Raw genomic sequence first — 72,089 nt, 5'->3', positions numbered from 1 at the left:
CCTCACGGAGGCCTGATCCCCTTGATAGGGAGAGGGTCCATGGGGCCACATGAGACCTGGTGCTGGGCAAGCGGCACTTTTCAGCGGTGCTGAAGTACGCGGTGAAGCAGGCCTGTACGCCCTCTACCATCAAGAGCGGGTTCCGCTCTACAGGCCTGTTCCCGCTTGACAGGACAGCGGTGGACGACTCAAAGGTGAGTTGGCAGAAAAAAAACAGTTTAACATTGTGTAAAGTACAATTCATTGAATTAACATCTTTTTCTAAACACCTACTAACAGCTCGTCAAAGACCTTCGGGAACCACACCACCTTCATCCGGATACGGATGAGGACCCGGAGGACCTCACTGACGTCTCCACCGCCGGCACAGCTGTTGCCGCTGCCCACGCCTCTTCTCCAACTACCTCCGCCTACATGGGAACCGTCACCGCCACTGTAGCCTCCTCCACCGCCCGTCTCGTCACCCTGGGGTCCCGCCGACTCAGCCTCCACCACCGTCCCGACGCCTTGGGGAACCACTGCCTCCTCCTCCTCCTCCTCCTCAACCACCACCACCACCACCACCGCTGCCACCACCACCCCTGCTGCCGCCACCACCACCGCCACCACCCGGTGCCCAACTGGTCTGACATCTCATTAGTCCGACCATACAATAAATAAACAAATCCAGACTTTGGTCTATTTCCTAAAAACTCCCTCTGCCACTGTTTACAGTTAGACTGATGTAACGCTGTAGTTTGATTTCAATTGCAGGGACATAGGTTAGTGGATGGGTGCGTGACTGTCACGCAGGTGACCTCGCATCCCGCGATGTGTTTTATTTTGCAAACGAACATCGAAGCTAACGTGTTTCAGTCTTATACTTTAACACGACAAACCCACAAATTAGCCTTCCAACATAGCTAAACGTAAGGACAATGAACTTACCTTTATGGTCTAGGCTACAAGTTATCCAGTTAGTCCACAGTTATTTCCATCGTGCATTCTTCTCGATATGAGCTAGAAATAGAGCCTTGCCATATTCTTCTATCAGGTCTGACTAAATTCAGAGTTTCACTCATGTCGTTTTAATTTGGTGGTCCTGGCTCCCCAAAATGTCGCACAACACACTGCATTGGTTTAGGTGCCATTTCTTAAATATGACATATTACATTGTTTAATTGCATATAATATCTCTGTAGTTCTCATGTAATATCATTGTATGCACATGTACATACATGTATTTTTTTAAACACGCGCACCTTACCCGAATGCGCTAGGTGATGGGGGCGGTCTGAAGAGGGTATAAGTGCGTGTGTGCAGTGCTTAATTTGTAAAGTGGTAGGTGCCGGAACGCAGATGATGGGTGGATCCGGCGACTCAAAAATAAATAAATAAATAAATAAATTAATTAATAAATAAATAAAGGGTACGCGGGACGACGACGCACAAGGATTCTGTGTGCACTAGCCTACAATTAAAAGTTACTGAGTGCGGAGATAGAGTGCAGATTCGCATGTTTAAGGCTTTATTTCGCCAACACTGCAAGACAGTAAGCTAGCCAAGGTTATTTTAACCACAACGGACAACGCTCAGAGTAAAAGGATGAACTCCAAACAAGCACACAATACTCACTCAAAGTTCGCCCGTTAACTCTCCAAACACACGTTAACGCAACACAATATAGCCTATTGAGAGTACCACCAGAGAATAATTAAGACTTCATTTTACTTACACATATATCTCATTTGTCCAAAACAGCCCATACAGTATCCATAGATAGACACCTGCCTCTATTTCCCTACTCCTCAGATCCCGTGCAGATGTCCTTTCAATCCATGATTTCACGTAGGGAATAGGATTGAACCGGGTAGCTTAAGCAGTGGGCCGACAAGGCCAATAGTTGTGAGGAGATGGTAGAGGGGAAAAGAGATGCTCTATTTGCTGCGCAAATCAAGTTACTCTGCGAAAAACCCCGCTCATGCACTTGAGATACACAGTGTTGACCGCGGTCAAAAGGTCCGAACGAACCAGGCGCGCGGGAACCTCTTTTTGACCGGGGTTGCTGAATAACAAAATAATGAAGAATGTCCAACGATTTCTCCCTGCTATACATGTTTTGGATTTTGACTGCTAAATACGTCATTAGCGCGGTGTACAGTTGAGGGCAAGACGTTTCATAGCCTGTCCTTTGCAACCACAAATTCTAATGTTCTACAAATGCAACAGCACCAGGCGCGTCGCTATAGGTGTTCAAAAGATAAGGGGCTATACCTCGGCTGACCCTTCCATTTCTCGGGGGTCCGGGGGGTTTTTACCCCGAGAAAATTTTAAAATTGGGCTGTGAAAGATGCGCTTTCAACATAGTTTGAGAAGGAAAGTAAGGCCAGGTTCCGGATCTCAAATTAAGCCTCGAATAGCTGCCGGATCCAACGTCGGAGGTTCCGGATCTTGTTCCGGCTTGTTCCGGCTCAAATTAAGCACTGCGTGTGTGAGATTTTGAATCTGTATAGCCAGCTCAGTGCTGCGGCAACGAGTGTTTTTAAATGTTTTCCTGCGAGTTTGAAACTAACAACAATAAAAGACTACAGAGTAAACGTATTTTCACATTAGTTAAACCGTGCGCAGTTTGGACCGGTGCATTACCAAACAGAGGACGCACGAAGAGAAAAAGTCTTCGCGGACTGCTGGTGCATTCAGCAGATTTGGTGAGATCGATTGCATTTTTGTGTTTTCATATTGATAGCTCTAGCAGAGAGACAGCAATCGCATTTTCCCTTTTTTTCTGAGCATTATATTTTTTTGTTTGCTACATCGCGGGACGTTTTGTCGGCAGCGGCCCTTTCGTTTTTCTGGATTGGATTATTGACTCTTGTGCGCTTGGCAAATACTTGTGCGCCTGGCAAACAGGACATCTTTCATTTAGTTTAGACTTTTAGGTTTATTTTCGGGACTGAATGAGAGGGGGAATTGCAACGCTTGGGATTGTTTGGGACATTTAATTGTGTGTGAATATAAAGCGCCGCTGTGCACGACCTGGGTTATTATTGTGTGTCTTCCTTTACTGTTAAACCGAAGAAAGCGTCATTGTTTCATTGTTATAATCAAGAGACGCACTCAGATGTGTCTACGTTGTAGCTACTTCATTCTCAGAATGATCTGTTTATTCCCATTCATATTTAGCCATTAAAAAACCCTTGTGCGTTTAATTAACACAGCCAAAGGTAAAAGGTTGATTGTTACAACAGGCTAGCACATTTCCACCTGTTGTTAGACACACGATGCTGCAAAAAAAGACGTCTCTTCTTTTCCGCGAATTTTGCATCTTTCAGTTTCAAGTCATCCATGCATCTCTATGTGTATGGTCGGACTGGTATCCGCCGTTCATTCCGACATACCAGCACTCCGACATTGACGTCCAATTGTCGTAGTGGAGGCATGTCTCCTTATGGGAAAAAGTCCCACCACTCCGACATATTTTTTTTTCATGGTCGCAGTGGCGGTATTTTACTTTTTTTTTCAAACAACGTGCCATTCCGACATGAGGTAATTAATAGGCTATAGAGAATGGGAACGGAAGTTAGCGGCGCAGTGCATTCTGGGACAAAAAGGGCGTTTTCCTCCATTAGGTGAGGCCGCGGCGCGAATTATAAACAAGAAACCTATGGAAACCTATGATATTTCGAACAAGATCGGCTAGCCAAAACAGTAACACTAGATGTAAACATTTAGGCTACTATGCTAAAAACTAGTAGTAGAAGTAGTAATGGACCGTACAGAGACAAGCTCCTGCCAGACGCGAGGAAACGTTATAAAAGATATCTTTGATCGGTAACATGGATCCCTATGACAGACCGTCTGGAGAGTGGACGTGAGACCCTGAAAGTAATACAAAGACACTCCGTTGTTGATTTTTTTTACCTGACGATCGTGGGCACGGACGTTACATCCAACAACACAACAGGTTCGTCCCATGATGTGTGAAAAACAGTGTTAGAAACAGCGAGTTAGCAATGTTTTACGATGTTTACAATGGTACAGCATTGGCAGCAGCGTACAAGTGGCCTCACGTATGTATCCCAGACGCCACCGCGGCGCAACCGCGAAATGTCCGCGACGTCACATTCCCATTCTCTATTAATGTTACAGTTATTATTTTCCTGTCACTTCGTCTGTTTTATGACCTAGAAGGTTGTATTTGGCATCTGTGGATAGCTCTAGCTCTCCTCTTTTATCTGACATGCAAGCCATATATTTTTTACCATGGTTTCACGAGTAGCCTAAATCAAACGAAAGTAGCGGTAGCCGAAGCTATATGACATTCTTATTTGTTTGTCACTTCGTCTGTTTTTATAACACAAAAGGATCGATGTGTTTGGTATCAATGGAAAGCTCTGTTTCTCCTCTTTCATTTGATATGCGTGTCTGTTGCCTGCGATGCCTGGTCCCGGAGTAATCCAAGCGAGAGCAGTGGCTGCGTGGAGCAATATAGACTGTAAATATGATAGGCCTATACTTTGATTTAAATTCATGATTTTATTTTATTTTCATACTTGATCGTACAGACACTGTCTAGTCTCGTTAAAGCCCCGGTTCTGCTCTTTCATGCATTATAGGTCTCATCTCGCTATGACTAATAATCGCGGAGCAATGTACAGAGAAAAATGGGTGTGTTTTTTGACGCACTTTGCGTCCGTCGGGCTCATAGGGTCCGTTAAATTGTCTTGGAAAAAAATAGGATTTGTAAATTGTCGGAATGGGGGTACTAAAATGTGTAGGATTGGCAGCATGTCTAAATAGCAGCATGTCGAAATAGAGGCATGTCTAAATGGAAGCATGTTGTAGTGGTGGCATGTCTGAGTGGCAGCATGTAACCGGTCGGACTAATAGAGCTCCACAGTCCCGCCCCTCCTCCGAGAGAGGTGCTTGTCCGGAAGAAAATTTCTCATTCATATCTCCCATTGACTTCTGGAAAAATCCGGATATAAAGAGTTTTAGAGCATGCCTTAGGCTAACCAGCTACAATGTGACTCATAAGCATATAACTTGTAATTTCGAGTGAAAAAATGAACAGAAAATGTAAAAAAAGCAAAAGGTACAAGACTGTGTACATATCTTAAATTCCTAGTTAGAGAACTCAAATCCCATGATGCTTTGCAAACGTACACACATTTCCAACATTTGCAGCCTAACGATAGTTTAACATGGTTCCATATTAATCTGAGAAAAGAAGATGATTACTTCCTACCGTTTCCATTGAGTAAATTCAACCTTCAAGATGAGAAAACTGTTCTTTTTCGGAAGACCACACATCGGTCCTGACAGCCCTGCAGCCATTTTAAGTTTTGAAGTTCCAGCGAGACGCTAGCCGGACGATAGGCGCGGGAAAAGTTGAGTACAGTTTGTTTGGGCTTGCCATGGCAACGGCAATCTCTACCAATCAAAGGCTCTGCTTTCACCAGTTTTACACGGTTGGGTGTTGGGTAGTGTAGTACTCTCTCGTTAAATCGTGAATAAAACATTGTTTTCTCAAAAACAAGGTTGATGCCCCGTTAACTTTTGACATCTATATGAGCCGGTATAATCGCTTAGTCACATCGTAGCTGGTTTTAAGTCTACCATGGAAGGTTACGATTTTATGGCTTATTCTCCAGTTGTCAATGGAGAAATTGTATTGGATTTTTATTTCCGGACAAGGCTGTGGGCGGGACTGTGGAGCTCTATGGGACATCGGACCAATGGTTCTCTTTTTTTCGGACTAATGGAATCCCTATTGAATGGTTCATTTTCGGACGAATGGGATGTCGGACCAATGGTTAGTCCCCGTTTGACCAGCCGGCCCGGGGGAGGAGAATGCCTCTGCCAGCGAGGGTCATCACGGCTGATGCCTACGAGGCCCTCCTGGCAGAGAGAGAGGAAGAGGAGAGGAGGAAGGAGGAGGGGAAGCGAGAGAGGGCGGCGCAGCGACGGCTTCGGCAGCAGCAGGTGGCAGCCCAGCAGGCTGAGCGGGGGGCTGCACTTTGTATGGTGCAGCTGTTCCACATCTGCCAGGCCCTGTACCATCAACATGGGTTCGGCGGGACCCCAGAGCTGGTGTACAACTGCGATGAGATGGGCTTTGGGGATAAGGGCCACTCCAGGCAACGTGTCCCCTGTCGCAAGGGACAGAGGCACGTATACGCGCAGCAGGTGACCACCAAGGACCACGTCACCGTCCACTGCTGCGCGAACGCTGCTGGGGAGAGCATTCCCCCGTTCGTCATCTTCTAGGGGTGCAAATGACTTAGCTTGTAAGGCTAAACTACAGCTAAGCTAAATCCTAAAATAATCCTTGCCAGGTAATTGACTAACAAACGTATGCGTTAACTACTTAATCGACCGACATTGAACAATGTGAAAACACGTTATAAGGTGTAAAATGTGTGTTTAAATCGTACAAAAAAAGCACTGTGCGTAACACTGTTACGGTTTCGCAGACCTAGTGTACGGAATACTGTTACTGGCTACATTAGCAAAACAAGGGATCTTACTAAATCACCCATAGTATTAGCCACAATGCTCGGAAATAACCCAATCAGGGCTTATTTCGTCGACAAGACCCTCCTCTACTTATAAAATTATACAGGAAGTCTATTGGACCTCGTATCACTCAATCATCCTTCAGGAAGTGCTATACGGCGCCAAACCAGAGGCGGCAGACTGTACGGAACACTGTGGCGACATTGCTATACTTTGCTCATGTGCGACGGTTTAACTTCTCGATTACTAACCAAGACAGAGCATCGCAATTCATCAGCAAAACAGGACAGTTCTGGTCTGCATAAGGGGGAGTGTCACGTCATTAAATAAACTATCTCTCTTAACATGCAATAAAGGCAGATTAAGATAATTGTGTTCAGTATTATTGCCTAATATCATGTATGATACCAATGAATCATTCTTTAGGACACGGACTGAATAATTAAATTAAATAATAATTAAATAATTAAATGTGAACTGAGCTAGGTAGTTAGCTAACGCAAACTTAAAAAGCTATGCAAGTGGACAGCTATGTATTAACAAAATTTGGAGTCGAGGCACTTTGTTTAAAAATTAATATACTGTTACAAGTTTATTATAAACACTTTAACTAATGTCAGTAATGTTATTCAGCTAGTTGTTATTTCAGAGAAATTACATTTCTTTGTTGAAGTTACCTTAGCTAGGAGACTAGCTAACTCGTTAGCAACCGGGCAGTAACTCGCAGCAGCATGGTTTGATAATAAGTACATTATTAGTCTTGAAATGATCATAAACACTTACTGTACGTTTTTGATGTTTTGGCCGCTCTGACGTAGTAGCATTCTATGTTCGTTGCTGGTCATTTGGTCGCTGAACCGTGTCATAGCTCATTACCATAAAGTTGAGTCACTTTCAACTTTCTCTAGTCGCTCAAGACGCCCAAAACGTGACGCAGACGGATTGATCGCTGCTGGCAGCTGAGAGAAGCCGGCTTCCATTGAAAATGAATGACTTCCGGAATCTTTGGAAGCTCAAGTCAGCGGCGGTGTGAGCGTATAGTTAGATTAAGGAAAAAAATTTCCAAATAACCCTCAACAAATCCAGAAACATAATGACATAAAATTCCTAGTCGATCTGCCATTGACATGAGGGCAAGGGCTTATGGTGCCTTCATATGCTATGGTACAAAAGCTATGTGCTTCATGTGCTATGGTAATTATGGTAAATACCAAAAGCCGAGGTCAAAAATGCACATGAACACCTCATGTGGTATATTCCACTGGGCAACTCGTAGAATATTTTGATGGACGAGTTGCCGAGATTAAATAACCTTTGACATTTTCAACATGGCGGAGAGCAACGGAAGAGTTGTGAATGATAGCATTGTGCACTACTAAACATTATACTGTTAGCAGATAGTTTTTGAAGCCCATACAATGTTGTATCCTTGACAATTGTAATATAATGCTTTAATACTCAGTGTCAATTTTTAATAAGCTGTTATGGTTTGGTGTTACCTACCCAGAGCGATATGCTAGCTAGGAGTCTCTAGTGATGAGTGACAGACAATTTACTCATAGGCTACGGCAACAAAAGCACTTGAGCACAACACACTGGTATGTACCAGTTCACAAATGGAAAACATCCATCTTTTCCATAGCACATGAATGCAGCATTAATCCAGATTAGGCCCAAATGAACAACTTCCGCGTTCGCTAATTGCAGCCCAGAGTATGCCCTCACTGTGTTAATGGCAATGGGAGACTTAATTATGCAGACCGCTGCCACCCCCCGCCTTTCAATAATCGAACACGGAAGCTGTCAAACGTCTACGCCTCTCGCTCACTGATCTATAGATATTTTTTGGGGGGAGGTAAGGGGCAGCAATTGAAATAAATAAATGCATGATATATATTAATAAAGCACTGCAAATTCCTGTTTCTGGTCATTTTATATAAGGGACGGGATTCTGTATCCTCCAAAGCTAACTACGTTACGCGCCTGGCTACACTCATTTTTTTGTATCCATTTTACACCAATGATTATTTGGTTTGCAAATACAATAGTTTATTAATGCTGGGCATATATTTGAGGTCTCTGCAACAAATGCACATTAAGATATTAAGGATAAAACAAGATGTGACAGCCTATCAACGTGAGAATAGCTCAATTCAAAGTCATTTTGTGTATAACGTGACAATAATGGTTCACTCATAAATGCACTTACTTGTTTACACTTGTATACTTGTTCCTGAGGCAAAAAAAAAAACGTTTTTTGACTCGATATATAGCCTACAACATCGGCACTTAGTAGCCTACACTAATGCTCAATACATTTTCCAGGAGCCTAAAATTTCTAGCTGGGAGACTACCTTCCACAGAGACCATTTTGATCCTATGAAAATGAGCGAAAAACGAAACTTTCTTTAATCATTAAACTCTTAAATATTGCAACAACATAAATAAAATCTGAGAAAAATAATGATTGATACCAAATGTGTAAACACGAGTGTATGCTAGACTAGTCTAATGAGAATGCGTACAAACCTTTAATGGTTTAGTCAAAACAAGAGAAAATTTTCTTCCATCTTTGGGCTGTCTATGAATAATACTTTTCATGATATTAATTCCAATTGCTCCCCTTGGTTTTGGAACCTATTCTCGACAAAGTCAACAAAACCTGAAATTATGCAGCAACAACTTAAGGGTGCTCTTGCATTGAATGTGTTTTTTTCATTTTCAAGAAGGTCACCTTAACCTTAACCATGTCTCTCTTTTTTTATTTCGCAGATCGGAGAGAAGGAATGAAAATGAAGAATGAAGACAAAATAAAATATGCTTCATTGAAAGTTTCTTAATTTAATTGAATTGAATTGAATTTTATTTTTGTTTTGTGTTTTCTCAAAATGTACATGGTTAGGGGGATGTTAAGTGGTACGCAGCTGCTTGGGCAAGCGAGATGGAAAGGGCTATGGCAGAAAGATGATACAATTTTCACATTTTCTGTAACTAGGCTAATTCATGAATATACATGATTTTGAATCGAGTTATAATGATATGGGAACATGACTTTAAAGCAACATTACTGAGAGTTTTTGTATAGGCCTACCTTAAAATATTGTTTCCAAAATCATTTCAGTGATTCAAGTCGTAGCCTAAGAGGAAACACTCCTGCATTCGCTTCGCAGCCCTCTATCATACACATTTTACCAGATCGGATCTGTAGGTCGATGGAATGATAGCCTGACTCTCGCCAGACCCTTGTAGTTCCGCCATGCGCCACCAGAGGCGTTTCGCTGAGCTCCACACAAGGGTCTGGACGCGAGGGCAATCCAAACCCCTGCCAGTGATCAAAAAATGAGCAACCAATCAGGAGCGCCGAAGCGAGTGTTTGATTCAAATAACAATGGCGGCACGCAGCGAGGAGTCTTGTGCTGACATTGATTCTGCTATTTCAACCGTTTTGTCGAATCTATCGAGTATTCATTCTTTAAAAGATTAACAGAGAATAGTATTGAAGACATTTATTGGTGGCAAGGATGTTTTTACTCTTCTTCCGACCGGGTTTGGCAAGAGCTTGAAGAAGCCTAGCACGTCATTCAAGAAGACAGGCAAGTGGTTTTATCAAATCACATGCAAGGATGTTTTACAAGGACCCGCCTTCAGAAATACATCTCCTATCGAGAAGTCCCAGATCCTTGTGTGAAGCAGACAGCGAACTACAGGATCTGGCGAAAGTCAGGTTAATGGAATGAGACATAATGAACTAAATCTGACTTGATTCCATGTCGCAGTAGGCCTTTCCTGCATGATAGCTCTACCTTGTGGACACCGTTATTTACTGGATAAACAATGCGTGCGACAGAGGAAAAGTGCCCAGGCCTAATTAGTGTTGCTTTAATGGAAATCATTTGTGAATTCTATAGGAGGCTGTTTCCATTTGAAAAAGCGGCTTACTATGAAGAATGTGTCAGTAAAATGTGTTACTTATCAGGTGTTGGATGGCGGAGGGAAGGCTACGGAGCCGAGTCAGGACGTAGCCTAGATATAAGGTGAGCCTGCGGGGGAAAGTTTGGGAACCGCTGCCCTATATTATTTAGGCTAATTTACATGGTTAGGAGAACGTTACTACAACCAAATGATAACGTTCTCTGAAAGTTGCCCCAAAGTTGTTTTATTTGCATGGTTAGGGGAACGTTACTGCACCCCAGCAGCAACGTTATCTAAAGGGTGCCCCTAGGTTATTAAATTGACAAGGTTAGGAGAACGTTAGTGCAACGAAAAGTCTACGTTCTCTACAGGTTACCCCCAGGTTGCCATAAAATGAATGTTAGGAGAAGGGTAGGAGAACGTTCTGTTCTGCTAACCAGAAAAAAAACTATTTTCGTCAAGAACACTTTCCTGGGGAACCTTGTGGCAACTTTCGCAACGTTCCCCTAACCAGGAAAAAAAACGTTCTAAAAACGTTCTCCTAACCAGAAATTGTTAGCTGGGGAAGGGCATATTAAAGGATGAGCTGTATGCTCACTTTATGCAGTTCAGCATAGCCCTGAGTCTCCTTAGCCCACACCAAAAGGAACACCAAGAGGAGCTGATGGCATTTCATGGTGCATAATTTACACTCTTGTGCATGTCGCAGCAGAAGCGCAAAGATTTGGATGTCTGGATGCTTGCAGAGAATTTGTGTTTGAGAATTGCAAGCAAAAAAACCAAAACGGCTTGTGATATTGGGAAAACAGTCACTTATGCAAGTAGCAAAGCGGCTCAGAGAGATGAAGCAACGTCAAAGGAACATCAGAGAAAAGTAAAGTGTTACGACCAAACAACAGCTTTGTTATCGATGGCAAATGCTATGAGGCAGTGGTTCTCAAACTGGGGGGCGCGAACACACCTCAAGGGGGGCGCGTCACGGACCAGTCATGGCTGCTCAAGGGCTAAAAAAAAAAAAAAATTACGGAAGGGGCTGGGCTACAAATGCACCAACAAATCACAAACACGTTCATTTTCACGCCAACCAATTACAGCTGAAAGTTATCATTTGAAATTTCAACAATGACCACACCACACGTAGTATATAGTGCAGCCAGACATCGGAAACACACCATTGTGCGATATACGAAGTTGTAACCTGGTAGCCTACTTTGAACACGTTCATTTCGACAGTTTTCAAGTTCACCACAACAGCCTTTTTAAAGGCTTTCTCTGTGCTCCATTTTAGTGAATTGCTTTGTCTTTGCAAAGACGTATTTCTGTTTTCAATTTTATTTTCAAATTTAATAGACTTGCCGTCATTCTCTTCCTGCTAAGCGTGCCTTTCTTGGTAGGCTATACTGCAGTAGGCTAGCCTAGTTTTCTGGCTTGCCTTCTTTCCCTTCTTACTGCTTGTACCCTTACCTTTTCCCTTCCTACTGTACTTACTTGACTACTCGTCTAGTCTTACGTTTCATTATTCAACCACACCGTATTGCAACAAACATTTACCTTACCGGTCCACTCCACTCATTTCTACGGAGCTTGTCCCGGGTTGTCTGCCTGCATTCATTCATTCATTCCATCGTCTTCGAGTTAGCATTACAACGAGGAATAGCCTCTATAATTCATTCATTAAATTAACATAGCTTACATACACAATACACACACCTTACCATTTGTTAACATTTAGTACAACTTTATTAATTTTGAATTCAATTAATCATAGAATATGGACAAATTCCTCGTTCGACAAAAAGATAAGCCAACTGATGCACCAGCTCCTAAAAAGGCTAAGCTTCGCAAATATGATGAAAGTTATTTGCAGTTTGGTTTTTCTGTAACTGGCACATTAGAACAACGTCCACAGTGTGTCATTTGTGCGGAGGTACTGGCCAATGACAGCATGAAACCATGCAAATTAAAGCGACATTTGGAGACCAAGCACTCGGAAATAAAAGACAAACCGGTTGATTTTTTTATAAGAAAACGCGATGCCCTCCATCTCCAAAAGTCCACCATTGTCGAACACACCACCGTGTCAAGTCAGTGTCTCGAGGCTTCGTATGTGGTTTCCCAAAGAATTGCAAAACTTGGGAAACCACACACTATCGCAGAGACACTGATTTTGCCTGCGGCACAAGACATGTGTAAGATCATGCTGGGTGAAAGCGCTGCCTCCAAACTGAGTGCCATCCCATAGAGCTCCACAGTCCCGCCCACAGCCTTGTCCGGAAGTAAAAATCCAATACAATTTCTCCATTGACAATTGGAGAATAAGCCATAACATCGTAACCGTCCATGGTAGACTTAAAACCAGCTACGATGTGACTAAGCGATTATACCTGCTCATATAGATGTTAAAAGTTAATGGGGGCATCAACCTTGTTTTGAGAAAACAATGCTTTATTCACGATTTAACGAGAGAGTACTACACTACCCGACACCCTCACGTGTAAAACTGGTGAAAGCAGAGCCTTTGATTGGTAGAGATCGCCGTTGCCATGGCAATGCCAAACAAACTGTACTCAGCTTTTCCCGCGCCTATCGTCCAGCTTCGTCTCGCTGGAACTTCAAAACTTAAAATGGCTGCAGGGCTGATCAGGACCGATGTGTGGTCTTCCGAAAAATAACGGTTTCTCATCTTGAAGGTTGAATTTACTCAATGGAAACGGTAGGAAGTAATCATCTTCTTTTCTCAGATTAATATGGAACCATGTTAAACTATCGTTAGGCTGCAAATGTTGGAAATGTGTGTACGTTTGCAAAGCATCCTGGGATTTGAGTTCTCTATCTCGGAATTTAAGATATGTACACAGTCTTGTACCTTTCGCTTTTTTTACATTTTCTGTTCATTTTTTCACTCGAAATTATAAGTTATATGCTTATGAGTCACATCGTAGCTGGTTAGCCTAAGGCATGGTCTAAAACTCTTTATATCCGAATTTTTCCAGAAGTCAATGGGAGAAATGAATGAGAATTTTACTTCCGGACAAGCACCTCTCTCGGAGGAGGGGCGGGACTGGGGAGCTCTATTGTCAAATGACACGGTAGCACGGAGAATTTCCGATCTGGCCAGCGATGTCAAAGAGCAATTAATAGCCCATATTAAACTGAGTCCATATTACGCATTGCAATTAGACGAGTCAACAGATATTGCTGGGCAGGCTCAGATGCTCACCTATGTAAGGTTTGTGAGAGGCCAGGGGATTGAAGAGGATGTTCTCTTTTGTCGTCCTCTTCAAACCCTTGCAACTGGGGAAGCAATTTTTCATGTGCTTGACTCATTTGTCAGAGATGCTGGACTGTGCTGGGACAAGTGTGTAGGTATTTGTACCGATGGGGCGCGATCAATGACCGGGCGTGAGAGTGGCCTAGCTGCCCGTGTCAAGCAAGTAGCTCCGCTTGCCAGATGGACTCACTGCATGATCCATCGTGAGGCACTTGCTGCAAAAAAAATGCCAAAGCCCTTTGAGTCTGTCCTCCATCAAACAGTTCAGATAATAAATTTCATTAAGTCCCGTCCATTGAACTCACGATTATTTGGTGTCCTCTGTCAAGAGATGGGCTCGGGGCATGACCAACTCCTGATGCACACAGAGGTGCGCTGGCTTTCCCGAGGGAGGGTGTTACAGCGCTTGTATGAGCTGCGCGGAGAGGTCCAATTGTTTTTGACTGAAATCAAATCAGAACTGGCAAAGCACCTCGACGACACTCAGTGGCTAGCTTCTCTGTCGTATTTGGTCGATATATTTGACCGACTGAATAGCTTGAACCTGTCCTTGCAAGGCCGAGATTCGAACGTATTGCTCCTTGCAGACAGAGTGGATGCGTTCGTTCAAAAACTTGCACTCTGGCATGACCGCATCAATCACGGAAACTGCGAAATGTTCCCGACCCTTGCGGAGTTCATCAGTGATGCAAGTGGCACTGATTTCTCCTCTCTCCTCCAATCAGCTGCAGATCACCTGTCTGCGCTGATGAACCAGTTCGCATCCTATTTCAAGGAGGACTACCGTTCATTTTTGTGGGTTCGGGATCCATTTATCCGCGAAGCAAATGAGCTGTCATTGCAAATGCAGGAACAGCTTATTGAGCTGAAGAGTGACAGCAGATTAAAGCACCTCTTCAACACCTGTCCTCTTGCATCCTTCTGGGTAGCAGTGATGCAGGAATACCCCCAACTCTCCGACGTAGCCTTAAAAGTCCTCCTTCCTTTTGCGTCGACATACCTGTGTGAGGCAGGTTTTTCAAAACTGACTGCGCTCAAAACTAAATATCGCAACCGCGCACAGATCGAGGATGACCTGAGGCTATGTTTAACTAACATTGCACCAAGGATTAAAGATCTCTGCAAAAAGAAGCAGGCCCACGTCTCACATTGAATACATAGGCTACAAAGTTTTGACAAAGATTATAACAAAGGCTAATAATAATAATAATAATAATAGTAGTAGTAGTAATAATAATAATAATAATAATAGTAATAATAATAATAGCCTAGCTAGGCCTACTACTATATACCTACATATAACAACAATAATATTAAATTAGCTAATAGCCTACTATAGCCTACTAATACTATAACTAATAATAATAATAATAATAAATAACCTATATGGCCTAATAATAACAACAGCCTAATAAAATGATTGCCATATTAATATAGGTCTATAATCTATCTATCTATCTATCTATCTATCGGGGTGGGGGGGGGGGCTCCAAGTTCAGCTGACCCACTTAGGGGGGGCCCAGCTTGAAAAAGTTTGAGAACCCCTGCTATGAGGTGATCGATGAAACAGGATGATTCTGGAAGTCCATGATGGTGTCGGGTATATGAAACACCTCTTCCCTTGTTTTTGTGTCCTCGTGACTCACGTTATACACCGATTTGGTGAGCCATTTGTGTATTTCGCCATCTTGCGACGGCGTCATTGCTGCTGTGTGTGCGCTCTCATCGTTGTATGCCAATATATGCCAGAGACTGAGAGCAGTGACAGTATTAATAAAATGACTTGGTTTGACAATGTCAGACAGTGGCCTCCAGTTACTGATGAAGGTATCTTAAATTACTGATATTAATTCATGAATTCAATGAACAGAATATGTTATAACTTGCTTGTACCTCTGTGAAGTGTGTTTTCCACCGCTGCTGCTTCAGATTTCTCTGCCGCGATTTCTATGATTTTGAAAATACTCCCTCCCCTTCCGTTATACACTAATCCAGCGCAAACTTTATGGGCGCTGCCATCTTGAATATCGCCATTACTGCGTGCCTGCGAGTGTGACAAGTGACACTTGCCTGTGCTTTTTCAATGAAAGCATCCTGTCAGAGAATGTCTAACAAGAGATCCCGCTCATGAAAGAAAATGTCAGGTGAAAGGGAACATTGGATCAATGATGTCAGACTGTGCCAAAACTTACCTATGAAGGTAATTTATTAACAACATAAGGTATTAAAACGTGTATTAATGACAGCTAACCTCTGCAACAGCCGCCTATGGAACCAACGGGCTAATTTCTTAGCAGCCAGCCACGCAGTAATGGCGGTTTTGTGTGACTTCCGTGTTTCGCTGGATTAGTGTATAGCCAAGACGGCGTCTGTTGAGGGTGAAAAGTGTCCATCGTCACGGTACAGATCCACTAGTCACGTCCTGCGTCTAGCGATTTTTTTGGCAAACGCAAACGCATCCCTCCAACGGACGCAGAGTAGGCGTGACCGAAGTTTCGGCATGGGGTGTGTTGTTTTTTGAAAAAACGAGTGCCTGTGTGTGACATTTAGCTGGCTATCTAGCCAGCCACAACAGCATGACTACAAAGTCAACATTTAAGCATTCAACCGACCATTTTCTCCAACAATCTCCGCCACCTTCTTCCAACAGTCCTCTCGTAGATCCGTGTATCAGTAGGCTGACAAGGAGGGGTTGTAAAGGGCTGGATAACCTGACACAGCTATTAGTAATTTGTCCTCCATCTACTTCAGTTTCGATTTTGAGCTTAAACTGAATTCCCGAGAGAAGTGGCGAACTGGACGAAAACTAGTAACAGAAGATCTCTGCTTTCATTGGATAATGACGGTGCGTCCGACGGATTAATTTGCATAAAGTTCAGCAGAGCCCAACTTCTTGACGTGACGGCGCAGGTGAAACAGCCGCGCTACCTTCCCGAGATGCTTTGCGGTGGCGACGTTAACGTCCTGACGCGCTCCATTAGAAATGAATTGACAATCGCGACGCGAGAATACTTGACGTGACTAGTGGATCTCCGCCGTCAGGATTGCTGCTTGTGGTTTGTTCGAAGGTTTCACGTCGTGGCTTTGACGCTTTCAGCGCTGAATTGGGTTGAGCGTCGGGCTATGAGCTTCATCAGCGACTTTGACGCTTTTGACGGTTTTGGTCTGAACGCACAGTAACAGTATTAGTAATCCTTTGGGCAATCAAGATAACTACACCATTTACTCACATTTGGCATTCATTAGTCCCCCTCCTCTTCCGATTGCCTGCTAACCTTAGCCGTCACTAAATCCATTGCTCAAAGTTGCTCGTGTCGCTCTCTGCTTTTTCGTGAAATTGTCTGCATCTTCACACACATCTCGCGAGTCACCAGTATTCGCGTAATGATTCACCTTGCTCGCACGCATCAAAGTTTTCTCCCAGGCCAAGATACTTTTTTTTTGAATTCGCCTCAGCTCTAGACCCTCAGACTTCAAGAGGCTATACCCTCAACATGGATCCCGTTGCTCAATGACGTCGTGTGGAACACATAATCTCCACTGCTGCCCCCTTCCCTCTAGTACCGTACCCACCTAACCACCTCAAAATCACTCTTGAAGACTTTATCAGATCTGCTGTTGTTGATGTGAACAAGCTAATTTTTCTTACATTTGCAGATGAAATGCACCCCCCCCCCCCCCCCCCCTTCAAAAAAAAGGAAACGAACAGAGCTATTAGTGCGTTCGTTTATGCTCTCCGAGCTGCCTCGGATCTCGGGTGTGATGTCACGTCTGCACTTCAACCGTTTTTTTTTAATCTTTCGCGCGTCAGAACATAGACGTCACGTTTTACGGAAGCACTGGCCAAGTTCCAGGCGTGATTAGCTTCTGTTAGCAACGCTAACTACATTTACCAACATCAACACCATCTTGGAATCTGTCTCGGAAACTTCCCTCGGTCTCCTCTGAGTTCGACGAGCAGACGAGGTCGCCTTCCGAGGAAAGGGGGCGTGCTCGTACGTGTTACTAAGCAACGTCCTCGGATCTCGTCCTCGGAAGGTTAATCGAACGCACTCAGTCCCAACCCCAGCCATCACAATTTACCTACCATTTATTTCTAAACCACTTAAAAACGATTAGCCCCGGGCAGTTGTAACATCAATATTGAGGCCCCGTACACACGTAGCCGGGTATCTGCTTAAAGGGATATTCCGCCATTTTTGGAAATACGCTCATTTCCCACCTTCCCTCGAGCAAAACAATCAATATTTACCTTGTTCCCGTTCATCCAGCCATTCTGTGAGTCTGGCGATACAACTTTTAGCTTCAGTCTAGCATAGATCATTGAATCGGATTAGACCATTAGCTTCTCGCCTGCTAGCTTCATGTCTAAAAGTGACTAAGATTTCTGGTAATTTTCCCATTTAAAACGTGTCTCCTCTCGAGTTAGAAAGTGCAATAAGACCAACTGAAAATGAAACCTGCCGTTTTTCTAGGCTGATTTGACATGGAACTACTCTCATCTGGCGTAATAATCCAGCTGCAAACGTACCATGGGCACAGTGATATCTGAAAATAGTCCCCATAAACAACCATAGATATTGACACGTTTTTAAATGGGAAAATTACCAGTTGAGCTAACCTGTTGAGCTACCGTTGACCACCGTTTTCAACGAAGGTATCCTGCTGTCACTCAGCAAAAACACTAGGTGTGTGACCACACCTCCTGGGCAAAATCTTAGCAGGCGTTTTTCGCGTGGTGACATGCTCTGTGGAAACCCAGCGAGTGTTGTAAATACACGCTAGAGCTGTAGGAGCTGAAGCGTAAAACGAGCGAAAAAGAAAAGCTAAACCGGCGATGTAATCGCCAAACCTGAATAGTTTCCCTTTGAGTTATTACCATTTACTGAATAGTGCTCAGGCGACCAAAGCCCTATGCTGCATTCCAGACCCCATCCAAACGAGTCGGAGGTGGGACGTACCCTACCTGAAACGTCCTACCTCCCACTTCAAAGCGTTCCAAGCATTTTGGAGTGGGAGGTTTAGAAAACATGGGCGACTGCCGTAACGTTAGCATATTAGGCTAGGCTAGCTATATAATGTTAGAACGTTACTTTCACAATACGTTGCGTTCTTTGTTGACACAATTTTAAGCCATAATATGAAGAACAAGTTAATTACCGTGTCTAAAACAACCCTACCCTAAAGTTTATAATGTATTCCTTGAAGTTACCTCTCACGGAGCGTGTCTGCATGGGCGCCGCCATAATCCTCCGACTTAATTTGATTGAGGTCGGTGCAGGTCGAGCTCCTATGAGTTTGCTAGTAGGAGGTCCCACTTCGACAGGCGTTCCAGTACACCTTTCGTAATAGGTTGGAGGTAGGATAAATCCCACGTCTCACTAGTTTAAATGCTGTATGGAATGCACCACTACCTTACACTGACAAGTGCAAGGTAGTGGTGCAGCGAAATACAGCTTCTCTCGTTTTAAAAAATGTGCAGCTCACCGAGTGGTTACTGGTCTTCAACGATCTTCTATAGCAAGTTTAGCAGTGAAATTCAAATTCTGTTGTGTTAAATTAGGCACACACGGTTGTCAGGTATCTGAAAAAAGTACTTCCGGTATTTCTAAAATCCCTGATAAAAGATGACAGAAGCTGTATTTCGCTGCTAAACTTGCTATAGAAGATTGTTAAGACCCCAAAATGCCATGGGTCTACCAGACCCAGCAGGACCCCCAATTCAATTTAACACATTAAAATGTTTATGCAGACTAGACTTAATGGTTTAAGGGGCATCACTTAAAGAAAAAATCACAATGATGTAAAATGATTACTGACGTACATTTTCTTTCTGAGGGGCCAGCTCCACTTCGTGGGTCTCCACAAAATTCAACAACTGCGTACATCTTTGGGAGGGGGAAAAAAGCATGTGAACAGTTAACATGCAAAACACATACTGTAGTTGGTACATACAATAGTCTAAATGACTGAAAAACAATAACAAGACACATTTAGTTAACCTTATAGGGTCCTCGTTTTTTGGTTACATGGGGTCTTGCTGGGTCTAGAGGACCCATGGCATTTTGGGGTCTTTAATTCGACATATTTAAACCTTTTTTTGTTAAAATACTCAGCAGATGTTTACTTCAACCCATTTACAAGTAATATAAACAACATTTGTTACATTTGTTCCATAGAAATGCTACTCATTTTTGTTTATTAAAATGCAACAACATAAGGAAATGCATCATCAAACTGCCTCAGGCTGCGCTTTGAAGCAGGCTAACGGGCTGGCCCTATGGCTGGCTGCTCAGAGGTTCCTCCTTAGGCTGGCTACTCAGTGGCTTGTCCTGGCTGCTCATATCGTCCAGGCTGCTGAAGAGGGTCTTTTACTTTTTGGACCTCTTCTTCAAATTCAGTGTCAGACTCACATTTCAGAAATGTGATCCTCACATTCTGAATCTTCTTCCTCTGCATCATCTTCAAATCCCCCTGTCTTTTCCAGTATCAATTTTAAGACAGTCTGAACTGAGAATCGCTTTGCCATCTTGTGTGGTATTCGTTCCCGCAGGACAGAGGGTGAAATGTGTGGAAATATGGATGCAACAATGTTGCAACCTTGTGCGGGAACTGCACTGGTGGCTCACACCAAGGGCCCATTCACCTGCTTTACTCTCTCTTTTCTCTCTCTTTCCCTCCCTCATGCAGGGATGCAGAGGGGGTCAATGTTTTTTTTTTTTTTTTTTTCTGATTTATGTTCCTCACAGAAAATGAGCCAAGGGCAATGAATCTCAGTTTGAAAAAATGATTATTTGAATAATTTTTCTTAAGATGAAAACTTTGCATTAACTATTGTCCTACCGTGACCATTCACCCTGTTTTAGTGAGATGGATCCACAGCACAAGGGGAGTTCCATGCCTTTTTGCAGAACACTCTGAGAGCACAATAACCTCTAAAACATGCTGGCTGGATATAGGCCCTAACTACTTCCGCCAAGGAGGTTATGTTTTCATTGGGGTTTGTTTCTTTATCTGTTCGCAAGATAACTCAAAAAGTTAGGTGCTGTGTCCACCAAACGCGTTTTTTACAGCCAGAGCGCCCTCAACCTCCTTTTCTCGGCGCTTCGATAAGTGTTTATTGTTGCTAAGTTACCAAAACCAGAGACGGTTTATAACGAGAAGTGAGTGACATTGACGAGCCCGGCACTGTTCCAAAAGTTGAACAGATTTCAACTTTGAGCGCTCTGAGCGCTGCGGTAAAAAGCGGTCAGCGCCGAGAGCTTTTTTCCGCCGAGGGCGCTCAGCGCTGTGAACGCTGAGCTACATAGACTTTATATTGACAATTGTCGCCGTCGGCGCAAAAAACGCTTTTGGTGGTCACAGCACCTTATGAATGGATTTCCATGAAATTTTCAGGGAAGGTCTGAAATGACCCAAGGAAGAAACGATTTAATTTGGGAGTGGGAGTGATCCATATCACTGTCTGGATCCAGAAGGCGGTTATGTTTTCGCTTGGTGAAGGTCTGCGCTCTCTGAGTACTTCATTAGTTTCTTAATATAGTCACCATGAGTATGTCATCTATTAAAAATAATACAAATAAAAATGACTTGACTTGACTTGATTTTTCTTCTGGGTTTTTTTTTTATGTGTGTGTGTATGTGTGTGTTTTCTAACACATAATTGTGTTGTGTGTGTGTCTGTGACTCCGTGGGTGCGGTCTCATTCTGGCTGGCTCTGATGTCCACTTCAACGCAAAGGTCTGCAGGAAAAAAAACAGCACATTACCAAGACAATTTACCCTGTCTGTGCACTGATTAAACAATAATGAATAGCGTTTTTGGTACATTTATCACTCTGATAAACAAATTTAAAGTAGAAATGTTTGGTGCTTATGGTGTCCGGTGATGTGTTCACCTTTTCTGGCATGTGTTAATAAAATCCTTGATGCGGATTTGATCACTCAGAGGGGCGAACCTCTCCACCATCTTGATGAGGTCGGGATGGGCGGCAACGACAGACAGAATGTTACGGGCCTGATTCCTGTTTCAGACACAGAATTCATCAACAGTCACCACCCACTGATTCACAGATTCATTGGTTTATAATATATAAGTAGCCTGGTCATACCAAGGGACATGGAAATTGAGCGGAAGCTTACGGAGGGCTATGCCAGGCTAATATATAAGCGTAATTACATTAAAATCATTTTGATGGTACACTGATTTATAATTGAGACAATGCCATGTTTGTCGTTGTTCCTGCCCTCCTAAAAGATCTCATATCTCATATGTAATTTATTATACAGCTCTTCACAATGCAAGTAGAACACTCCATTGACTTGAATGGGATTTCCCAAAGTTCTACCAAAGATCCTTCATTACTCTCTGGTTCTACGGGTCATTATTTTTGACAAGAGGACCTCTGAAAAAAATAATGAGCGCTGTCAATGGCAACAGAGTTTGTGCTTCTAATTCAGGTCTTTTACATCACTCCACAACAAGTCCGTTCGCTTATTGCAATGGAATTTCATTGAAGCTAGTCAGCTAATAAGACATTGTCATGCAACACCTGAAACTGTCTATCTGTGCGGGGAACTATTTTATCTTGTTAGCAGAATAAGCCACAAAACAGTAGCCAAGTCATTGCCAAAAACACATCGTGTTAAGTTTCTTTTCTCGTTTTGGCAAATAGCGTAGTAAGCGAGATAATGTATAAAACACAGGTCCAGAATTATCCAGAAATTAAGTACCTTCAGGGCGAAACAAGACCCCGACCCCGAGGGTTCGCCCAGTCAGTACTTATTTTCCTGATAATGATCAGAGTTTTATACATTATCCCTTACGTAACTTATGTAGCCTGGGTGAACCCTAGTAACAAATCTGAGAGCTTTTGAATTTGCTCAGCAAATTTTCTTTGGAATTAAATTAAATTAACAACTGAATACAAAACCTTATTTTACAGGAAAGATTTGTCAATGGAGATTTGATAATCAGTCTATAACTTTTGTGGACACTACTGGAAAATAGTAATTCTTCGCTATTTTTCAGCTGTAAACACACTATTTGAATGCCATGCATTGACAGATAATTACATTCTGTAGTGATTGTATAACATGAGATGACTCACAGAAACTGTTGCTGATTGGTTAATTTAGAAACATTTACTTTTACAATTATTCATTTAACTGACACTTTTATCCAAAGCCAATGCGTAAATAGTAAAGAAACAAGAAATAGTGCTCCTAACCTGACTTCCAGTGCGTGGTCAAGGGCCAGACAGCTGGCAACATGGATGAAGCGGGCAGTCAGGTCCTTTTTGCCAGACAGGAGATAAGCTGCCCCCATGACCTCCGTCACTTTCTCCAGGTGCCGTGCAGTGCTCTTCCTCACAGCTGTATGTTTGTGGCTAAGGAGAAGCAGAGAACCAATAAGTCATACCGGGAGAATGGATAAGACAGAGAACCAGGGGAGACAAAGAGACAGAACCAGGAGAAACAACAGGCAGACTAGGTGAGTAACAACTGATACAGACATCAAGAGATCCAGGTAACACAGAGAAAGTTGAGAAGCGCTAGAAAGCAATCAGAATATCAAAAATGTCTTGTTTTCTTTTTCGCTCTGCCCCTAACCTGAGTCCTCCATTGATGAGAGCGTTCATGCTGCGGATGGGGGTGATGTTATACACCATGTACCCCAGGGCCAGGTCCATGTCCTTCATGAAGCTGCTGGACTCTCCAGCCTTCGGCAGCAGTGTCCGGGCTGCGCCCTCTGCCTCTGCATCCATGTCCTGCCCCAGGTGAGCAAACAGGTGGGCCAGCGTCACCATGGCAGCACAGGATACCACTGAGCGCAGGTGCTTCACCTGGTTGGGAAGAGGGACTTATAGCTTATACCACTTTGACTTGACACATGTTAAATACCAAGACAGTTAATAGTTTCACAATTCATAGAGCTTTATTGGCATGACTGTAAATGTTACAATGTTGCCAAAGCCGTAATTACCTGAAATAACTAGACATTAATATTAATAATAACAACAATTGACATGGACTATGGAGAATAATAATAACAGCCTATAGTCAAGTCAGAGAGCCTCTCACCTCTTGATTGACGGCCAGACAGACATCATGCAGCCTGGGCAGCAGCACTTCAGAGTGGTGCTGAGCCAGAGACCTGATGGAGATCAGGGCCTTGATCTTCTTCTCCCTGCAGCAAAAACAGCAACACACTCACATCAGAGGAACATAGTAATACATGGGGTATCAAGTGTTCTAGCTAACTACTCTACTCTTAACATTAATATCAGCATAGTCTATCTATCTATTTTAGCTAAAAACTGGATGGCATAATAGCTTAGCCTATCTTGGCAAAATCCTTTCATTTGTTAATATATTAGCCTAGCCTATTTAAGCTATTTGGTTATTTTTATTAAGTGAAGATGTAATAATGGGAATAATAAATCTCTTTCCGGGTCCAACGGCTATCAGACTCACTTATTTGCTATTCTTAATAGCCTTTAATAAAATTGTCATCTTACTACTGCCTTGTTGCCTCAACCTATCTAATCTTTCGGGGAAGCCTGGACATTACCCTTGAATATGTCATCTGGCTGCATAGCTACAGTAATTACTCTGTTAAAGTTTAGCGTTTGGAGTTTGTTTTACAATCGCTAAAATGGAGGTAATGATGACAAAATTGACAAAAAGTGTCTTGCTGCGCTAGTAAACTTTTTTCCAGGGAAAATGCTGTTGGGTCTGTGACAGCGGACTTAACAACCGAATACTCCCACCAGTCATCGTCGCTGAGCACTCTAAAGGCCTGCAGGAGGGCCTCCTTGGGACAGGACAGAGGGCGCAGTTTGGTCAACTCTGGGAGATTCTTAGCCAGCTGGGTCTTGTTTGTGTGCCTCGCCATGTTCACTTTCCTCTTCTTTGCCTCCTTCTGCTCCCTTGTTTCCTCCTTCCTCCCTGTCAGAGACTCAACCACCTTTTGCTCTGGGAGGTCAAAGGTTAAATATGTTTGTTTGAAATCCTGTCTACACATGCCATGGCAAACAACTATGTTATTTGAATTGATAACAGCACTTATATTTAATTAGGCTAATAAAGACTGAGACCATGTCTGTGCGCACAGTGTTCATCATTTGGCCTGCCCATGATGTGTGGATCCTTTCTGCAACTTTGGGCTAGCCTGTATGAGTCAATATATTCTGTGTGTGTATGAGTATGTGTGTGTGTGTGTGTGTGTGAGAGAGAGAGAGGTTGCTCTGGGTAAGCTAAACTGGACCGGACCCGAGTGTGCTTATTCCCCCGTTGTTGGTCTCCGTTCACATTACATGTTTGTCTGCGCCCCCCGTGTCTCTTTGCGTCATAAGCACTAGCTTCCAGATACAAACTTCCAGAATATGGGGGCTCTGTTTGTAAATATCACTTGGCAACACAGTAGAAGGCGGCAGAGCCATCACTTTATATGGCTCTGGAAGGCGGTAAATGAAGAAGACAAAGGTAAAGATTCTTTAGAACGTTTGCTTAGCAACCTGCTCCAGCGTTCTAGTGAACTGGACCCCAGACCACCTCTTTCAGGCGCACCCGGGTCCGCACCCGAGTTCGGTACAATTGTGTTTACATTATCAAAACCGGGTCTGGTCCAGGGGACCTAGTGTGAATGCGCCGAGAGAGAGAGAGCCAAAGGGAGAGTGTAAGAGCGACTACTCACCTGTCACAGTGACCACATTGAGTGATGTTGTCTTCATGAGGCGGGGTAGCCTACTCTGGAACTGTCTGTGACTGCTTGTCTTTGAGGGGGCGGGGATAGCAGGGGCAATGGGCGGATTGATGAAGGGCAGAGTACGGGGCGCCGACGGGGTCCTGCGATCCACAGGACTGAAGCTGCCTGTCTGGTCCAAGGCCCTGGCTTCACTGAGACTGATCTCCTCAGCGAGTTCCAGGACCTCATGCAGGAGTTCCTGGCGCTCCTTCTGCTGCAAGCTCAGGGGTCTCAGCGTACCCCTCACAGACCGCTGCAGCTGGTGGTGGGGGGATGCAGGGGGTTTGGGGGCTAGCAGCTTCCGCTGGCCAGGTGCCGCACTGGCATGCAAGGGCTGGACTGGGCCACAAAGCATTGTGGGATTGTGGGGCAAGGGCAGAAGATGAGGCTGCTGGTGATGACTAAGCAGCTGATGCTGTGACTGCAGAGAGGGAAGAGGCAACATGACATCAAACAACCGCCATGCTGCGTTTGAAATCTTCACTATTTCACTATGGTGCACTATTTATTTAGTGAACGACTAAGGCATCATGATATTATTACATCATTAATTATATTAGGCTATATTACATTATAATTGCATTACAAGATAGCTGAACACTATCATAATGTGTGTCTAAGGTATTTGACCAAAGCTGTAAATGGTAACCATAATCCTGCTACAGTTCAAAGGTTATCATCAAAACGCATTTGAACTTTGACCTGGAGTGGTCACTTCATATACCCATCATCAAAACAAACTTTAACTTTAACCTTGGCTTTACCCTTTCAACATAGATGCCAAGTGCAGAAACATGAGATATTAGATTTAATTTAGGGTATATAAACTGTACACATATATTTTATGGAACTCACGCATGCAGTACAGAACAGGGTGCCAGTGTTCTGATTCTGTTCCTGGCGTAAAAGCAGGAGCTGTAACATCATGTGTTTCACCTCCTCACTCTCTGCATGGAGTTTTCCAAACTCCTCTTGAAAATCCATTGAATTAAAAATTCCGCGGACAGGACCAACATTAAAATCTCGCGATGACAATCAGCAAACATAAAGCGAATGAACTAATAAAAGACTGAACGAAATCCAAATGATGATTGTTAGTGAAAAGCGAGCGAGTCCTGCGGTGAAGATGCATCAAGTGATCTGAAATAAGAATTTCTCTAACAAGAGCGCAATTGTGACCTCACATTATGACGTTGGGCCTTTCTCCCCTTGAACGGATAACAGAACGTTGGATAGCTCAGAGTTGCCCAGAGTCATACAGATTGTATCTATATGGCTCTGGTTGCCAAGCTACAACTTCAAATAAACTTTATATTTATAAAGCCTAAGCTTAAATAGGCTAGTCGAGTTGCTTACATTAAAAAGAGACCATAATTAAATTGAGTTCACACATTATTCTAGACCTGTAGGCTACCTTAATGGCATTTGCTACGGTCACAGTGCCTAAATTGTATGGATAATTTTTCGTGCGAATACCGTTACGTTGAGGTAAATAGTTCAGTTGACAAGGTACAGTAGCCTAGACAAAACAACACCTCTTCAAAGTCCTGTAACCTAAACACAATGCGCGGCTGCCTTTTAAAATACACCTGTTTGTGGAAGGCTGAGCAATTCAGAGTGAGCGTGTATATTTGAAGAGTTCAGATGCAAAAGCCTCTAAATCCACTTTTTGTCAAAAATTAGATAATGATGGTGAGTGAATGCTCTTCACATATAGTGTAAGTTACTTCAATAATTTAGCTTCAAACCTCACTAAATACCATTCTCTTCCTGGTCTGAAATATTAATTTGTAGGCGAAACCTTATAGGAGCCTGATACAAAATGCTCATTTAAAAGAAAAGTGGTCAGACGGATTTAGAGGCTTTTGCATCTGAACCCTTCATTTGTAGCCTACTTGGTGGGAACTCGGAACTCTGTCAATGTTAGCTAGTGAACACTAGTGAAACAGGAGCACACACACACACACACACACACACACACACACACACACACACACACACACACACACACAAATCCATTCCATTTTCATTTTGGTAAATATCGTGCTATGAGTGCGTGCGATATGCACAGTCTAAACAACTTTTGTTGATGGGTTAGAGTCTAGACTATTTCATTTCTCATAAATCAAAGTCATGACAGTTCTAGATGATGATCTATGCTCTTTATCTTAGCTTGTGTTTGCAAATGAGTCCCATTCTTCAGCCCATCATCACAATTATGCTACTTTGTTATGACATTTTCTGATACATTCTATAAATTGTTCTATCTTTTGTTTCAGGCTAAATGTTGTTTGGTCTTCATAGTAACTAAGCGCGTGTGCAACATTTTGAATGAACAACATTCTACGACAGTTTATTGTTGAAACGGCTGGTCACTTTTTTTTAACTGAGATCACAAACGTTTTGAAAGGAGAATCATTGCCGCCGCAACAATGGACAGACATCCTAAAAGAAGAGCGCAGATGTCATTCAGGAAAAACGAAGGGAAAAATGAGGAAAGTGAACCAAAGACTAGCAAGAGAGTTGGTGGCGAAGGTGTGAGGAGACCAGGTAGGCCACCAAAAGTGTCATTGGCCAACATTGATCAGTCGGAAGTCAAGAGCAGCGAAGAGAAACAGCGGGTCAAAAACGCCAGCGTTATCGTTAACGTTAAATGCAGCGGGGACTCGAAAAAACGCAATGTTCCAGTGATTTTTAAAGCAGGCTCCAGTCATGACAGCATTGTGCCAGTAACTACTTCCACCTCTCAAGAAGCTGAAGACCAGGTCACCTCATTTTTAACTGAGGAAAATGAGGTTGTTAACGCTAGCCAAAACGTTTTATTTCTGACCCCTGTTTTCACAAACTCACCTGTTGAAGTGCAGTCCGTCCAGGCTAATGAAGAAAGCAATGCTAATGCTATCTACAATGACCCTGATACACCTAGAATTACAGAGGTGTTCTCCATCCCAACTCACCTTGTGGGGCAGGATGAAGCACAAGTGTCTGAGGATGGGTCAACGCAAATTTTCCGAAGTAATGATTTCCAGCTACAATACACTTTTGAAGGGGCCGAGCCGATTACACTTAGCAGGGTTCCGTTCCCCCCTCCTCCCATGGGTTTGCCAACTGAGTCCTCTGTGAGGGTAGATACCAGTGGAGTAAATCTCACACAATCTCCATCAACAGCAGGTAAGTCGGTTTAGTTAACTTGGTTTAAGGTTTTCAGCAATCTGTAGTGGTGTCAATAGACTAAAGTTTGTATTTTATCAACTTAACTTTGAGTATGTCGCCTCAATTTCAAAATCATGTCAGTTTATCTGTTATAGGCTAACATTAGAAAGATCAGACCTACTACAGTATCTGACACAAGATTCCACACAACTTCTTGTCATCAGTTGTATGTCTACACTACACCCAATGTGTTGTATTTTGTCACACTGCTGTGTTTAGTAGCTTTAAATGTCAAATGTTACAAAGTGTCAAATTATGAGCTTGTAATAGAAGGTTAGGTTCTGCTTGGCTAGATAGTCTAATGGCTGATTTCTGAAAAAAATCTCTCCAAGATGACCCAGAAATACCATTGTGTAAAGACCGCAATGGCTACATCAAGAGACCAATGAACGCCTTTATGGTGTGGGCCAGAATCCACCGTCAAGCTCTCTCCAAGGCCAATCCCATGGCCAACAATGCAGACATTAGTGTGCAGCTGGGACTTGAGTGGAGTAGACTGACTGAAGAGCAGAAATTGCCCTACTATGAGGAGGCACGCAAACTTAAAAATAAACATCGACAGGAGTTTCCAGGTAAACCAGGAAAACTTTCAGTGTGAAATGTTTGTGAAATGAGTGTGACTTCAAATCAGTTGGCTATAATTCGTATTGTACCACCATCATTAGGTTGGGTCTATCAGCCAAGACCAGGGAAAAGAAAAGGTGGTGCTGCTGGGGACGAGGCTCCTTCGACATGGACATATCCACTCCCGACCGACACCTCGCCACCTCCAATCCCCCACTGTTCTTCAACCTACACCTTGGCGCGACAGCCCTCTACACGTGGTAGAAATGCCTCTGGACAGTATGTGTATAGAAATGCAGGGAGACCCCGTAAGTCTAAACACGCATTCATGCGTTAAACACATTACAGTAAAACATCTTAAAGCTGCAAAATATACTTCTTTGTTTTTTATGTTCACAATACAACAGAGATACACAGAACAAGTCAAATTCCTGTTGAGTGAAACTGAACGGTCCTAATGATGACTTAGGACATTTTTGTATAGAATATGAAATATCTATTTATTGGCTTATACTCTGAACATAAACCACAAGTTTATGGGGATATCCCAATCCAAAATTCCAAAGTACTGTTTCCTTGTAGGACTCCCACCTGTCCACATGATCAGAGGTCCAGTCCAGATACCTGGTGGGCAACCCATATTTCTCCAGCCGCCTCCTCCCCGACCCATAGTACATCTTGCATGTGGTAAGCTTTCAGAGGACACCCGTCACCCGGTCATGTTAATCCATTGTGCTGTACTCCATTTTTGCCTCTGGACTGTGTGCTGATCGAGCTCCCCTCTGTGAAATGACAGGAGATGTGGCCCACAGGCCCTACTACATGAAGCCCAGTGTCCAGTCAGAACATGGCCAGCTTATGAAGCCGCAGAGAGAGGTTACTCCTGCCAATGTGATGCACTTTCCGAAAGGCTTTCAGCTGCACACATCGAGTCTCGGACACCAGCAAGTGTACCCATCGACATCTGGGCAGCACCCTACAAACACTGTCCCTATTCAACGCTTCTCTTTCCCTTCTCCCGTCTATGTTCCGGGGACCCAGTTCTATCCACCTTGGTGAGTGTAGCACCGCAATCCCAAATTCAACCAGCTGAGGATCAAATCTCATATTGTACCAATATTTCATATGCTATTTAACTTAGTCATATTTGCTAAGCTTTATCATTAAATGTTTAAACTACTAGTAATAGGTAGTAAATACTTTGTTATATAATAATAATTACTCATTCTAATTTATAATAATTAAATGAATAAATTGTTATTATTTTATTATTCTGTCAGCACATACCCTAATACCCAAGGTGCCTACGCCTATCCGAACTTGACCCACTCTGTGTCGGACGTCAGAAGCTTCTATGAGGAGCAGTGCCAGAAGCACGAGGCCATGTTCGCCACTCTGTCCCGCGAGTTCATGCTGCGTGACGCGGGGGAGGGAAGTAGTCAGAGCTATGCCACATCGGGCCCCTCCAGCTCCATGGTGATGGTCTCGGCCCCATCCATGACCTTGCCCTCATCATCGGAGGTGGTCTACACCCAGGCTGCACAAGATGATCCCTCTCGCCTGCAGACCGTCAGCGAGGATGGGGAGGAGATCAGAGTCATGAGGATCCTGTAGGGCCTTCTCATCATCTGACTCACTCTTGTTGTGCTCATCACTCTTTCAACATGCAATCCTACAATTGAATGTTTCTGTTCAGTTCATAATCCATTAATTGCTCAATTATTTTTAAGCATGGTAGCCTGTTTTGTTAGTGTGTGTGTGTGTGTGTGTGTGTGTGTGTGTGTGTGTGTGTGTGTGTGTGTGTGTGTGTGTGTGTGTGTTCCATATGTTGGTTTGTTACGGAAATATTTGCATTAAATTTCAAATTATTTGTAACTTGTAACTGTAATAATTGAAATCATTTAGGACTGCCCTGCCAATACTCTCAGCATAACTGAACAGTTGATTTGGATTTATGACTGTGTATAAAAGTGAATGTCTTAGTATAGTTACTTAGCAAGCAGAATGAATTTCTCCTAGTTGTTATTTAACTTCTTTTTCTTGGATTGTGAATATTAATTTGCTGGTAATAAAATATACCTGTTAAATTTACACATGTGTTACATTATTATTCATGTCTAGCCATTGCTGCATCTGTCTTGGCAGTTTCATCAGAAAGAAAAAAAAAACACAATTCTGTCAAGGAGCCATGGAGAGAGGATAACATACATTTAGGTATTACTGAGTGCAAGATTCATTTTGAATTACAGGGGTTACAATAATCTTTCGAAACTTATTCCCCTAAACTGCTGTAAGTACGGTTTCGTGATGCTTTCCTCAAGGGAAAAAAGCATGCAACATCCATTCATTGACGAGTTAGTGAATCAGCGCTCTACAGCGCACGCGCGGTAGTCCCAACAGCTGTCGTCATCAAACTGAGTAAAATCGTAAACGAGAAAGCTAACAAGAATATCTGTTTTATTTTAATTCACGATATTATCTGTCCATTATGGCGGATAATGTGGAAGGAGAAGGTGTGGGGTTCAATGAGAACAGGTAGGTAGGATCTATACGTAGGTAATTTCAGGGGGAAACGACTGCGAATAAAGTAACGCTACGGTTGCAGCAGTTTTCCTCTTGGGAGGAGAGGCTAGTCGCTGCTGTATAACGTTAGCTGCTTTCATAGCAAGGTAGTGTTTGCCATGCAAGCTAGCCTATCCCAAACAAGCCAGAGTTTTGCAGATAGCTAGCAGACGCGCCAGTCAGTCTGCCACATACCGTGAATCACAAGTGCAATGCATTATTTCACCTTACATCTTACAACTCTCTGTACCTCCAGCTAAGAGTGTGCTTGGTTAATCAGCTACAATGTTTTGACTGTTGACGGTATTCGGCTTGCTTGCTATCTGGCTAGCAAACATGTTCGCAGTCCGAAGCTAACTGCGCTAGCGTCACTGCATTGCACTGAAGTTGTTTTATCTCGCAAACTGTGACCAGCGAACTGGTCAGTACTAGACTAGAAATGTCATCATGATCTCTCCTTACTAGCGTGTACGTCAAAGTTATGTGGTAGCTCTAATATGAGCTAACGTTTAAAAGTAGATGTTTGACCATATCGAGCTAGCCAGCTAGCTATTCACATAGCAAACAAGGATGGCGGATCCTGTTGGGTATCTGGATGTCTTCATTGAACAACTGCCAATTATTTGCACTGGACAAAGAAGTTACTGTAGTCAATAAGTAGGACGCAATTTATCCTAGCAGGTTTATGAAGTAAGATCAACATGAGCTTGGTAGTAAACGAAACTCTGAATAAACATTATGGTCAGTTGAGTTATCATCAGTAAGACACACATGATCAGTGCTGTCTAGAGCGAGCATTCGATGTATTTGGGAAGGAAAGCACCTCTCTGTGGTCTTGCTTGCATGTGCCAGTGAATTTGCACAATTTCTTGTTGTTTATTAATATGTCTGCTTTCTGGTCATGTTCTGTTATTCAGGATGGCGCAGCCGCAGTCTCTGCGATTCCGCACCCCTGCTCCTCCCCCCACGCCAGTAATGCGCAATCCTCCACCCCTGTTGAGACCTCCACCTCCACCTTTCGGTGTTATAAGAGGACCTCCGCCTCCACCGAGGCCTCCATTCGGACGCCCACCTTTTGATCCAAGTATGCCACCCATGCCTCCACCTGGAGGGTTGCCCCCACCAATGGGACCCCCCCACTTGCAGGTAACTGTTGTTCAAAGGTCGTTTATGATCGCAGGGTCTTCGGGTTGCAAGATATGCCATGTTTATGGGTATGTTTGTGTATTGATATATGAAACATGTGTTGTTTGGTGTCTGTTATATATTATTTTCTAGTGTTTCTTACCATATTATATCATATAGCTGTTGTCTGCTGTTGGTCTGCAATGTATATGATATACACACGTGTGCATTGTGCATGGTGGAACTGTGTTTGATAGCAAACACCTGTGTGTTAGCAAAACAAACAACTTGTGAAACTCGAATGCAGCTCTAATAATTTTACTGTTTGTTTGGTTTTATCAGAGGCCACCTTTCATGCCTCCGCCTTTGAGCAACATGCCTCCACCTCCAGGAATGATATTTCCCCCAGGAATGCCCCCGGTCCCTTCAGCTGCAGGACCTAAGCTACCCCCATCAGAGGAGATCTGGGTGAAGAATAACACTCAAGAGGGAAAGGTATGGAGCACAGAGCAGGAAATTATGTCTGAAAAAGGATACATTGTTGTTGATTACACTGTTATTTTCATAATGTAAAATCTTGAGGATTTATTTAATGACCTCATGTAATACTCCTGCAGAGCCTATATTTCTGTGGCTCAGGTATTTTGCCTTTATGCTGTCAGTGGTTAAGTATTATCATCAATAGGCTAACATTCGCAATCGTTGTATGGAAATGTACTCACGTTCAACCAGGCAACACTAGGGCACTGATGTCTTCCCTTTTCTAGAGCTGTGCAATGGAAATGTTGTGTCAATATTCTTTTTAGATAACACTACATTTTAAACCTTTATCCCCTCCCCAGGTCTATTACTATAACGTCCGCACGAGGGAGTCGGCCTGGACCAAACCTGAAGGTGTAAAGATCATCCAGCAATCTGAGCTCACTCCTCTGGCGGCCAATCAGCAAGCAGCAGTAGCAGCAGCAGCGGCGGCGGCGGCGGCGGCGGCAGGGATCGCTGTGGCCACCAGCCCCGTGAGCAGCGTCAGCAACACCACCACCAACGCTAACGGCAGCATGAGCAGCGTCCAGTCAGTGAGCACCACGGCCCCCATCAGCGTCTCCCCATCCCTAAGCTCCGCCCAGGCCCCCTCGCCCGGCCGCAACCTCAGCTCCAGCCCCGAGCTGGCCACCAGTCCGGCTCCATCGTTGCCTCCACCTGGGCCAAGTAAGTGCACTAGCACTATCTATGGAAGTCAGGTCAGCTAAAAACCTCTGTTATACACTGTACTATACTATACGTTGCGTGGGACGAAGGAATTTGGCAAATACCTAAACATAAACGTAACATTTAACATGTTGAGGGTAATGTTTGGTCCACTATTCACTAGTCCACTATTGAGAAAAAGGTCAAGGTCCTAATGTAGTCCTTTATTGTAAAGATGATAGCATTTTGCTTTTCATTCATTTCATTTCATCATGCTTTTCATTCAATTTGTGACTTCAAATTGTTTGCAGCTATCAAATTTAATTTAGCTTTCTGTCAACCACTTAGGTAACAGATGGACATGCTCCACAGCAATAGTCTATATAGCAAACTTTCAAATATAGAATCATGAATTTGGATTGGCTAGGCTGCCATTTGGCTGTGGCTTTGTTATTTGTAGTTGGAGGGTATGCCATTCGTAAAGAGCTGTTTTCTCACCGTCTGCAGCAGCAGCAGAATCAGGGTATTTTCTTGTAGTTAAGAGATTGCCTGTTGTGTTCACACAGGAATGTTCCCATCCCAATCGAAGACATGTTTTGCTCCTCACTTCTAAAGATGATTCCAAATTATGCAGAACTGTTCTTAACATAGATTTAAACAAAAACATGCAGCAAACCAGAGGGTTGTGCTTACCTTTACCTTTCATTGCCTCACAATTTCCTTTTTCCTCTCTCCCTTCGTGTCCACTCTGCCTTCTGTCCAGGTCCGGCCCACACCGAGATGCCTCCTGTAGCCTCTGTGCCCTCCACTGGGGGAGTAACACCTGTTACCGTGGTGAGCGTTTCCGGGGTACCGGCGTCGATGACCCAGGTGCAGACGGTTCCTCTGATGCCCCAGGGTCTCCCAGGGGGCCTGCCTCACTCCGTGCCCCAGCCCACTGCCACCGTGCCAGCCTTCCCTCCGGTCATGGTGCCTCCATTCCGAGTGCCCCTGCCAGGGATGCACATCCCTCTGCCCGGTATTCAAACTCTCTTTTATTGTTATCATTGTTATTGTTCACTGGCTAGCACTGGAGTGGCAGTCTGTGGTTCATTCAATTCCAGGGCTCGACACTTAATGGTGGTGGCCAGGCTTTAGCAACGAGACACACTGCTGTGATTGCTGTGATTTTGACAACTTGAGCTACTTGGATAATGGAAGGCAGGCTGCCTTAGTAGGTGTTGAAAGAGTTGTGTCTACTCTGCTGTAGAAATAGCAAATCGTGATAAGAGGCAATGTCAGGCTGAGAAGTACAGTAATAGGCTAATTGAAGTAATAGGCTAATTGAAAAGCATGATAGTTTACAAACCTCATCTTTATGTAGACTACTGTAAGGTATGCCAAACTAGGAGCAACCACCTGTATTTGGTTCCACTTAGCCTGATTTGGTTTCCAGTGTGTATATTGTGCTGTGAGTGTTACGTGTGTGTTACATGAGGCTATCATGGTAGCAATCACAGATTAGCAACACAACATTGCTTGCGGTCTCAACAGCGGGAGGGGGACCCATACTGTCTGTGGGGAGACCACCGGTGGGTGAGAATTCGCCACAAGCCTTCACCCCCCCACACTTGACGAAGGGCCTGCTTGTCTTCCGTCCAGGTTCGGCTGCTTCGCCATCTGTGCTGTCTTTGTGTGAATTGATGTTTTGATTTGGGTCAGTTATGGTTTGAATTTAGTTCATACTCCACAATGTTTATTTAATTATTGTTTTTAACCATCACAACCAAAGTTGCCTGCAGCTGGTTTACCAGTACACTTAAAACTACTTGTGTGTGGAACCGCCACAATGGTTCATTCAGTGACCACAGGCAGATTTTTCAGCACAAGTAACAGAATGTTGATTTTGTGTTGGGGGTTTCCTTGGTCGCTGGTTGTCTATGTTGTACTTGGGGAAATGTTAGCCATAATATTTGCCATGAGAGATAGCCAGAGGTTACAGTGTGGTTATCAGTCACCCAACTGTGGATGCCAAGAGAAAATCTGGCAACCATTTAATGTCGAGCCCTGACCACATCAACTCTGCCTAGACCACAGAGTAGCCACTAGAGGGCAGTCCTGACAGCGTAGATGTTAACAAATAAGCTCTTGTTGCTGAAAATGAAGGGAGGGTCTGGAGCATTTCTGTTGGCTGTGGTGGCTTAGTCTGGTCCTAACATTAATTAATTCTGATGTGTCAAAGCTAACGCATGCATTCCATCTGTTGATTTTGAGAGTCTTATTCCTTTTTGACATCATGGCTATGAGCTCTTGGGGTGTTTAGTGTTTAGGATCACGATGAGCAAATTTTCCTGTTCTGTGTTTAAAAAAAGACTGTGGCATTGCATTTGTCTGCATCTTGTGTTCTTACCCTTGTTATCCATATTCAGTCCATTCTCACTCATCTTACCCAGGGATGCTGCCAGGCATGGGCCCACCTTTGGTACCCATGGTCCACCCCCAGCTGACTATAGCAGCTACGCCTGCAGCACTGGCGGGTGCGCTACCCCTACCAGAGTGGTCCGAGTACAAGACGGTGGATGGGAAGACGTACTACTATAACAACCGCACACTGGAGTCAACCTGGGAGAAGCCTTTGGAGCTGAGGGAAAAAGGTGAGTGGTGGTCAAGGTGTCCAGTGAGCTTATGACGACTTATGACTACCTGTAACTTGTGAAATGGCTGTACCTGTACCTGTAACTTGTGAAATGGCTGTAGATCAGCGGACATATTACACCGGCACTCTGTTTTGGTGGTTTCTCATTGTGTGCATCATCCTGTTAGCAGAAAAGGAAGCTGAAAAGGCCAAAGAGAGACAGGCTGTGGAGGACTCTGAGGATGTAGATATGGCTGATCAGGAAGACACCGCCGAGCCAAAGGTTGAGATAAAAGAGGTAAGGTGGAGGACTGACAGTTTTTGTACCAATAGTGTTATTACTGTATATGTAATGCTGTTGGGAACTCTTGAATAAGGTGCAAAGAACACATAGCCTGGACCACAAAATGTGGTGGATTCCAGATTTTAGTAAGATGGGAAATTAAGTCTTTGTCTGAAATTAAGTCTGGAAGAAATGTTTGTGAATTTGGATTCAGTAGTCTGAAGCCCTGCATTTTGATTTGTAATGCACTGAAGTAGTGCATTTTGATTGAATATGAAGGTATACATTTTACCCAGTAGCCAGCAGTAGTTGGGGAAAAAAAGTGTGCCTTATTTGTCCATTTGTTTTTGTTTGTTTGTTTGTTTATTTATTTATTTTTGTTGAACTTGATCCCTACAAATATGCTATATTGTTCTTTATTTCTCCTAAAGATAGACATTTCCAATAGATGTAATGGACATTTTGACCTGTGTTATTAATGAATTATTGGAAATAAAAATTCATACAGACTATAGTGCCAGTCTTAATAATTACTCAGTTTTTTCTCCTATTGGTTATGAATTTTTGATCTCCCCTCGTGAAGTATTTCCCATTGCTTTGTGTGTTGTTTGGTTTGCGTAGGAGCCAAAAGATGAGGAAATGACAGAAGCAGAGAAAGCTGCACAGAGAGCCAAGCCTGTCGCCTCAAACCCCATCCCCGGAACCCCCTGGTAAATACATTTGCAGTAATTTCCTATGTATTAGCCACTTTGTGTATAAGCTGCAGGACAGTGTTTTATACAATTTTAAAGAAACAATACCACGTTAGTATCATATTAACTGTCCTTGTGTATTAACCTCATAGCTGAAGGAATTTTACTAAATCAATGTATAAGCTGCGGCTAATTCATGGGTTTCATCAGGTCCCTTTCCACAGGTGTATAAAATCAAGCACCTTGATTGTCAATGCAGACTGCATGGTGCTTGATTAATACACCTGTGGAAAGGGATCTGATGAAACCCATGAATAGTTGGGAAATTATGGTATGAGTTCTGTTTTACGCCTTCCAGATAGACCCTGAAAACCATCGATTGAGCTCCTTTCCTCCTCTGATATCACAAGGAGGTTTTGGAAATGTGACTAAACCAAGTTGTCGTCACTTTGTGCTTGTACAGGTGTGTGGTTTGGACAGGTGATGATCAGGTGTTCTTCTACAACCCGACCTCTCGCATCTCCCTGTGGGACCGACCATCTGAGCTGGTTGGCCGAGCCGACGTGGATAAGTACATTCAGGAGCCTCCACACAAGAAGACTTCTGAGGATGGACCCAAACCACCTGGTGAGAACCATCTTCTTTATTAAAGCATAGGTACTATGCGAGGCTGTGGAAGACTTGAATGTTCCTCAGTTAAAGCTGATGCAGCTTTTATCTAGCATTATCTCCCTTAACAATGGGATTCTCTGATTGGCTGATAGGGTGGCCATTACCTTCGTATAACAGGCTACCTTTGAAGTAGTTTGAATTTGTTTGCCTTATCGCACTTGAATATTAATTCGCCAAACTCGTTGTGAAGTCACGTGGCATCCAAACTGAAATACAGACGTTCAGAGCATAGTAACATTGTAGCATATGATGGAGGTGGATTTTAGCTAGTTGGAAAAGCTAAGGCTCATGAGAATCCTGGGATATGCCCGCTTGACAACGGGAGAGATAGACCTAACGACTGGCTTTTGGCCGTAGCAGCCATTCATTTAGAACTAACAACAGAGCTAAACCCCCACCTCGCCATTATTTCCATCGAACAGGTCACCTCCTGCCCGTTATCCCTTAGCGTATTTTAAATACAGAACCTGGATGAGGCTGGAGTACTCCTCAGATCAACAACAGTATGTTATATTAAATGGAATTTAGGGCTGAATTGTGGATGACTGATGTGAACAGCTGAAGTATGTGATTTTTTTTGTTTGCTTCCATTAGAATGTTTGAAAAGAGTTTGTATAAATGTGTTATAAAACAAAGCTGTTAGAAATGTGTATTGAACTGGTAATCGCCATTGATTGTCTAGTGACTTTTCTTTGCGCTCAAGGCTGAACTGGTATTTGTATGATCAGTAAATAAAACATTTTCGTAATGCCGACCTTTCACGTGTTTCAGTCGTCACCAAGGAGATAAAGGAGGAGGAGCCTGCCCGAGAGGAGGGTATCGAGGAGGAGCCAGTCCAGGCCAAAAGGAGGAAGTAAGAACACTCACAATCTTTCTCCCCCCTCTGTCTAGCTGAACAGGGGACAGATACAACATGTATCCAGACTGCATGTAATGATGGGTTACAGGCTTACAGCTCAACCCCCCCCCCCCCCAACCCCCAATTTATGCACGTCCCTGTAGTCAAAATTGGAAAAGTTATTTTGTGTCAGAGCCCCAACTGTACTAATTTGGTGTGTATCTGAGCACTCAAATTGAGCACTTCAAATTGTTCCTCTCCGAGGGCGCTGTGGAAATCCAGTGCAAGAACGTTAACTAACAAGCTGCCAGGAATGTATGCTAGCAGAGGTGCCAAGTAGCCCTGGAGAAATGAGGTGCCCTGAAAAGCACTATAGATGCCCATGTGTTGGGTTTTGCTATATTTTACATTGAGACGATAAACTTAGCTGACCACAGCATCTTTTCCATTACTCTTCTGGGACCGGTGATGTGGGACAGATGTTAGGGGGTTTCTAAAGACAACACACATCATAAATTATTGCGATTTTGTTATCGTTCAGAATAACTGTGAGTCCATCAGTAAGAAAGTTACTTAAAGTCCTTGTTACCTGGGCATCGTCGTCACGTAGCTGAGTGATTCTATAATTTAGGGTACACTGCATGTCCACTGATGTTAAATATACTTATACAATCAAATTTCTTCAAACAAATAACATTTTGTTTGTATACTTGCTTCATGAAATAACATCACATAGACAATATGTGAGATATATTCTTCATTTTGCTTAAAATGTGTCATTATAGCCCTAAATGTACAGTTTTGTCCATGTCCGATTTCAATGTGAGAACGTTGAGGGTCCAAAAACATCCATTAAAACCTTTGAAATAAATACATTATTTGTGCAATCTTTTTCAAAAGTCTTAATATTAAAGGAAAATAATAGTTTAAAATGTAAATTATGTATTTAAATACTTAAAATAATATAATTTATTCATGTCCACAAAATGTTGGTCAACTATGTTACAAACAAAACCTCCCCCGGTAACTCAAAAATGGTTTGTCCCAAGACCATGTGACCAGCACCATGTGATGTCATTTTCCTCTGCGGTGGTCATTTCAAACACACCATGGCGTGTCTCCTCTCAGTTTTTTGAATATTTGATGTAGAAAAGCATATTGTCAACGCCCGTATTATTAACCATCAACTATGTTATGTACATTATCATGACTAAAAAAGTTTTATTCATTATAATTCCATTTTGTGTTGAATTCTTCCATTAACCTGCTCTAAAAAATGACATGTGGTTAGCTAGGCTAGGTCCACCATTTCTGTTATGGGGAAGAAATATGGAAATTGTCAACTAAGTTACGGTCAACTAAGTTACGGTCAGCTCTATTTTTCAACTAAGTTACACCGGAGCTCAACTATCTGTCAACTAAGTTACATCAGTGATCTATGGAATATTGTGATAATTAATTGTTTCTATGTCATTTATATCGACTTGACCTTTAAATATACACACATTTTATATAGATATATTATTTTACTTAACTCATTTCAGATTTTTGAATACAAAAAGGATGATTTTATGTCACAAGTCTTTGTGAAATTAAAGTTTTGTTAGTGTGCATTTCAATGTATTCTCTGTGGAATTATGTATATTGTTTAATAATTTAGCATTTAAAATAAGAGGTTTTCACCAAAAGGAACTTTGGTAATTAAATTCTGTCTCATGAATAAAATGTTGTCCATGGTTAAGAATACTGTATGTCCAGTCAACTAAGTTATAATGTCAACCGTGTGATTTTCATTGTCACCTAGGTTACACTTTGATTTTTAAAGTTAAAACAGCCAATATTGATGTTTCTTACATTTTTAAGCATTCTACTTATTTGAATAGGTTGGACTTTACTATAACATATTTTTGAATGATGAAAGATAGCTTAAATGGAGATTTATAATGAAAAATATCCTCGTCCATAAGGACGGTTATACATGCATTGCATATTCATCTTTAAAAAAAGGTTGGTTCTAAAAATAATTTAAAATAACTATTGTATGTGTAGCAGAAATAGACTCAAGAGCCTTCTAAATTGCATTTCATTTCAAGTGCAAGACTGAATTTAATGTTTTTTGTAACACCCTGTTTGTCCGTAACATAGTTGACCAACTCTCAAGTAAAAACCTGTTTTTTATTTAAAAAACTCAAAAACAGTTAATGTTTAAGCTCTGCAGATAACAGATATGTAACACTGAATTAATATACTATATTGAGACATTTAATGTTCCACTGAGAAAGGACAGCGCTATTTTGCTTTTTTGCTGACATGGAATGTACCCTGAATTAGAGAATGACCCAGCTAAATGCATATGTTACCTCTAAAGAACTTGTGCAGCAGTGAAGAACCCCACAAAAGCTAGCGCTCTTCATGTACCATTCCCTGAGGTTGTGGTACCGTCCCACTCCCAACCCAAACTACCTAACTGCCAGTAGCTTTGCCTTCAAGACACAACAGCAGCATAGCTGACATTGATTAGACCTAACTAGCTTGCTAATTAATGCATGTAGGGAGGATATATTGTCATGTAAATGCTGTGGATCTGTATGGTTCAAACTGCGATGTGTATACTGTAAAAATGCACCTAGAAATGCACCTTGTAATATGGTAAAGCCTATATTGTCACTTTAATCTCTGGCCACAAGAGCTGGCCCCTAAAAAGTAAAGTTGTATGGGGGGAAACAACATATGGATAAAAGCAGAGTGAATTTCATTTCCCTGTGACTCTTTTTGATTCCTCTTAGTTCACCCAATACAGTTCTATTACTTTTGTGTTGCGCATTCACACTTATATTTGGGATTGCTGATGTGATGATGTGATTTGTGTTGCCAATTTGATCCAAGAACCAAATCAGTCGCTGTTTCCCATCAGTGCAAGCCTGCCTCTCCCTGCCCCATACAGTGGTCCTGTTGCACTGGGGACTATTTTTCAGGGAGCGCCTCTAGCACTGGGGATGCCAACATTGGGCCTCCGAGGTAACGACCTTGCTTGACCTTCTTTTAGACTGCCCTGGGAATGCAATGGAGAGAGAAAGAGTAACATAATTAGCAAATACATATTCAATTAAATGAAGCCTTAATGCATTTTTACGATAAAACTGGATTAATTGAAACTGAAGAATGATGAGCTGAAACTTGCCCTTACCACTACAGCTTCCAAAGAAGGAAGGTACTCCATGTACATGTATGCTCCACTGTTCTGTTTGAAGGTAACGCCAGCTAGTCCTTCCACCACTCAACCCCCTAATGCATCCACTAGCCACCAGATTGCACCCTCAGCGCTGCTTTTGGGATGGAGCTTCTCTCTCCTCATCCAAATGTCACAGATGAAGCCCTCTGATCACACACTGGCTCATGGGAACGAATTGAAATAGTAAAAAAAAAAAAAAAAAAGGAAACTTTTCTCAGACGGCAGCTTTCTCTGGCACGGATTTGGCCTTGATGGGGCCCAGATCTGTTCCAGCGCCAGACGCCGTCTGGGTCTCCTGTCCTCCTCCCCTGACTCTCTTCTTCTTCTTCTCTATCTCCCCCTTTCCTTTCCCTTCCCCCCCTCCACCACTCGCACGGCAGGAAGGAGGAAGTGAAAGAGGCTGACCTGGAGAAAGAGGCGGCCCTGGAGGCCGAGCTGAAGGCAGCTCGGGAACGGGCCGTCGTGCCGCTGGATGTGCGCATGACACAGTTCCGGGACATGCTGCTCGAGAGAGGGGTAAAACACTTCAACCGCAATACTACTGTTACCAGCTCTGTAATGTTAGACACATAAAAGTGAATGGAAGCCCAAACAAGGTACAATCTTCAGTTTGTTTCTTCTTATCCTTTTTGTTTTTATTTTCCCTCCTCACCTTCCTCCTTCTTCATGCTCTTCTCTGATTTTAAAATTCACTTGAGTCTTGAACTACTTTTGTGTATCTTAAGTTCCTAGAGTTTTAATTCTCTTTTTGAATTTGGTGATGAATTGTTATGTGTCTTTTAGAGTTTAAAAGAGTTTATTTTCCCTTAAGGAATTATTTCAATCTATTGTCTTACTAGGAAGACCATTGGGGAAATGTGCCACTAAACTAAACAAATTTTGCAAACTGTTGCTAGAATATAATCACTGACTACCTTTCCACTTGCATGCCTCACTCTTGCTGTGCTACATCTCCATAATGGGCATTGGTTTCGCTTGTGTCTCTGAATCTATTTGCGAGAGGCGATGCTCCGCTGGACTCCATTTGCACTTTGATGTTTTATTGATCTATGAAGCATTTTGAAATTTTTGGTGCACGTCTGCATTTTTAAGAATCGGTATGCAGAATGTTGTTTCTGCTTTATATTTTGCATTCAATGCTGTTGCTTTTCAAGCGGAGACACAAGTGAAACTGTGCTCAGGTGGACATGGTTTAAACCTGCAGTGGAAAACCAAGATAATGACGAGGGAGGTTTTTGCCATTGTTATTGAGGAGGCTTTACGGGCAAGAATCTATAGCTGGGTTTCCATCCAACCGTTTGATTCAAATTTTGACGATTTCAATTGAACTTGCATAGTGGAAACAGTTAAAAGATATTTTGCAAATTTCCAAGTCAAATCAAGAAGAAATTTGCTCAAAAGGGTTGGGTTGACTTCTCATTTACATAGCAAGCATATTGCATTTGGAATTACAATCAGGATTAATAAACATGGATTTATTTGCATTGTTTCTTTGGATGAGTCGGATGGAAAACAGCTCCTTTTCAGTTGATTTAGTTTTAAATTTAGTCCCAGTTTAATCGTCGAGGGTGAGGCGGTGGATCACAGTCTTGAGTTCAGATCAAAGAGTTGTGACAATGATGGGTCACGGTGTGGAACTAATACCACATTTAACATTTCAGTCGGCTGACTGAGCATGAACTGTTCACATTTTCCATACTCACAATTTTTGGACAGGTACAGTGTAGATCTTTGATTGTTTTAATCCACAGCACACTCTCTGTGTGCATAGATCAACTAGTTAATACTGAAGTTATTGACAAGTTATGGCACTGTTACATTTTTTATTCTGTTGAATAGCCATTGCAAGGCATTATCTAGCTGGTAATTATGCATATCCACACTACAACTTCTTTTTATAGTTTTCATGTCATGAATTTTTGATCTGAACTGGGCTTTAAACTCCTTAAAGATGTTTTTGTTTTGATATGAGAGGGTGTTTTTTTTAGGTTTTACATGATATGGTTTTTAGCTTAGTTATTTAGAAGAACGTTTTTTTTTTTTTTTCGCCCTTAGAATCAGTATCGCTCTGTGAATCATTTACCTCAACTATGACCAAATTCTCTTCATCTTTTGTGACGTTGGAGCTAAACCTTAGTTTTATTCAGTGGCTACAAAGGCTTCAATGGTCAACTTGGGGACTCACCACCGATGTCTATTATTATTATGTTTATTATGTACAATTATGTTTTTTGATTAATTTCTGTATATTCAAAGTGTATTAACCAATCAGTTGGATGTACATGTCGATTATGCCATAAATTTGATTTGTTAATATGTGTTGCACATCTGTAGATATGTTTCAGAGGCATTCCTTTGATTCCCAAAACTACATTTGACCTCCATACAGAATGTTCTTATTACCTTCTAACATATCTCTGCTGAAGCATTTTATGAATAGAGTTAAAAACATCAACTATTAGATTAAATATCTCGTATGTGGGCTATCTTCAAATGAATGCCTTCACTGTGTTTGAAAAGGAGTCTTTCTGAGCTATGTGATATTGGTACAATCTCTTGCTGGGCCTTTTGAAATGACGGTCCCTTACCCCTGTTGTAGGTCTCTGCCTTTTCCACCTGGGAGAAAGAGCTGCACAAGATTGTGTTCGACCCTCGTTACCTCCTCCTAAACTCAAAGGAGAGAAAACAGGTACAGAGGAAATCCTCCAAAATCTTTTTTTTTGTGTGTGTGTATGTAGATGAGGACACATTAACTAGGTTAATATTGAACACAGTAACACAGTTAACACAATAAGCATTTTCTGGTGGTTTTGTAATGCTTTGATTACGATACACACAAGAAGCTCCAGTGCTTCTAGGACTGAATACATTTAGGTGTGTTGTCACAGTGCTATAGTGAATGTATGTAGTAGTGTGTGTTGCAGATTTAGTTGTACCGTGATTTCCCAACTATTAGTCGCGGCTTACACATTGATTTTGCAAACATTCTTCAGCTATGAGGTTAATACACTGGGGCAGTTAATGTGGTTTTGCATATAACACTGTACCGCGGCTTATACACAATGCAGCTAATACACAGGAAATGACTGTACCTGTTTCTGGGGTTTGACGCTAAAATGAACTCCTCGTGGTCGTACGCAGGTCTTTGACGGGTATGTGAAAACCCGTGCGGAGGAGGAGCGCAAGGAGAAGAAGAACAAGCTGATGCAGTCCAAGGAGGACTTCAGGAAGATGATGGAGGACTCCAGGCTGCACGTCCGGTCAGTGTCCAGTGTCCCCAGATTTCAGATTTCACTGATTCTGAATGTCAGAGAAACCAGCTCTGTCTAAACTATCAAGCTGTGTAACGTCAAGGCTTTATGTGATTGGTATTAGGTATACATTTTTATTTTGCGTTGGATGACGGGGACCAAAAGAATAAAAATTGATGCAAACTGCAAATTGAAACTTCTTGAAACCTCTTGGTCAATTAGCACATTATAGTTATTATGTTAATGATGTGCTGGCTATAAGTATGTATCCATTTTTATGATTGTTGAAATTTGTCTTGTTTTGTCTTGGTAATTAAAGGATGACATTCAGCGAGTTCGCTGCCAAGCATGCAAGAGACACTCGCTTTAAGGCCATTGAGAAAATGAAGGATCGCGAGGCCATCTTTGTCGAGTTCATGACCGCCCTGAGAAAGAAGGAGAAGGAGGACAGTAAGAACAGAGTTGAAAAGGTCAGCACCAATGATACCCCCCCCCCTCCATCTTCTTCTCCTTCTATTCCCTGATTACATTGGAATTTCAGTATAAAATCAACTACTTACTGCATTCTTTTTCCGCAGTGAATGCATTATATTCATATTTGTCACATAATATTGTGCTTAATACAACCAGAAAGAGGTAGAGGGCAGAAACTGATGTCAATTACTGAACTTCAAATGAGAGTGATGGTGGCAGGAGCTGAGCAGAAATAAAGTCAGAAACAAGGCTATTTCAATATTATCTTATCATATAGTCGTTTTGACTCTGAAGCGCTGCTTTAAGGCCGCTACAGATAAAGATTAAAACTTCTCATACATCTTAAATGTCTGTCTGCTACTCTGCTCTGCAGTTCATTAGTTTCCTGGTATAGCCTTTGTAGCTTTTAGATGGTGTTGAAAAAGAAAGAAATCTCCCAGAATTCCCTGCAAACTTCTAGAAAACTTTTAGAAAACACCCCCATAAAGTCAGGCAATTTGATTGCAAATTATGACACGAAAACAAATCATGATGTCCTGCAGGGACTGTCTGTCTCTTATTTATACATTATGTAAGAGATAATGTATAGAACGCTGGGAAAATAAGTACCGACAGGGCGAACCGGATACCCGGCCTCATCCCAGCCCCATTTTGTCTTTCTGCTATGTTCTGCTGTACTGGTGTGTTGGATTGATGATCATTCCGCCATGTCCTTCTAGGTGAAGCAGGACTTTTTCGACCTGCTGAGTGACCACCACATTGACGTGCAGCAGCGCTGGGCCAAGGTGAAGGACAAGGTGGAGACCGACCCGCGCTACAAGGCCGTGGAGAGCTCGGCGGCCCGCGAGGACCTCTACAAACAGTATGTGGAGAGCAAAGCAAAGGTGGGAGCGGCCGGCACCTCGGCACCCTTTACCACTTCTCAGGGATTGCTTTTCAGTGCGGCGCGAGGACCGAGCGCAGCAGCAACTAAGACCTGCGGAAATTGCGCAAATCTGGAGAAATAATCAGAAAATGTTGTGAATGGGAGCCGTGTTGTGAATTATGTGAATGTAAATCATGATCACACATACATGTACACACCACGCAAAGCACCGAAACATACATACAGCCGGTGGGGTGCTGTGAACAAGGTTTTATGACGTGTACATCTATTCCTCCTCTTGTGTTTGCATAGCTCTGAGCATCTCACAGCATCTCTCTCTCTCTCTCTCTCTCTCTCTCTCTCTCTCTCTCTGGAGTGTGTGTGTGTATCCTCTGGTGCTTTTTGTTATGCCCAGTTGTGTTTCTGAACCACGCTGTTCCTTTTGTCTTCAGAACATGGACGCTGAGAAGGAGAAGGAGCTGGAGAGGCAGTCTCGGATCGAGGCGAGCCTACGGGAGCGCGAGCGCGAGGTCCAGAAGGCCCGCTCCGAGCAGACGAAGGAGATCGACCGGGAGCGCGAGCAGCACAAGCGGGAGGAGGCCATCCAGCACTTCAAGGCCTTGATGTCTGACATGGTACGTCACAGAATGTCCCGCACACTGTCCATTACGCATGCAGCAAACATTTATTATCACAACGTTTCGGTTGTGTGGACCTTCCTCAGTGAATTTTACCTGAAGAAGGTCTGCACGACCGTTACCTTGTCCAACGCACCTGGTACCTGTCCCCACAAAGAGGTGTGAAAAAGCACTTTTTTTTGGTCCTTGTCAAATCGTACAGTTTCAGTGTAATTTCCCCAATCTTTTGTTTTTAAGACGATGCTCTCTTTCCCATTATATTTCCTTGTGAGGCCTAAAATCATATTTTAGGCCTCACTACGCTCGGCTAAATAAATGGAACTCTTCAACAAGCTAATCAGGAACTTCATTGATATCTGATTAGTCCCATTAGCTATGCTTAAGCAGAGAGAGACCAACTGCAGGAATTTGCTAGCTCGGTTTCCATTCAACCCATTTGCATGTTATAAAGCAGTTCATCGAAATCCATCTAAAGAAAATGCCATGTGCAGTAGTGTTCTGTAAATGAAAGAATATTTACGGACAACACTGGCGTAGCTGCCCTTGAGTAGGATCTGGCGGCACTGATCTGTTTGGCTAGAACCGACGGTGCTCACTTGTTCCTGCAACTGTGCAGGTGAGGAACACGGACGTGTCGTGGGCGGAGACGAGGCGGAACCTGCGGAAGGACCACCGCTGGGAGTCGTCCTCGCTGCTGGAGCGCGACGAGAAGGAGAAGCTCTTCAACGAGCACGTGGAGGCGCTCACCAAGAAGAAGAAGGAGCACTTCAGGCAGCTCCTGGACGAGACGGCCGTGGTGAGACAACCTGAGCGCACAGCATCTGAGCGCACAGCACAGCACAGCACAGCACAGCACAGCACAGCACAGCATCTGAGCATACAGTACAGCACAGCACAGCATCTGAGCACACAGCACAGCACAGCATCTGAGCACACAGCACAGCACAGCATCTGAGCACACAACACAGCACAGCACAGCACAGCACAGCACAGTATCTGAGCACACAACACAGCACAGCACAGCACAGCACAGCACAGCATCTGAGCACACAACACAGCACAGCACAGCACAGCACAGCACAGTATCTGAGCACACAACACAGCACAGCACAGCACAGCACAGCACAGTATCTGAGCACACAGTACAGCAATCCTCATGTTCAGCTGTCCAAAACATCAACACTGATGAAGCCAAGACATGACTACTGTACTACTGCAGTATACTATACTATACTGCTATACTACATCATACTAACTATACTATAAAATACCATATTATACATACTATGCTGTACTATACTATACTATACTAAATTGACATAAACTCAAAATCTAAACAGAGATTTTGGTTGAAAAACTCACTGTAATACACCGTAACCGTAACTCCACTACAAACATTACACCACTGTAGAGAGGGCTTATTCAGTGCACACTTGCTCAGTAAATTCTGTTTGAATATGCTAATCGCTAAATTAAATGTAGCACCGTGCTGTAGTGTGGCGCTTCAAAGGTGAGATGGCTGTCTAGCAGGCATTACATAAATCCTACAAGGAATTTTTTGCAACTGCTTTGTTTGAATTTGTATTATGGTCTGTACAGATGCAGCATGTATGTACTATGCACTAGTCTCATGTGACACACCGGTGTGCTCAAGGCGTTTTGTCTGTTGTAGATCACCCTGACGACCACCTGGAAGGAGGTGAGGAAGATCATTAAGGAGGACCCTCGCTGCATCAAGTTCTCCAGCAGTGAGCGGGTGAGTCTGCCTCCGCCCTGCCTACCACTCAGCCCATAGCAACCATAGGCTGGCGGACGAACTCGAAACCCCATACACATGCACATGTATTGGCAGGAATTCAAAGTTGACTGGTTTGGTTTGGCAGAGGAGGGTTATTTATTTATTTATTTTCTTTTTTTTATAAAAGCCCAGAGGGTAAAATCTTTACCCTTTTCATGAATGTTTCATGTGCTGTTTTATCTGCCCTGATGCAGAAGAAACAGAGGGAGTTTGAAGACTACATCAAAGACAAGTACATCATAGCCAAGGCCGACTTCAGGACACTTCTGAAGGAAACCAAGTTTATCACATACAAGTAAGTCCAAGAATCTATATTTTTTGGTATTTTTATTTTTACTTAATTTCTCAGATGTTTTTTCTTCTTCTTTTTTTTCTGTGGTATTCAGGTTTTAAAAAAAAAAGAAAATCAGTATTTTAAAGAGCACATAGGTGGTTCCTTACCCTTACGAATAACGTAAGACAGTGTTGCATTGAAAATTGGTAAGATGTACTGTAGGCTTCTGTGTTATAATGGTGTAGGATTAAGTTAACCCTTTTCATGAATTCCAGATGAAATGTGTAGAAATGTTTTGTTGCTGTTAAGTAGTTTTAAAGTGGCTAATCTACTACTAGGTAAATTCTGAAAATTTGCGGCAAAAACTGTGGTTTGAGGTTTGAACTTCTCCGATGCACTGTCAGGTCCAGGAAGCTGATCCAGGAGTCTGACCAGCACCTGAAGGACATCGAGAAGGTTCTGCAGAACGACAAGCGCTACTTGGTGCTGGACTGTGTACCCGAGGAACGGCGCAAGCTCATCAACTTCTACATCGAGGATCTGGACCGGCGCGGGCCCCCTCCTCCCCCCACCGCGTCCGAGCCCACGCGCCGCTCCACCAAGTGAAGACCACAAACACCTCCCCCCCTCTTAGCAAAGACTTGTACCCCCAGCTTCTCCCCTCTCCCCAAAAAAATACATGACGCGCATATGAGACACCCCCCTCCCCCTGAACTTTAGTTTGCCTTTAAGCCCAGTGGTACTGGCCTGTGGGAATGTCTCCGTGATGCAAGTAGGATTGGCACACACACTGGCCGTTGGGGGCGCCTTCTGGATGATCTGAGGCTTCTGGCGAGCTTTAGCTCTCTGCCGAGCAGGGTATTTATTGTGTAACCCCCGAACATCACACATATCCCCCCCTCTCACCCCCCCACCATGCCCAACGCACGCGCTATGGAGTGAGACGGGGAGAGTGGTGTTGAGAGCAGTGTTCCTAGGCCACGTGACGACGTGGTGAAGACGTCATGGAAGTCAGACGTAAATGCATTTTGGGTTGAATGCATGATTGGAATCCGAGGAAAACGACTGCGAGAGGGCCTTAGTCGTGTGCTTTGCTCATACACAAGCTCTCGCGGGTTGTGCCTGTAATTTGTGTGTGTGTGTGTGTGTGTGTGTGTGTGTTCAGGCATTGCGACTGTATTTTGTTTTGTTTGTTTGTGTTTACTGGAATAAATACAAGCTCTTCTGTTGAAGTTTATAAAATCTGCCTCAAATGAATTACTCATTACTTATGTTTAAATGTCTTTAATTTGCCAAATAGTTAGTTTGTCAAATTCTTACAGTTAGCTGGTAGCATAGGTCATAGTCTTATATATAATGCCACCACTGGTACTATAGGTGACCGCACAATTACGTGTGAAAGGTGTAAATATACATGCCTGTTGAAGCAACACTAAAGCACTTTTGCTGTTGCACGCATGTTATCCAGCAAATAACGATGTCCACAGACAAGGTAGAGTATGTTGCATGATTTGATGACCGTATGATGTGTTGCCACATCGAAGCAAGCCAAATTTGTAGTTGCTTATGTCTAATTCCTTCGAACTACAGATCCGCTACACGCTGTGGTAAACTTACATAGTGCGGTTATAGCCAATAGAGGGCCGCTAAGCAAATGCAGAAGTGCCATTCATCCTATTACGAGTTGATGAACCACTGAACTGATGTGGGAAACATTACCATTGTATTACCAGTGTATTGCACCAGGGGGCACTCCTGTAACTATGAAACTGACATCCATTACAGATATTGCACTTTGAGAGAGATAGAACCTGTGTCTCTAAGAAAAGGAGGGAAATAGGGCTGAGGAGAAAGTGTAATACCTTCAAGACCGGTTTCACAGGCCTTTACCTGATCAGTGATTCTTACCGGGTAATCTGGGAATGGAATTTGATGGTTACTAAACTAAAGTATCTTTGCTGGAATTATGTCAGGTAAACATGAGGATTTCTATCAGAAGTGAATGTATTAAATGCTTCCATTTTTCTCAATCCACCAGAGTTCCTTAACAGAATATTTTTTTTCTAAACTGTTGCAAAATTTCTCAGCTAATAATTTTGGCACTTGTTCAACATGAGTTTGTGTATTTAATTTGGGGTAAAAAAATTATAATGGATTAATAATTCTGGTACATCTGCTGCAAAGATCTTGAGAAAGATGTTTAGACAACCTAAAAACATGCACTATTGATAATACGCTACTGATAAATCAGCCTCGAATAGCACTGAAGAAGGGCCACACAGATGCCATCGATATTTTCCTGGTGGCCCTGTTCTTGGGAAGTAAATCATTCAAATATACAGCAGAACTATGAAGAAAACTAGAAATGCAATTCCAAGGAATTACCAGTGCATGAAAATGCAAAAATAGATAGATAATGTAGATATGGTTACTAAGGTGTAGCTAGGGTAAACATGGTGGTTGCATAAATTACAGAGAGTTGATAGTGTGAAGGTAGACAGTTTAAAGATGAAACGTTCCAGTTCTAACTTAACTAATGATTTCTATTCATGTTAAAATGTTGATTAGCTAACTTAGCTAATGATTTCTAGCAGTTACGTTAAAAATGCTTATTATGCTAGCAATGCTAACTTTACTAACAATGCTAACCAGGTTGATTAGCTAACTTAACCGATGATTTCTAGCAGTAATGCTAAAAATGATAACTATGCTAACAATGCTAAATTTGCTAACAATGCTAACCAGGTTGATTAGCTAACTTAGTTGATGATTTTTTGCAGTTATGTTAAAAATGCTAACTATGCTAACAATGTTAACTATGCTAACCATGCTAACTAGCTAACTTGCTAGTGAGGACTTTTATTTTGAAACATTTGTTGCTAGGGTATCCATGGTGGCCACTATCAGGAAACAAGAAGTTACTGCAGTATAATCATGTTGGTCGCTATGGAAACGGTCATAAACACTTCATTTTAATGGTTGCTATGTTGGTTGCTAGGTACATGGAGGTTTCATGTAGTTGACTGGAGGCATAGTGGATGATAACTGACAGTTGGAATGGTTGAACAGTTCAATAGTTGAGTAGTTTCAATGGTTAAATGATTTAATAGTGTATTATTGCAGTGAGGACCTTTATTTTGAAACAGTTGTGGACAGAGGAAGTAGTGAAACAGGATCTGTAGTCTTAATGAGATTGTATGCTTAAAGCCTGAGACAGAAGGTGCCTCTCATAGCGTTTACGCGTCCTCTCTCGCTCCTCACTGATCTACATGAAGAATGATGGAGCGGCAACAATGGGATAGTCTAGCCCTTCTTCTATCTTTCTTTATGTAGATCATTGAGGATCGAGGGGCGAGGGAGGACATATAAACGCTGCTTGAGAGGGACCCACAGTAAATACTTTAAAAGTTGTATGTAGATAGTCTAATTAATGTTGATAGATAGAATGTTTAATGGATGTTGATAGACAGATTGTTTAATAGATGTTGATAGACAGTTTAATGGGTGGATGAGTGAATGGTCTGAAGAAGATGAATGGATAGAATGTTGGATGGAATGTGCCTTATATTCTTGTAGAATGGAGAGACACAGCTCTCTACTGAGAGTAGTGGATACAGATACAGGTGTAATCAATTTAACTGGCTAGTCTTAAGAGAGCCAGCCTGAGACAGAGTAGATTGTTTAAAAGTTCAATGTAGAGCGTCTAATTGATGTTGTTGATAGGCAGACTGTTTAGAATGGGTGAATGAGTGAATGGTTTGAAGAAGATGAATGGATATAAAGTTGGATGGAATTAGGAGGACTTATTTTGATACTGTTGTGCGCAGAGGATACAGGGGAACAGAATATGTAGTCTTCAGAGAGGAGCCTGAGAGAAACTGACAGTTGGCTGCAGGTGGCTGACCAGCTGGCGTAAGATTCTAATTGCTGCCGTGATGTCATAATGAGCAATGTTAAGTCTATGGGGGAAATTGTAATAGTTTTTAACTAATAGTTTAAAAAGTATAAAAGTTACAAAGTTGAAAAATACAAAGCACACATCGCGTAAGTAAGACCTACGCGACATAGTTTGAATGGAGTTTCTACGTTAAGCGGTTGAAGCTGAATTGCGTGCGTTAGAAGAAGAACTAGAAATGCAATTCCAAGGAATTACCAGTGCATGAAAATGCTAAAAAAGATAGATAATGTAGATATGGTTACTAAGGTGTAGCTAGGGTAAACATGGTGGTTGCATAGTTTACAGAGAGTTGATAGTGTGAAGGTAGACAGTTTAAAGATGAAACATTCCAGTTCTAACTTAACTAATGATTTCTATTCATGTTAAAATGTTGATTAGCTAACTTAGCTAATGATTTCTAGCAGTTAAGTTAAAAATGCTAATTATGCTAGCAATGCTAACTTTACTAACAATGCTAACCAGGTTGATTAGCTAACTTATCGATGATTTCTAGCAGTAATGTTAAAAATGCTAACTATGCTAACAATGCTAAATTTGCTGACAATGCTAACCAGGTTGATTAGCTAACTTAGTTGATGATTTTTTGCAGTTATGCTAAAAATGCTAACTATGTTAACAATGTTAACTATGCTAACTAGCTAACTTGCTAGTGAGGACTTTTATTTTGAAACATTTGTTGCTAGGGTATCCATGGTGGCCACTATCAGGAAACAAGAAGTTACTGCAGTATAATCATGTTGGTTGCTATGGAAACGGTTATAAACACTTAATTTTAATGGTTGCTATGTTGGTTGCTAGGTACATGGAGGTTTCATGTAGTTGACTGGAGGCATAGTTGATGATAACTGACAGTTGGAATGGTTGAACATTTCAATAGTTGAGTAGTTTCAATGGTTAAATGATTTAATAGTGTATAATTGCAGTGAGGACCTTTATTTTGAAACAGTTGTAGACAGAGGAAGTAGTGAAACAGGATCTGTAGTCTTAATGAGATTGTATGCTTAAAGCCTGAGACAGAAGGTGCCTCTCATAGCGTTTACGCGTCCTCTCTCGCTCCTCACTGATCTACATAAAGAATGATGGAGCGGCAACAATGGGATAGTCTAGCCCTTCTTCTATCTTTCTTTATGTAGATCATTGAGGATCGAGGAGCGAGGGAGGACATATAAACGCTGCTTGAGAGGGACCCACAGTAAATACTTTAAAAGTTGTATGTAGATAGTCTAATTAATGTTGATAGACAGAATGTTTAATGGATGTTGATAGGCAGATTGTTTAATAGATATTGATTGACAGTTTAATGGGTGGATGAGTGAATGGTCTGAAGAAGATGAGTGGATAGAAGGTTGGATGGAATGTGCCTTATATTCTTGTTAAGAGAGACACTGATACAGCTCTCTGAGAGTAGTTGACACAGGTGTAATCAATTTAACTGGCTAGTCTTAAGAGTGCCAGAGTACTCTTAAAGCCTGAGACAGAGTAAATAATTTAAAAGTTGAATGTAGATAGTCTAATTAATGTTTAATTTAAAGTTTAATGGATGTTGATAGACAGATTGTTTAATAGATGTTGATAGACAGTTTAATGGGTGGATGAGTGAATGGTCTGAAGAAGATGAATGGATAGAATGTTGGATGGAATGTGCCTTATATTCTTGTAGAATGGAGAGACACAGCTCTCTACTGAGAGTAGTGGATACAGATACAGGTGTAATCAATTTAACTGGCTAGTCTTAAGAGAGCCAGCCTGAGACAGAGTAGATTGTTTAAAAGTTCAATGTAGAGCGTCTAATTGATGTTGTTGATAGACAGACTGTTTAGAATGGGTGGATGAGTGAATGGTTTGAAGAAGATGAATGGATATAAAGTTGGATGGAATTAGGAGGACTTATTTTGATACTGTTGTGCGCAGAGGATACAGGGGAACAGAATATGTAGTCTTCAGAGAGGAGCCTGAGAGAAACTGACAGTTGGTGCCCAGGTGGCTGACCAGCTGGGGTAACATTCTAATTGCTGCCGTGATGTCATAATGAGCAATGTTAAGTCTATGGGGGAAATGGTGATAGTTTTTAACTAATAGTTTAAAAAGTATAAAAGTTACAAAGTTGAAAAATATAAAGCACATATGGCATAAGCAAGACCTACGCAACAAAGTTTGAATGAAGTTTCTACGTTAAACGGTTGAAGCTGAATTGCGAGCGTTAGAAGAAGAAGTTTAATAATAACTAGAAATGCAATTCCAAGGAATTACCAGTGCATGAAAATGCAAAAATAGATAGATAATGTAGATATGGTTACTAAGGTGTAGCTAGGGTAAACATGGTGGTTGCATAGTTTACAGAGAGTTGATAGTGTGAAGGTAGACAGTTTAAAGATGAAACATTCCAGTTCTAACTTAACTAATGATTTCTATTCATGTTAAAATGTCGATTAGCTAACTTAGCTAATGATTTCTAGCAGTTAAGCTAAAAATGCTTATTATGCTAGCAATGCTAACTTTACTAACAATGCTAACCAGGTTGATTAGCTAACTTAACCGATGATTTCTAGCAGTTATGCTAAAAATGCTAACTATGTTAACAATGCTAACTATGCTAACTAGCTAACTTGCTAGTGAGGACTTTTATTTTGAAACATTTGTTGCTAGGGTATCCATGGTGGCCACTATCAGGAAACAAGAAGTTACTGCAGTATAATCATGTTGGTTGCTATGGAAACGGTCATAAACGCTTAATTTTAATGGTTGCTATGTTGGTTGCTAGGTACATGGAGGTTTCATGTAGTTGACTGGAGGCATAGTGGATGATAACTGACAGTTGGAATGGTTGAACAGTTCAATAGTTGAGTAGTTTCAATGGTTAAATGATTTAATAGTGTATTATTGCAGTGAGGACCTTTATTTTGAAACAGTTGTGGACAGAGGAAGTAGTGAAACAGGATCTGTAGTCTTAATGAGATTGTATGCTTAAAGCCTGAGACAGAAGGTGCCTCTCATAGCGTTTACGCGTCCTCTCTCGCTCCTCACTGATCTACATAAAGAATGATGGAGCGGCAACAATGGGATAGTCTAGCCCTTCTTCTATCTTTCTTTATGTAGATCATTGAGGATCGAGGAGCGAGGGAGGACATATAAACGCTGCTTGAGAGGGACCCACAGTAAATACTTTAAAAGTTGTATGTAGATAGTCTAATTAATGTTGATAGATAGAATGTTTAATGGATGTTGATAGGCAGATTGTTTTATATTGATTGACAGTTTAATGGGTGGATGAGTGAATGGTCTGAAGAAGATGAATGGATAGAAGGTTGGATGGAATGTGCCTTATATTCTTGTTAAGAGAGACACTGATACAGCTCTCTGAGAGTAGTTGACACAGGTGTAATCAATTTAACTGGCTAGTCTTAAGAGAGCCAGAGTACTCTTAAAAAATGAGACAGAGTAAATAATTTAAAAGTTGAATGTAGATAGTCTAATTAATGTTGATAGACAGAGAGTTTAATGGATGTTGATAGACAGATTGTTTAATAGATGTTGATAGACAGTTTAATGGGTGGATGAGTGAATGGTCTGAAGAAGATGAATGGATAGAATGTTGGATGGAATGTGCCTTATATTCTTGTAGAATGGAGAGACACAGCTCTCTACTGAGAGTAGTGGATACAGATACAGGTGTAATCAATTTAACTGGCTAGTCTTAAGAGAGCCAGCCTGAGACAGAGTAGATTGTTTAAAAGTTCAATGTAGAGCGTCTAATTGATGTTGTTGATAGGCAGACTGTTTAGAATGGGTGGATGAGTGAATGGTTTGAAGAAGATGAATGGATATAAAGTTGGATGGAATTAGGAGGACTTATTTTGATACTGTTGTGCACAGAGGATACAGGGGAACAGAATATGTAGTCTTCAGAGAGGAGCCTGAGAGAAACTGACAGTTGGTGCCCAGGTGGCTGACCAGCTGGGGTAACATTCTAATTGCTGCCGTGATGTCATAATGAGCAATGTTAAGTCTATGGGGGAAATGGTGATAGTTTTTAACTAATAGTTTAAAAAGTATAAAAGTTACAAAGTTGAAAAATACAAAGCACATATGGCATAAGCAAGACCTACGCAACAAAGTTTGAATGAAGTTTCTACGTTAAACGGTTGAAGCTGAATTGCGAGCGTTAGAAGAAGAAGTTTAACTAGAAATGCAATTCCAAGGAATTACCAGTGCATGAAAATGCAAAAATTGATAGATAATGTAGATATGGTTACTAAGGTGTAGCTAGGGTAAACATGGTGGTTGCATAGTTTACAGAGAGTTGATAGTGTGAAGGTAGACAGTTTAAAGATGAAACATTCCAGTTCTAACTTAACTAATGATTTCTATTCATGTTAAAATGTTGATTAGCTAACTTAGCTAATGATTTCTAGCAGTTACGCTAAAAATGCTTATTATGCTATTAATGCTAACTTTACTAACAATGCTAACCAGGTTGATTAGCTAACTTAACCGATGATTTCTAGCAGTTATGCTAAAAATGCTAACTATGTTAACAATGCTAACTATGCTAACTAGCTAACTTGCTAGTGAGGACTTTTATTTTGAAACATTTGTTGCTAGGGTATCCATGGTGGCCACTATCAGGAAACAAGAAGTTACTGCAGTATAATCATGTTGGTTGCTATGGAAACGGTCATAAACGCTTAATTTTAATGGTTGCTATGTTGGTTGCTAGGTACATGGAGGTTTCATGTAGTTGACTGGAGGCATAGTGGATGATAACTGACAGTTGGAATGGTTGAACAGTTCAATAGTTGAGTAGTTTCAATGGTTAAATGATTTAATAGTGTATTATTGCAGTGAGGACCTTTATTTTGAAACAGTTGTGGACAGAGGAAGTAGTGAAACAGGATCTGTAGTCTTAATGAGATTGTATGCTTAAAGCCTGAGACAGAAGGTGCCTCTCATAGCGTTTACGCGTCCTCTCTCGCTCCTCACTGATCTACATAAAGAATGATGGAGCGGCAACAATGGGATAGTCTAGCCCTTCTTCTATCTTTCTTTATGTAGATCATTGAGGATCGAGGAGCGAGGGAGGACATATAAACGCTGCTTGAGAGGGACCCACAGTAAATACTTTAAAAGTTGTATGTAGATAGTCTAATTAATGTTGATAGATAGAATGTTTAATGGATGTTGATAGGCAGATTGTTTTATATTGATTGACAGTTTAATGGGTGGATGAGTGAATGGTCTGAAGAAGATGAATGGATAGAAGGTTGGATGGAATGTGCCTTATATTCTTGTTAAGAGAGACACTGATACAGCTCTCTGAGAGTAGTTGACACAGGTGTAATCAATTTAACTGGCTAGTCTTAAGAGTGCCAGAGTACTCTTAAAGCCTGAGACAGAGTAAATAATTTAAAAGTTGAATGTAGATAGTCTAATTAATGTTGATAGACAGAGAGTTTAATGGATGTTGATAGACAGATTGTTTAATAGATGTTGATAGACAGTTTAATGGGTGGATGAGTGAATGGTCTGAAGAAGATGAATGGATAGAATGTTGGATGGAATGTGCCTTATATTCTTGTAGAATGGAGAGACACAGCTCTCTACTGAGAGTAGTGGATACAGATACAGGTGTAATCAATTTAACTGGCTAGTCTTAAGAGAGCCAGCCTGAGACAGAGTAGATTGTTTAAAAGTTCAATGTAGAGCGTCTAATTGATGTTGTTGATAGGCAGACTGTTTAGAATGGGTGGATGAGTGAATGGTTTGAAGAAGATGAATGGATATAAAGTTGGATGGAATTAGGAGGACTTATTTTGATACTGTTGTGCACAGAGGATACAGGGGAACAGAATATGTAGTCTTCAGAGAGGAGCCTGAGAGAAACTGACAGTTGGTGCCCAGGTGGCTGACCAGCTGGGGTAACATTCTAATTGCTGCCGTGATGTCATAATGAGCAATGTTAAGTCTATGGGGGAAATGGTGATAGTTTTTAACTAATAGTTTAAAAAGTATAAAAGTTTCAAAGTTGAAAAATACAAAGCACATATGGCATAAGCAAGACCTACGCAACAAAGTTTGAATGAAGTTTCTACGTTAAACGGTTGAAGCTGAATTGCGAGCGTTAGAAGAAGAAGTTTAATAACTAGAAATGCAATTCCAAGGAATTACCAGTGCATGAAAATGCAAAAATAGATAGATTATGTAGATATGGTTACTAAGGTGTAGCTAGAGTAAACATGGTGGTTGCATAGTTTACAGAGAGTTGATAGTGTGAAGGTAGACATTTTAAAGATGAAACGTTCCAGTTCTAACTTAACTAATGATTTCTATTCATGTTAAAATGTTGATTAGCTAACTTAGCTAATGATTTCTAGCAGTTACGTTAAAAATGCTTATTATGCTAGCAATGCTAACTTTACTAACAATGCTAACCAGGTTGATTAGTTAACTTAACCGATGATTTCTAGCAGTAATGCTAAAATGCCAACTATGCTAACAATGCTAAATTTGCTAACAAAGCTAACCAGGTTGATAGTTGATGATTTTTTGCAGTTATGCTAAAAATGCTAACTATGCTAACAATGTTAACTATGCTAACCATGCTAACTAGCTAACTTGCTAGTGAGGACTTTTATTTTGAAACATTTGTTGCTAGGGTATCCATGGTGGCCACTATCAGGAAACAAGAAGTTACTGCAGTATAATCATGTTGGTTGCTATGGAAACGGTCATAAACACTTAATTTTAATGGTTGCTCTGTTGGTTGCTAGGTACATGGAGGTTTCATGTAGTTGACTGGAGGCATAGTGGATGATAACTGACAGTTGGAATGGTTGAACAGTTCAATAGTTGAGTAGTTTCAATTGTTAAATGATTTAATAGTGTATTATTGCAGTGAGGACCTTTATTTTGAAACAGTTGTGGACAGAGGAAGTGGAAGAGGAAACAGGATCTGTAGTCTTAATGAGATTGTATGCTTAAAGCCTGAGACAGAAGGTGCCTCTCATATAGCGTTTACACGTCCTCCCTCGCTCCTCACTGATCTACATAAAGAATGATGGAGCGGCAACAATGGGATAGTCTAGCCCTTCTTCTATCTTTCTTTATGTAGATCATTGAGGATCGAGGAGCGAGGGAGGACATATAAACGCTGCTTGAGAGGGACCCACAGTAAATACTTTAAAAGTTGTATGTAGATAGTCTAATTAATGTTGATAGATAGAATGTTTAATGGATGTTGATAGGCAGATTGTTTAATAGATATTGATTGACAGTTTAATGGGTGGATGAGTGAATGGTCTGAAGAAGATGAATGGATAGAAGGTTGGATGGAATGTGCCTTATATTCTTGTTAAGAGAGACACTGATACAGCTCTCTGAGAGTAGTTGATACAGGTGTAATCAATTTAACTGGCTAGTCTTAAGAGAGCCAGTAAAGCCTGAGACAGAGTAAATAATTTAAAAGTTGAATGTAGATAGTCTAATTAATGTTGATAGACAGAGAGTTTAATGGATGTTGATAGACAGATTGTTTAATAGATGTTGATAGACAGTTTAATGGGTGGATGAATGAATGGTCTGAAGAAGATGAATGGATAGAATGTTGGATGGAATGTGCTTTATATTCTTGTAGAATGGAGAGACACAGCTCTCTACTGAGAGTAGTGGATACAGATACAGGTGTAATCAATTTAACTGGCTAGTCTTAAGAGAGCCAGCCTGAGACAGAGTAGATTGTTTAAAAGTTGAATGTAGAGTGTCTAATTGATGTTGATAGGCAGACTGTTTAGAATGGGTGGATGAGTGAATGGTTTGAAGAAGATGAATGGATATAAAGTTGGATGGAATTAGGAGGACTTATTTTGATACTGTTGTGCGCAGAGGATACAGGGGAACAGAATATGTAGTCTTCAGAGAGATTGTAGGCCTATGCTTGCCTGAGAGAAACTGACAGTTGGTGCCCAGGTGGCTGACCAGCTGGGGTAACATTCTAATTGCTGCCGTGATGTCATAATGAGCAATGTTAAGTCTATGGGGAAATTGTTAATAGTTTTTATTTAATAGTTCAAAAAGTATAAAAGTTACAAAGTTGAAAAATACAAAGCACACATGGCATAAGCAAGACCTACGCAACAACGTTTGAATGAAGTTTCTACGTTAAACGGTTGAAGCTGAATTGCGAGCGTTAGAAGAAGAAGTTTAACTAGAAATGCAATTCCAAGGAATTACCAGTGCATGAAAATGCAAAAATGTAGAAAAAGATAATGTAGATATGGTTACTAAGGTGTTGCTAGGGTAGACATGGTGGTTGCATAATTTAATGAAAGTTGATAGTGTATCAGTAGGTTAAAAGTTGAATATGGATAGCTTAAAAGACAATTTAATGATTGTTGATTGACAGATAGTTTAATGCATGTTGATTGTTGCTAGGGTACTTAAGGTAATTGATAGGCTGTTGGTAGGGTACTTGAGGTAGTTGCTAAGCTGTTGCTAGGGTGGTTACTATAGTGGTTGTCTAGAAAAATCATGTTGGTTGCTATGGAAACTGACATAGATGCTTTATTTCAACGGTTGCTATGTTGGTTGCTAAGTAGGTGGAAGTTTAATATAGTTGGCTGGAGGTATAGTTGATGATAACTGACAGTTGGAATGGTTGAATGGTTGATACACATTAAGTGTAATGAATGATGATAGATAGTTTAATGGATGTTGATGCAGGAAGTTTAATGAATGTTGATATTTTAAAAGTAGATCGTTTAAAAGTTGTTCATAGGCTGATAGTTTAATGCAAAGATATGAAATTGAATTCAGATGTAATCTAAGAGATCCAGTTGATAATATAGTTCATGCATAATGAGGAAGCAAGAGAGAGAGAGAGATCAATTTAGTTTGAACATCTAACATTCATGTGGTATCAAATGGCATCAGTAAAACATATGGATTGTTTATATAATTGATTCATGGAATATTTGATTTTAATTATCAGCATGTAATTCAAATTAATCAGCATGTAAAAGGTTTGATGATTAGATTCCTCCAAAATCATTAGCCTCAAATACAATAAGCTAGAGACAGTTCATAGAGCACACATCTATACAAATCAAATAGCCTCTGGATGTAGAGTTTGACGTTTTTGACCTTTCATTAAATAGAATTTTCTTGATCTTTATCTTGATATTGAAAACAAGCAGTATAAGGGCTATTTCATTAATCAGTTCAACTTCATTTTTTGTAATTTAAACCCACCACCAACCCCCCCTCTTTGGAGGACAACTTTATTGTATGAGTGGCCCAACTTTTAATTATTCAATGTCCATTTGTTGGCTTTAAAAAAAGGTAAAAGATTATTGGACGCCACACAATTACACCAATATCATTGGTTGATCTATTGTACCTTTCATTATAAAGTCTATAGAAATTCAGTTTTTTTGTGTCGGGGAAAAGTCAAGGAATTTTATATTTGACTTAGAGTGGGAACCCTGATTTTGTTTTTTGTCATAAAACATTCATCATATTTCATGGCTTCTAGTTGTTATAATATTGATAAAATGGTTCTAAATTAGTAAAATGTGTAAGTTAATATAATGGTTTAAAATGAGTAAAATGTGTAAAATGACATGATGTACAAAAGATTTGATGTACGAAAGATTTGATGAACAAAAAATTAATTAAGAATACAGAACACAGGATCATGATAACTGTAATATGTCTGTATAACACCTGAATGGGCACAGTGCTGAGGATCAGAGATGAAGATGTTATCCAACAATGTGTTTTTCTCAGTGGTCGAGGTGGTAATGAGATTTGTGAATCCTTTAGACTGGAACAACTCATAGATTGGCTTCCTTCCATTGGTCAACATGTCCTCATTGAAATCCCCACAGACTATAACTGGACTATCAGCAATAACATGTAAAGACTCCAATAAATGGCAGAGATTTGGCAAAAATAGGTTCGTGTTGTAATCCGGTGGTCTGTAAATCACTGCAATTAGTAGTGGAACTGGAGCAGCAAATTTCAAAACCAGGAATTCGAGATCAGTCACACCCTGTATGTATGGCATGTGATGGGCTTGAAGATGGCTTTTTACAAACATAGCAACTCCCCCACCATTTTTCTGTGCAAAATGTGAAAGAGTAGTGTATGACACATGTCTATTGCGCTTATACATTCGATAGTTCTCCAAATGGATATTTTCTGGGACAAATGTGCCAAAAAGGTGTGTTTCAGTAAAGCACAAAATATCTGCGAGGCACAATTCATGATGTCTCTTAATGTCATCAATATGGGCTGACAGTCCTTCAGTGTTGTGATGGATCAGTGTTAAAGATGGTGATCTCAGAGTGGGGAGGCAGTGAAGAAGGGGCATGGCGTTTCTAAAGTCAACTTTTTGCATACTGTCCACGGAAACGGTCACTTCTGGATCGGCATATATTTTATTTTCATCAAAATCAACTATGCGTAGACCATGTAGTGAAGTCGTTCTGCTGAGAGCAACGTATGCCATGCCAGGTTCAAATATGCGCTGCAACGAGACCACTGCAGAAACTGTCGTCATGCCTTGACATTTGTGTATGGTACAACCAAAGGCTAGAGTCATTGGAAATTGGTGGCGAACCACACCCTTTTTACTAAGAGGTTCCTCTACTCTTTCAATGTACACCAAATTGTCCGGTCCTTCTGGTCCTTTATTGCGATGTCTTTGTCCTGCATTGGGACTGTCCAATTCAACACCAAGCATTTTTACAAGTGATCTGCCATTTTGGTCATGATAAACAATTTTTCCAATCTTTCCAAATGAACCATTCACCAGTCCATCTTCCACATCTATGTTTCTTATTAACATCACACGAGCACCATCAGCAACTTGTAGTCTGTCTGGTAAATCTCCTTTATGTCCTTCAAAAGGTGCACTCTGTCTTTCCATCCGACCAGTTCGTAGATCTTTCTTATAGTCATGTGCATCAATGTTGATCAGTTCAGAGTATAGAGCAGATATTGTGTTTGCATTGTGTTGGTTTACTTCTTTATTTGTAGCAAAAACATGCAGGATGTCTTTGGGACAGTCATCAGCTTGACATATGGCCTGTGCAAGTAGAGCTCTGTCTGATTCAGATAATGCCTCTCCTTTGCGTTTCACTCTTATCCTGTTGAGCAGCTCAGCAAATGGCACATCATCTTTCTGGCGCATGATTTCTGTGAGAGTGACTACTTGGAACCGATCTTTCCAGATATCAAGAACATGATCCTCAAACACACAGAGAGGTTTGGCTTTACCGGGGGGACTTATCTGGTTGAAATCGCCACAGGCAAGTATTGAGACTCCGCCAAAAGGTTTCTTGCTGCCTTTGATTTCTTGCAGTCTCCAATTGACATATGCAAAGAGTGATTTTGATATCATGGACACTTCATCAATGACAATTATTTCAACATTGGATAAGGTTGCTCTCACTTCATCTAGACGGTTTCCAAGGCACTGGTAAGGTGGTTTAAGGCTTCTTGGTAGTTTCAGTACAGAATGCAGTGTCTTGCCAGATATATTGTAAGCTGCTGTGCCAGTAAATGATGTGAGAAGGACAGTGGGCATGGACATGTCTCTTTCCTCTGTGATGCGAGGTAACTTGCGGAGTATCTTTGATGCCTCTATGTAAATGCATTTGATGAGGTGTGATTTACCAGTTCCAGCTCCACCAGTGACAAAGTAAAAGAACTGATCGGCATTCTGTCCACATACGCGTCTCATGCACCATTTACGCACTGTATAGAATATAGATGCCTGCGTTTGATTTAGATTTTGATACATGTTACGGACCACAGTGGGGTCTATTTGAGGAGCCTCAAACATTGGTGCTGCACTTCCTCTGTTTGTGGTACTTGAGCTGTATTCAGGAATGTCATCTCGTTCATTTATTTCGTCTGGATTCATTTCCTCACGCTCAGAAATGCACTCAAGTCGAAGAAGCTCTGTCTCAGGTGCAAGTGTTGTCCATGCATCCTCCATAGGTCCATTTTCTTCTATGTTCTCAATAGCTTTCTCTATTGCATCACTGTTCTTTTCATATTGTGACCTGTTCTTCTTGACAACAGAAACTACTCTCTCATTATAGTCTCTTCCAGGAAGACATATATAGCCTGATGTATAAAATGACTCATACGTTGGAAATCCTGTGGGTTTCAGTTGTGAATCTGAACGATAAGGGAGGTACAGTTTGAGCAATGTGCCATAGAACTTCTCTGGAGTCTTTTGTTCAGAAAATCGGGCATATCTGATAATGGCAGGCTTTCCTCTTGTTCGCTTTTGAATGAAGCCCATTTCATTTTGAAGTGGTAAAACCTTTTTTCCTTCTTTCTGCCTTCCATACACAACTCTGTAAGTGGAAGCAAACTCTGCCAAAAACATTGTTGCAAACTCTGGTGTATCTGGTCTGTTTTTGTATTTATCTGGCATTCCGGACATCCAAACATTCTCTGAATCAGGAATTCTGTTATTCAGGTATCTTAATGGGACACTCATTTTTAAAGCATTGTCATCAGTGGGTATAAATATCACATTTCGAGAGCAAGACTTCAGTTTCAAGCTACAGACTCGTGCAACAGCCTCTTGAACACTAACTTCTCTGTTTTTGGAGTATGCTTGCATGATTTGTTTCATTTCCTCAGTGTCAGAGGTATTGGATTGAGACGTGTCAGACACAACTCTTTTCAAATACTCACTCATCTCATGTTCAGCTTTCGAAATGTATGATAAGATGTACATCAGACAGGAATAAGGGTTCAGGATGAACTGAATATCAATATTTGCATTCCAGGCCCTTAACAAATGCTCATTATAGCCATTAATCCAGCAGTCCTTTGGTTGACGTTTCATCACTAGCACACTGGACTTTGTTAATGAACTGACACAGTTTAGGTATTCCTCATAGCTTAAGTTGCATTGGGCAAGTAGATGTGGGATGCTTTCAAACAATGTTGTGGAATTATTCAGCAATTCCCATAAAGGCCTCAGCTTAGTTTTGGCTTCTTCAGGAGACATGGGAGAGCGGTCATGATCAGATTCATCGTCAGATTCGTCCATGAGCTCTACTGGCATGGGTCGTGTTATAAATGTGCTCTCGACAGGCTGTTTCGGGAATCCAAACCGACAGTGCTTATTTCCTTTCTTACATGACTTTGAGTGCCTTTTGCTGTGGGTTTGCACCTCTGTCACTATTTTGAAAAGCTCAGGGTCTGTATTTGGGTCAGGCAGCTGACATGTTATGTACTTGTCCACAAATTCACACACTCTCTCATCTGGGTCATCTTCAAATACAGGTGCGTTCTTACACCAAACCAACATATGTATATGAGGCGAACCTCTAGCTTGATACTCCACTCGAAAAAAGTAGTCAATGACCTCACCAATGGGCTGTGCTGGTGACAAAAGTAAGTGTCTGAGAAGTGCATCAACACGCTTGTCAAACATGCGCATGGTGGTGACAGGGTTGCTACGTAAGATCTCACATTTTGATGCCCAGTCAAGCTCAGAAAAGTCAACCTGCTCTCCTTGCTGTGCCTTTATTGTTTCTATGACCTCTGGCCATCTCATTTCAGCAGCACTAAATGTACAGAAGAATGTTGGGGTACCCAGCTGACGAAGCATTGCAAAGAGGTCTCTGAGTGTTCTTTCCCAGTATGCGGGAGTACCTCTCAAAGGTTGCATGAATCGTGTGGCATCTTTGTTCCGTATCAGTTTTTGCACTTCATGTTTGTCTTGAAGCAATCTTGCAGTTATTTTGCGTCCATCTCTGGTCATAGGTTTTCCTTTACGCAGTTGAATAGACATAGAAGACTTTGCCAAATGCATTTCTGTGATAAATTGTGCAAAAAATATATAATTGGAGTCGAGAGCAAATCGATTGTCAACACAAAAGAGACGTGCATTGAAATATCTGCTTGGTGATAATTTCATTGGTCTTTGTGTTTCATCCAAAGTGTTCATTCCAGTGGGGAACTGTACAGGGAAAGCCATTGCCTCTAGTTTGGGAACTCTGAAAAAACTCACTGGTCTGTTTCCTTCTGCTGGTGCCACAGTGAATATACCTTCACCAAATGTGATCATTTCCTGTGCAATATCAGCTGGCTGTAAGCATGAATCTATAGAGCATCCACCATTTTGTTGACTTGTGTCCTGCTCAGAGTTAAGTGAATCTTGGTTATCATATAACTCATGTGTTTCATTATTAGGGTGATTGACAGCACTATTTGTTTCTGAATGTTCTGGGTCAGTAATGTCAAACTCGTCCACTGCATCAGTCTCCATTAAATCAACTTCCTCTGCTGCATTGATGTCATTTTCATCTGCCAAGCCATTAATTCCATCCCCAAACGCTTGTGTATCATTAGTTATGGTTATGTCCTTGTACTCTGAATGCATCTCTTTCAGTTTGGATAAGGCACGCAATACTTTGGTCATGTCTACAGTTTGGAACTGGTAATGTCCTGTGTAGTTCATTCTTCTTTTCAACTTCACTTTCAAAAGTTGTGACTGGCTGTTGGGTCTAGGCAAAGCATTGACTGTTGATTCTACCTCTGAAGGGACACACACAACTCCACCATGTATTAATTTCTGCTGGCCTTTGGGAAGACTGATTATTTTTGCAAATGGTATGTACCGTGCAATGATGTGTCTTTCAAGTATATTAAGATTACTGAGCTCTGGAGGAATTGGTGATAGCTCTAACATATTGTTTACAGCAATGGCCGGCATTTTCCCCATCTTTAAGTTTTCATCACAGCTGTAACAAATCCACTCTGTCTTTTCATCTGATGCACAACATGATTGAAGTGCACTGCACTGCTCGCTGCATGTATGTACATATTTGCCTGTTAAGCATCGATCAACCATGCCTCGATTCTTTCGATAACATTCATGATTGCACTCTTTTACCTGGTTATAAAACAAAGCTCTGTGACACACTGTACACACAAAAGTAGGCCCGTTCTGTACATCCATTTGAAAAGATGTGATGGCATCATGCAAAAGTGTGTTTTCTGTTTGTGTTGACTGTTGTTCAACCTCTTGCTCTGATTGAAGTCCAGACAGGCGTGTAAGATGATGGTACTTACGTCGTATATGTAAAGCACAACGCATTTTGAGAATCATTCTCTGGAAACTGTTATTTAGGTCCACACCTGCATTTTTCTTTTTTTGTAGATAACGATAATGCTTGAAAAGGGGGTCATTTCTGTATCTGTCAGTGTAGGTTTCCCTTTTTTTCTGCCTGTATGTTGGATCATTTGCATAGTGATTTTTCATGGTCAACTTCTGTCTTGAACGATAGTTTATATCATGGGCATAACGTTTCTGTATGTAAGCCTGCTGCCTTGATCTGAAATTCATGTCACTTGAGTAACGTTTCTTTTGGTAAGCCTGTTTTCTCGATCTAAAACTTAGGTTACAGGAGTACCAGCTGTTGTAGTATAACTGTTTTTTTAACTTATAGTTAGGTTCATGCATGTAACGATCTCTGAGGTACGATTTTTTATTGTGTTGAATGCTGTTTGCATACCTCTTTCGTTCATATTCCAATTTTTTCATTCTATTCTGTTCGTAATATTTCCGCTGTCTGATTCTGTTGTTCTCACATAAGGACATGTCATTTTGTGCTTTGGCAGTTTTTCGGCGCCTACGATCCTTATTACATTTAGGAAGTGAATTCACAGAAATGGCTGGAACGTGGAACTCTGCAGTCTGAGAAGGTTGCACATTGTCAGTTTGGCTTTCTTGTTCATTATTACACTCAGATGTAAATAACACTGGCATTAACTCATAGACCCATTCATCATGTGATTCAAGGATGGTCCAGAATGCAAGCAAATGATCAATCATGTCATTCAAGTTGACAAAGGTCAACATTACAGCAGTGCCATTGTTTGCTGGAAATCCATATGGTGTTCTTGAGTGTGGATCAAAAAGTCCATATTTATCATCAAATCTGAACAAAGCTATTGTTAAGCAACCTAAAGTTAGCAGTGCAAACGTTACATCATTTGACAAACAAAGCAGTCTTTCAGATAGCTGTATGAAGTCCACACCATCAGGTCCATTTTGCTTTAGATTACCATACCGTGACAGGCATTTCTCAATATGATACATCTGTCCATAGATCTCAACACTATCAGGTAATTCATCAAGAGCCAAGTGGTCATGTGCATCATTGCCTCTCATGCTCAACCCTTCCTGTACTTCACTGTACATCAAGTTACCTTTTTGCAAAACGTAGTCAAGATCATCACTGTTCAGCTCTGTTCGGTAGTGAAGAGTAGCAAGAAATACCAGGGAATTGCAGGTGCACTGCTTGTTACTGTTGTTCCCATATCTTACATCACCTTGGTAATGAGTTGCTTGAACACACGTGATGGTTCTCTGCTCCATGTTAATGTGGGAAGCACTAGTTACCTCATTTACATGTTCTCTGTCATTCAAGTCACTCTGGTCTAATGAAGACTGATGTGTTTCAACTTCAGAAAGGTCCAACTTACGCCAACGTCTCTTTTGAGCCTCTGAGCGGCGACCTTTTCTTCCCATGTTTCAAAATGTTATAAGCTTCAGAAAGTCTATTGGTCAAGTCTAGTTAAATCTAATATTGGTTGTACAAATTATTGGTATTTCACTGATTACACACTAGCAGATGTACTCACTGTTCCACTCACAGGTCAACTTAATTGTAGTATGTAAAGACAGTTAGATGAGATAAAGTGTTAATAAACTCAATATCAAAACACTAGGCTAGTATTTATTTCAGTGGTTTATTACAATGATTAGTAGGTCCAAAAATGAATTGCCCTTAAGATTATCAGTCATATGCAGAACTTCAGTCTTGCAGCACAGCTCAGGTGTAAAAGTGGATATACAGCAAAGACAACTTTGACAGATAGTATTGAACTAATATATATATATATATATATATATATATATATATATATATATATATTAGACAGGTTATATATTTCACAGTAATACTGTAGTTCTGAATAGTTCACAGGTAGTTATCGTTATGGTCCAGAATCTTAATTTAGTTCAGAGTATGTGCTTTCAAACTTTACACAAAATATTTACTTTAGTTTAATTATTGATTAAATTATGAAATATGGCACTGGAACTGTTAGGTAGAGGGAGCACTTGATGACACCGATGAAGAATGAGAGGGAGCCCTCAAGTTGAAGTCCTCACACACCCCAAGTTCAGCCTTGCAGCACAGCTCAGATGTAAAAGTAGGTATGCAACAGCAAAGACAACTTTTGACAGATATTATTCAAATATATAAATGGTTGAGGTTTGTAAAGTTCACAGTAATAGTTCTCTATCCGAATAGTTCACAGGTAATTCTTAGTATGTTTCAGAATCTTTATATAGTTCAGAGTATGTGCTCTCAGAAAGTGGTAAATTACTGTCTGAAATATGTTTGCAGGTACTGTATGTTACAGGATGCTGCTGGTTCACAGTGGGATTCAGAGTGTCAGTATAATTCAAAGTAGTATTCACAGTATTCAGTTTCAAATGAGTATTCAAGTCTGAAAAGAGTAATCAAATCTCAAAGTATTCAAGTCTCAAATAAGTATTCAAATCTCAAAGTATTCAAGTCTCAAAGCAGTAATCAAATCTTAAAGTATTCAAATCTCAAAGTATTCAAGTCTCAAATAAGTATTCAAGTCTCAAAGGAGTAATCAAATCTCAAAGTATTCAAGTCTCAAAGGAGTATTCAGTTAGTTTCAAAGGAATATTTAGTCTGAAAATGGCACAGAGTAGAGTATGTACAGAGTAGAGTATGTGCAGTCAAATATGTTCTCAGGAAGTGTTCGGTTCTTGTCGTAGATATGTTTGCAGGTAGGCGTTAGTGGGTTCTGTTGTATATGAGTGCAGTGCAGGGTGTGCAGACAGACAGGCACAGTGTCACACGTGACAGAGACACCACTCTGGCAGAGCTGGTCTGGAACAAGCCTAAAAGGGAAACAAAAAAGAACACACACACGTTACACACTTCCAAAAATAAGGTACACGGCAACATTGCTGCTTTGCTTGCTCCACAGTGAAAAAGCATTATCGTTTCTATCAATTTCAGCAATAGTAATAATGATGTAGCATGAATTAAGTGAAGTGAGCGAAGAAAACTAATCCAAAATCCAGCACAGCTGTACATTAATGCACATCAGGAGCAGATTGTGTAGGCAGCTGTAGATTACATTGTCTGCCATCATCTTTTAGGTCGGACACATTTGTAGTTGTCAATGCCGATGTGGTAGGCACTTAAGAATATGGAGGGCTGGCCATTCTGACATCAAGACAAGAAACCTATGAGTCAACTAGTTTAACTAGCTTGCTAGTTCTGTCAGTCACATTGCCTCCATAGGTTACAGTAGATCTATACCAAATTGGTGAGGTAGCT

General features: G+C 41.5%; 2 protein-coding genes and 1 long non-coding RNA gene across 5 annotated transcripts in view; 2 read left to right on the top strand and 1 right to left on the bottom strand.

Annotated features, from left to right (window-relative positions):
* The first annotated feature begins 27,786 nt into the window (after positions 1-27,786).
* Positions 27,787-31,251, top strand: LOC134079588 (transcription factor SOX-30-like). Its single transcript, XM_062535682.1, has 6 exons — positions 27,787-28,600; positions 28,975-29,214; positions 29,308-29,514; positions 29,789-29,893; positions 30,003-30,261; positions 30,487-31,251. The coding sequence occupies exons 1-6, from the start codon at positions 27,862-27,864 to the stop codon at positions 30,818-30,820; spliced, it is 1,884 nt and encodes a 627-aa protein (XP_062391666.1). The 5' UTR covers positions 27,787-27,861; the 3' UTR covers positions 30,821-31,251.
* Positions 31,252-31,600: 349 nt separating this feature from the next.
* On the top strand, positions 31,601-50,951 carry tcerg1b (transcription elongation regulator 1b (CA150)). Of its 3 annotated transcripts, none has more exons than XM_062536946.1 (21): positions 31,601-31,741; positions 32,686-32,914; positions 33,236-33,388; positions 33,736-34,099; positions 34,842-35,096; positions 35,612-35,719; positions 36,511-36,711; positions 36,884-36,990; positions 37,597-37,685; positions 38,131-38,294; positions 39,111-39,192; positions 42,790-42,925; positions 45,009-45,098; positions 45,551-45,669; positions 45,980-46,130; positions 46,854-47,018; positions 47,452-47,634; positions 48,254-48,433; positions 49,310-49,393; positions 49,630-49,730; positions 50,114-50,951. In XM_062536946.1, the coding sequence occupies exons 1-21, from the start codon at positions 31,695-31,697 to the stop codon at positions 50,313-50,315; spliced, it is 3,210 nt and encodes a 1,069-aa protein (XP_062392930.1). In that variant the 5' UTR covers positions 31,601-31,694; the 3' UTR covers positions 50,316-50,951. The 3 variants fall into 3 exon arrangements, with proteins under 3 accessions (XP_062392930.1, XP_062392929.1, XP_062392931.1); XM_062536945.1 differs by having other exon boundaries at positions 36,487-36,711; XM_062536947.1 differs by lacking the exon at positions 35,612-35,719.
* A 19,793-nt stretch (positions 50,952-70,744) lies between these two features.
* Positions 70,745-72,089, bottom strand: part of LOC134079587 (uncharacterized) — a 2,728-nt gene continuing 1,383 nt past the window's right edge. Inside the window, exon 3 of the long non-coding RNA XR_009939090.1 lies at positions 70,745-71,644. This is a non-coding gene — a long non-coding RNA (uncharacterized LOC134079587). The remainder of the gene's footprint in view (positions 71,645-72,089) is intronic.

Source organism: Sardina pilchardus, chromosome 5 (assembly GCF_963854185.1).
Source record: "Sardina pilchardus chromosome 5, fSarPil1.1, whole genome shotgun sequence".
Classification (NCBI taxonomy): Eukaryota; Metazoa; Chordata; class Actinopteri; order Clupeiformes; family Clupeidae; genus Sardina; species Sardina pilchardus.
This window is presented reverse-complemented; position numbering and strand designations above follow the sequence as displayed.

What these genes read in the sequence shown, in the direction of transcription:
- LOC134079588 (XM_062535682.1), top strand. Translation starts at nt 27,862, where the DNA reads ATGGACAGACATCCTAAAAGAAGAGCGCAGATGTCATTCAGGAAAAAC. An exon ending in ACATCGACAGGAGTTTCCAG is followed by an intron (nt 29,215 to 29,307) that starts GTAAACCAGGAA and finishes CACCATCATTAG; the next exon opens with GTTGGGTCTATCAGCCAAGA. An exon ending in ACCCAGTTCTATCCACCTTG is followed by an intron (nt 30,262 to 30,486) that starts GTGAGTGTAGCA and finishes TTATTCTGTCAG; the next exon opens with CACATACCCTAATACCCAAG.
- tcerg1b (XM_062536945.1), top strand. Translation starts at nt 31,695, where the DNA reads ATGGCGGATAATGTGGAAGGAGAAGGTGTGGGGTTCAATGAGAACAG. An exon ending in GTGGGGTTCAATGAGAACAG is followed by an intron (nt 31,742 to 32,685) that starts GTAGGTAGGATC and finishes TCTGTTATTCAG; the next exon opens with GATGGCGCAGCCGCAGTCTC. An exon ending in CCTGCTTGTCTTCCGTCCAG is followed by an intron (nt 35,720 to 36,486) that starts GTTCGGCTGCTT and finishes ATCCATATTCAG; the next exon opens with TCCATTCTCACTCATCTTAC.